This window comes from Mytilus trossulus, chromosome 10 (genome assembly GCF_036588685.1).
Source record: "Mytilus trossulus isolate FHL-02 chromosome 10, PNRI_Mtr1.1.1.hap1, whole genome shotgun sequence".
Classification (NCBI taxonomy): Eukaryota; Metazoa; Mollusca; class Bivalvia; order Mytilida; family Mytilidae; genus Mytilus; species Mytilus trossulus.
Genome location: NC_086382.1, coordinates 56,637,371 through 56,707,260, shown reverse-complemented (window position 1 = coordinate 56,707,260; position 69,890 = coordinate 56,637,371). Strand labels below are relative to the sequence as shown.

Sequence of the window (69,890 nt, the reverse complement as noted above, 5' to 3'; positions counted from 1 at the left end):
TTGACACTTTTGGTTCTACAACATTTTGGTAGATCTTACTTTGCTGCACATTTTTGCTGTTTACAGTTTTTCTTTATCTTCATTAACATTCAAGATAATAACCAACAACTGGAAAATTTCCTAACAATAACCAATGTAGTGGCAGCAACCCAACAATTGATTGTTCGGTTTGTATAAAGATTTCAGGGCTGATAGATCTTGTACCATGTCAGATTAACTCTAAATGCATTCGTTTCTGAAATATAAGCCAAAAACTGCATTTGACCCCTATTTTATATTTTAGTCATGGCTGAAATGTTATTCGATGGATCAAAACGTATGAAGGTAATTGGCCAAGCAGTTTCTGATGAGAAGATTTTTGAAATAGTTAAAGACGGCAGATGACGGACGACGACAGACGCCAAGCGATGACATGAGCTAGGATCGAAAGAAACCCTCAACTCGTTGCTCAAGTGTAAGCCGACCCTAATACCAGTATGAGCGGATCTCCTAGCATAAATCATTTGCAAGGTATAAACCAGGTTTAATCCACAATTTTCTACATAAGAATATGCCTGTAACAAGTCAGGAATATGAAAGTTCTTCTCCATTCGTTTGATAAGTTAGAGTTTTTGTTTTAGCATTTGATGAGGGACTTTACGTTTAGAATTTTCCTCGGAGTTCAGTATTTTTTAAGATTTCACTTTAAGATAGACTTTGTAAGATATAATATTGATTAAAAACAAATACTAGTACGCCTTAGATGATATTATTTAAATGCAAAACTTTGAGGAGAGTTGTCGCATTGGAAATTATACGACATACATGAGTTTGGATTCACATTGTGGTTGATGCATGCAAAACAGACGATGCTTTTGATGTCGCAGCTGCTTTTGGAGTTCATGCGATAACTTTTTTTGTTTTTGTTTATTACCTTGCTACGTCTCTTCCTGATCGGTTTACGAAACTTAAACATCGGTAAAACTACATTTGGCTAAATTTACGGTCACAAATATTAATTGATTGACCAATCGCTGTATCGGTTTCTCACTCACTTGTTGCATCTTATTTGCGGTCGAAAATCTATAGAACTGTTATTCGACTAATTTTGTTGTTTGTACGACTTTGACGTTTTGATGGGGTGAAAATTCACATGGTGGGCGATGAATATATAGCAGGAAACGCTCATCTTGTCGCTTCTTTTGGGATTCCTGAGATTTCCTCAGCTTTCATGTTTTGCTTTTGTTTACACATTTTTAACGATTTACGATATTTGAACGTCAGTAATAAAATTAAAGGTACCAATCTTCTTGCACCAGATACGCAATTCGACAATACATGTCTCTTCAGTGATGCTCGTGGCCAAAATATTTGAAATCCAAAGCTTATATAAAAGATGAAGAGCTATAATCCAAAAGGTCCAAATAGTATAGCCAAATCCGTGAAAGGGATCAGAGCTTTGCATGAGGGAGATACATTCCTTAATTTATAATAATTTCTATTTGTAACAGCAAATTTTAATAACACAAAAAATCCGTATTTTCATGCTGGCTAATGGGCTGGTGATACCCTCGGGGACTAATATTTTACCAGCAGAGGCATCAGTAAAAGTCATATCACCAAATTTCAAAAAACGAGGAATGGTGGGTAAGATTAGAACTCGATTATTGGGCGAGTGGAACATAGTGGTGGTTATCTGTGTCAGGTATATTCCATAGTAGTCAACATAATAACGAGTGCATTAGAAGGTAATGCAAACGTGTTTTTCAAATTCCAAGAGATATTACTGTAACAAATGGAACATAACATACATATATATTAGCATTGCATAAAACAACTATAAAAAAAAGATCGAATGTTTATTTAAACTCTTCAGTGTTGGCACCTACAACTGCCATCGACACAATGTGCTTGTCCTCCATGCTTTTGACAATGTTGGTGACAGTCATCACGTGTTGTACAAGCTAGAAGAAGAAGATATTTCATGTAACTAATACCATTTTTATAAGCAAATAGGTCTTCTAACTGTTAAAAAAAACCTAGAGTATATAATAAGTGAAATTTCATCTGTAACTGAGATATCTATAATTGAGAATATGAATTAAATATCAAATATTCAAATTAATAATATAGTCATTAGAGTGAAGAATCATAGACAAAGTCCTGTATTGGTTTACAATATTTCACTTAATTGTTCTACATTACAACAATCTATTTTGATATGTTATTAATTTTCTAATAAACCAATATAGTTGTTTTTTTATTACAGATTTTTTTATAAGTATTTTTATATTCTTTAATTATAGAAGAATCTATTATAGAGTAACTGCCGCATACATATTAAGGTACCGTAGCACAATACACAGATTATTTTACTTCCAATCTTCAACCTTTAAAATGCTCTTACTTTCTATTTATTGGTTTAGGAAGATGTGGTGTGAGTGCCAATGAGACAACTCTCCATCCAAATAACAATTTAAAAATTAAACCATTATAGGTTAAAGTACGGCCTTCAACACGGAGCCTTGGCTCACACCGAACAACAAGCTATAAAGGGCCCCAAAATTACTAGTGTAAAACCATTCAAACGGGAAAACCAACGGTCTAATCTATATAAACAAAACGAGAAACGAGAAACACAAATATATTACATAAACAAACGACAACTACTGTACATCAGATTCCTGACTTAGGACAGGTGCAAACATTTGCAGCGGGATTAAACGTTTTAATGGGCCCAAACCTTCTCCCTTTTCTGAAACAATAGCATAACATCACAACATATAAAAACATACGATAAAATATCAATTGGCAGACTTAACTCAATCAAAAAACGTATGATTACACAATGAACGAATAAATTTGATCTGCGATATCTGAATACAAATGCACAGTTAAAAACAATTAATGAAAGAGATATATACAAATAGATAAAAGTTTAATCTGTAAAATGAATTCAATGCAGTATTTTTGTTTTGCAATCATTATGTAATCAATTATTATGCATTTAATGACAAAATCGCGGTCAGTTAACTTGAATGAATTTAGTTCACTTATCTCTATAACTATACAGGAAATTTTAACGAAATCTCAATCAACACAACAGGAGCTACACAAGGGTGTCTCAAATTATCTCTTTCGTGTTCCATTCTTTCACATACTAGTATTTGTAATAAGGGTAAACATCCTTATCACATACAAGTAGATAATGTTTGATAAGGTGTAAAATGTGATCTTTACTTTCTATCCAAAATCTGAGACACCCTGTTGTAGATAATGGCTCTAGGAACAACATACAATACAATCCACGAAGAATCTAATTTCAATTGAAAGCGGAAATTTCTTGTAAAATTTCGTAGACACAGTTAACATTATAATTGATTACATAATTGTTTAAAAATACTAACATTGCATTATTTTGAAAGAGTAATCTGTAAGCGATACATAAATACAACTTTCATAAATTTTCAAGCATTATAAAGAAAGTTAAAGCATTTGAAAACAGAGGAATTTGAGGTATTAAATCTTTGTATTGTGCCACTTTAAATTGATATTCTTTTATTTATTCCTTAGAAATGCGAGACTATCTTCATTTGTAAATGAAGAATAAAGAATAGCATTACAAATGAATAAAACATATTCTTAGATCTTACCGTTGCCGGTGTTGGTTGCACATGTACATCTGTGATCAATACATGCCAATGATCCTTGAGAACATTGTGTCAGAGAGCAGTCTGTGGCTTGTTTACAATTCTCTGCGTAAACTGTAACTATAAAATGAAGAGGAAATAATTTATTGCTAAATTCTAAAAAAAATGTTTTGTCTTAAATACAAATTTGATTTCCCAAAAGATATTGTTGGATAAAAAACTAATTAATTTAGTTTTACATATCCTACAGTTTAGTAGATAAATCAAATAGTTCAACCTAAGTAATATTATATTTAATGTTATCACCATTGTGTCATCTTCGGATAAAGCGTTGTATAAGCAAATATGAAGTCAGGTAAAGTCAAATTCTGTTTATTTTCTTTACATTCTACGGTTTCCTGACAAGTGAATTATTAGATACTGATTCCAAATAATGATTTTACTATTTATTGGTGAACGTAATCATTTCCGACATCGGAAACTGACCGAATGGTACCTGTTCAACAAACCATGTAAAGAGTTCAAACTTGTTAAAAACATTTATTCTTAAACTATAATATATTTAACGTTTTCGTAGAACAAAGTTCTATCATATTCAACCTTGAACAGACAAGGTAAAACAAAACCGTGACATTTATATAGAATTTTAAAAAGATTGTTTCCATGCAGCGGTACTTTTTCCATTATCTGGGAACCCAAAACAAAATTATTTTCAGAATTTATAAGCGGTATCGTCCTAAATATTAAAGGCTAAAACTGTCAAAATCGAACGTAATTGTGCTCACAACATTGTGTTTAAATTAAAACGGTTCTTACAAGAAGTATCTTAGGTGGAATACAGAAATAACACAAATGTTTAAAGATAGTAAGGGAGTGTACTCTTGTACGGTGAATTCAAACACTGTCACAAATGAAGTTGGCAAGTATCAAATTAATCTAAAATCCGTAATGTATGTTTACAGTGGAAACATTATTATCATTCTGAAACAAAACCACTGTAAGATAACTATCTTGAATAGTCAAACACAGTCAAAATAAAATTTGCCCTGTATTTGTTATAGTTATTGACACTATGTAAATTTCAAAATATTTGGATAATTTTTTTTTTATTATTCATATAGACGGACGGAGATGTGTATTATTATAGACCCCTTGTTCGGGACGGTGGTATACCACTACACATGGCTTATTTCATAAGATTTATCAAAGCTTATGTGAAGTTAATGTCTGCCTTTAGTTACAATTAAATAATTACGTACCAAGGAAAACTAATGCGAAACACAGAACGACCTTCATTTTCTTGCTGTTTGGTTAGTAATGAGCATCATCTTGAGGTTTTCATTTTTATATCATAATAATTATTGTCGGACTAGGGTCAATACATTACTGATAAGAATTAAGACTATTAATAGGTGTACTGAGAATGTTAAAACACGCTCTTTGTGATACTATATTTTGAACTTGTTTTGTCCAGTATTCAATTATTCATGCGCATTTATCAATAGTGTTTCTGCACTACGGTTTCACATCGCAATTATTTGTGAAATTTATTGATCTTACCGACTTTCTTAACATGTCTTATTTCGACTTTTAACATATCAAAGAGAACATGACAGGCACAGCTAATTTAACATCATAATCAATCTGTTTTATGCATGGTAAAAGTTGATAAAGGTTTAAATTTATTAATTTTATTAACGAAATTCCTGAAATCAAATGTGCATCAAACAAGAAATATCTGATTTGAACGTTTGGTGACCTTTCAAGAGATAATAATAAGCAGAAAGTTGAATATCTAATACAAAATGAAGGTTGTTATACTCAGTATAGTCGTTCTAATATGTAAGTAGGACTATGCGTTTTTTAATATGCTAATTTACTATAAGTTATAACGTTTAATTTATTTACCTTTGCAAACACGGATTTACTCCGAACGTTATGTAGAATACAGAAACGAGTCTAAATATATAGTACATGTTTCATATTATTTAGACTCTTGTTAATCTATAGAACATTAACGTATTCTCTTCTTCTCCTTTTTCTAACAAATAATAAAAAAAAAAAGCTTATTTTAATATAGCTATTAGAAATGTTTAGGTTGTTAAAATCAATTATTTTTCTTTTTCAGTTACCATTAAAAATATCACATAATCATCGTGCATATTATTTCATAAAAATCTTTAACATTATAGAATATGTTCATATTCAGAGGTTCTTAATTTTGTGAATAGAAATCAGTCTTTTTTCTCAAATAAGTAGTATATTTGGACTGTGAAATTTTGTTTTATTGTGTGCTTTACAAACAGATTTCTGCTTTAGATAGGTCAAACAAAGGGGAAAGGGGGGTGGGGGTGGGGGTCGGATGTTAATTTGCCTGTGTTTATGGTACTACATTTCTTTCAAGAACTAATTAAGGCTCTCCGAACAATGTGTTGTTCATGCTCTGCTTTAGTGTGTGCATTTTCGTTTTTAATAATGGTGGCTTGCTATTCTGTCTATTATTTGTTGTAATACGCTTTATATATTATGTGTTAGTTGTAACTTCTTTCTTTTTAACAGCTGCAGCATATGCAGAGGACTGTCCCGGTGGGTCAAATTCAGAGTGTTCAACTGTTTGTTGTAAACAAGGTTCATTGGCATGTATAAATAAGATATGCACATGTGCTCCAAATACGGGACATGGTAAGTTTCATCTTATATTACAGTGTTTTCTACAGTAAAACATTAATAACTTTATAGTTGATATCTTAAGGTGGTACCTAACACTACAGGGAGATAACTCTATAAAGTCAGCTAAACGTTTTAATTACGTTGTGTTGTAAAGGGAATAATAAGCTTCTCAATGATCAAAATTGGTGTTTGTCAACTGCTATATAACCAGTGTATTTTTTCTGAAAAAAAGGTTGGTTCAAACTTTTTGAAATTTTTATATTTCTGTTAAAGGGTCAAAGTGAATACCTTGTCAAAATTTTATGAAAATTAAACGAGCCAAATTAATTTAAGTGAAAGTGTTGGGTACCACCTTAAATAGAGGAATATATCATGAATAATTCAAGAAAGAGAAGAGTCGTCCTTCAACAAAATGTTTGACCAGCATGACATTTGTATTTGTATTTGACCATCCTCGTTTTCATATCGACCATCTTTACTTAGCTAAAACACATATTTGTTTAGGGGGCTAGCTGACGACCGCCTCCAGGTGCGATATTTTCTCGCTGTGTTGAAAAACCATTGATGGCCTTCGGTTGTTTTTTGCACTTTGGTCGGGTTGTTGTCTCATTGAAACATTTCCCGTTTCCATTCTCATTTTTTTATTAAACGATTTCTAAACTTGATTGTTTAAGAACAAAACAACGCTATGCACGCCACATGAAAAATTGGCATCTAGCAGAATGATGTGTAAACGGTATAGGAGGAAGTGCATCTTAAGAGTAAATGCCTTCTGTATTAAATGTATTCAAAATTGTCATATAATGCATCACTCTTAATCATGACTATTATGCTGAAAATGAACAAAAGAACAGGTTGGGTATATGCCAAATGAGACAGCAATCAAACGGGATGAATAACATAAATCATATGTAGCACATTATATAGTCTAGGTATACATCACTTGATGCTGCAGGTTATTTGAGATACTGAGAGAATTCAGCCATCATTGGATAGCTTATATCGAATGTGCGCGTGTACAATGTATGTAAATTAAGCATTACTTTGAGTCGTAAATCCGAATGATACCGAATCAAGTTCACATGATTCGCATTTTTTGAATATCATACAGACCACATATTTGAGAAACGTTCAGAAACCAGAAAGACTAGAAATAAATTGGCTAATAATGCAATCATGTGATGCCTGTAATAAATCTTTTATTTGTCACTTCATTATACTTTAAAGTTATTATTGCTTTAAATACATTGATTATAATTTACTAAATGCAAGTTGAAATATCATCTCTTCTTATTAACAGGATGTATTACAAGAGAAGAGTGCCATACACGTGGTATATGTGGACCATTACACGTGGCTTATTGTGTGAACGGACACTGCAAATGCGAGTTCCATTAGCCTAGATTGAATACACTTTACACTTTTCTAGTCATATAGTCAAATAAACTAAAATACAGACCGTCAAATAGTTGTTGCGCTGCCTTTACACAAGACATCGGATTTATCGTCTTTATAAAGACTGGACGTAACTTAGGATTTATGAGTCCATTATATCCAATCATAGCATCTTAGGATAATTTGCCAGAAGAAAGAAAAAGGTCTAGTTAATTGATAACATTGCTTGATCACAGTAACCCTTCAGTTAATAATGTTTTCGAATTGGTTGGTCATTCCCTTGTCATTACTTAGCTTGATATTGCGACAGTATATTTGCTTTATAATTAAATAAGCATTTGTTTTCGTACATAATTTCCTTTTACAACTGAAACAAACGATATTTGCAGTGTGAAATCTGAGTCTGTTTAACAGAATGAAATGTTGTCCAAACTATAAACAAACTCTTCAATGAATAAGTTTATTTATAAACGTCTTTTGTATGCTGTGGTATAAAGTGTTCATAAAACAACACAACTGTATCCTGCTATTTTTTGCTCTATTTAGACAACAGTAGTCACTGGTAGTGAATTGATGTTCACGTCTTATAAATCGATTGGGAAAACAAATCAAGGTAACAAACAAAAATGAGAGAAAAATGACTCAATCCCAAGAAATTCAAAAGAAGCAAGACCAGATTTGATGGTACATGTGAGTGCCGACATTAGTACAGTCATATATTTCTTATGTTTCAGCCAACGGTAACGGTAATGTTAATGGATAACAGTTGATCTGAATGGTCAGTTGGTCAATCAATGGTAAATGATCATGTTTTGAAAGAGTATGGGGTATTTGAACTAAGGCAAAGATGGTTTACCTATGTTAAAATCAAATAAATTGATGTAGAATTATATATTTAAACTCGGAATATTTCTCAACGTTTCCAACAAGTTACAACAAAGGCTCAAAACGTTATAGACGCAATGAATAAGTGAAGATGGTTCTTTGCTCCGATGATCGAACGATTTTAATATGAATTTTTAAGTTTTCTCATTTTTAAGCTCCCATGTTCAAAAGAACATGTGAGCTTTTTAATAACTTGGTGTCCGTAATCAGTCAACGTCCGTTATCTTTTACAAAACGTTTCTACTCTGAAGGCACTGGGTAAAATTTAACCAAAATTCGCCGCAATCATCATCAGGTAATGTAGTTTTCAACTTGTCAACCAACATGGCTGACATGGCTGAAAATAGAACATAGGGTTAAAAGGCTAGTTGTATCTATTAATTTGGAAAATTCTGTAAAAAGAGAAGAGCTGAAAGGGACGGAAATGTTATGAATTATGAGATGTACCTACTGTTTTTTGCTTATGATCTTGAAAACCATGACAATTGATTCGGAGAAAATTTTGATGGAAAAAATTATTAGCAAGGCAAGACCTAAGCTTTGTCGTCTTCACATTGATAGTGTGTCCTCGAAACATCAACTTAACTCTACTGACGTCCCAATTTATTCAAAATCAATGTTTAGATATAACAGTAGTTTGAATCAGATTTTGATAACATTCAATCGATATTCAATGTAGGCCTTGTTCGGGTTAAGTGTACAAAACTATACATCAAAACTGTAAATTTAATTACATGTATAAGGAAGAAACATCAGAATATAACTAAATCATTATGTTATAAATGAATTACATGCCAATTTTTTTGGTAATTTATTATTTTTAAAAAGTCAACATTACTGAGTTATAAAAACAGTTTATGTAGTCTTATTTACCCAAACTGTAATACAAATTGACATTAAATGCGGCGAAGGAAAGGGGGGGGGGGATATGGGTTGCATGTTTGTTTTATTGGAACGAACACTTTTTGTTTTAAATGACAGGTATTTTTGGAACTTCAATCTCTTGAATGTATTTCCTCCTAATTTTGAATGGAAAAAAGTACAATCGATTTTGAATCAGACAATCTATCTTTAGTTAGCATATCCCCCCCTTTACACACACACAAAAGTGAATTAGTATGTGCCTTACTGCTGTAGAAGTTTACTGACAGATATTGAATTCAATTTCATAAGTATGAGTAAATTGCTGATTTTGGCAAAATGTTGAAATTTTGGTTTGTTTTATTTTCCTCTTTTTAATAGCATTAAGAGTGACTGTAGACATTGATGTTGTAAATCTTCCTCAGCACTAAATAGAAGATTTTATTTGGAGTTACGGTATCAACAGGAATAAATTGACTAAGATGTCGTACACAGTTTTAATGATGGTATCTATGATGCAGGGCTGGTTCCTGCTTTTGATCCAGACGACTTCCTCCAATCAGCAAGACCAAGACGAACCATCACAGCTAAAAAGTTTGACAATTATAAAGCAACTAACATAATTGAAAAACAAGTGATAAACAATACTAGGAGTTTTCACATTCCTACCAGTTAAACACCGTAACATTCAAACTCATTCTTTATGTCCACTATTATTAACTGGAACCATCTAGAAGACACTATTGTGCGCTCAACAAGTATAGAGAGCTTTAAATCTGCTCTCGCGAAACGTCAGTAAATCGACGTCGTCTTCACTACTGTTGTATTAAAGCCAGAATTGGTAACTACGACGAACACATACAGATACAGACACAACCACTTTGTCGATTCCACGGCTAGTGGAGGTTATCTCCCCGAGGGTATCAACAACCGAGTAGTCAGCTTGACATGAATTATGATTGATATGGTCATAATTATAAACTAACGGTTTACAAAACTTTTCGAAATATTTAAGATGTTCTTATCCATATATATAATAGATTACAATAGGAAGGAAAAGGAAACGACATAACAAACTGACTTTCACGAATGGGCACCTCACCATTCGGAAAACCGATGGCAATACATGACTGTTTACACAACTGTTTCACCAATGACAGCTGTGATTCATCAATGGGATATAGTTTATAAATTACTAATTCAAAATGTTCAATTACAAAAAGCTTTACATCGCTTTCTTTAAATAAAAATACATTGGCATTTACAACACTGAGATGTGGTATGATTGACAATGAGATCCACCAAAGTTCAAATGAAATGCATGCAAGCTTTCATAGGAAACACTACGACTTAAACAATGAGAAAAACGTCTGCCGTCTGGTCGGCTATAAAAATGCATGATTAGTTTGAAACAATTCAAACGAGAAAACTAACATTCTAATTTATAACAAAACAGTTTACGAAAAACAATATGACAAACATGAATCAATGGCAACCACTGAACTACATGCTTCTGCTTTGCGACAGGCACTGAAAGAATGTGGCAGCTTAAACATACTTATGACCGCTCACCCCTACCAAAACCTGGAACAGGGGTGTAAAAGTACAACAAAAGAAGAAACGACAAAAATCAGTTGTAAAAATCTTAACTCATCAGAAGAATTCAAATAGAAATACGTATAATAAAACACAGTGTGGACATAGACGGGTATTAATACTCCCCCCCCCCAAAAAAAAACACCCCAAAAAAACAACAACACTCAATACAGATCTGAGAGGGGTCGCAATTACTACCATTTTACTAGTTCTACATACATTACACTCATTAAAACATAGAACGTTACTACAGAACAGACACGAGCGTATCAAACGAGTTGAGATATATATAAACACTAGGACGGTGCCTAAGGAAAATCACCGTTCTCTTTTTAAATTTGTTTTATAAATTAGTGCGTTTCTATGTATGTTGGTGTTTAATTTGTAGCAGTTCAGTGTTTCTATTTATCCATTGTTATCCTCTTATAGTTGATGTGTTTCCCTCAGTCATGGTTTGTGATCTGGATTTGTTTTCGCTTAATCGATTTATGACAATTGAACAGCGGTATACTACTGTTGCCTTTATTTCGAGATATTTGTGCTATACAGATTAAATCTAGACGTGTCTATGTTAAGTTTAGTGAAAGTAGTGGCCTATTTACTGACGACAAAATCAACACCATACGTCTGATAACCTGAGCATGATAAAATAAGCATAATAATGAACAGCTGTCGTTACGTCGGGACTTGTTTCACGTGTTTCGATTTTGGTGAGAATGATGTCAAGTCATTTACAGGAACTTTTATTTAACTTCTTATCAAAATAGTCCTTATATAAACTGATCACAACTTGTTCTGTTATCAAACCATCAACATGAAAGTTACAATTCTGTGTTTCGTTGTTCTAATTGGTAAGTTGTATTTTATGAAAAGATTTAAAACACATTAATGTACACAATTATTTCTGTAATTTAATTTAATATGTAAAAAGTTACAATTTAGTTTGTCAATGTCGTCATCATTATGCCCATTTCACTTTTACTCTGGGGCAGGAAAATGAAAAAAACTTTCATGATATTTATTGGTACTTATAGACATAATTACAAGAACTATTCTGTTAAACAAGTGTGGTATATCGTATTGTATCGGATTTCTTTCATTATTCCCGAATATGATCTACGAAAACAGTTGAAAATAAAGGAACACGTTTTTCTTCCATATTTTCCATACTTAAAAAAACTTTATTCGTAACCAAGCAACAAAGTCTGATACCTATGATAATTATTAGGGCTTTTTTACGATACAAACATGTGAAAATAAGACTTTTCCTGCTAATTTAAAAAATAAAAACATTCTTAACAATGAATTAATACTAGAAATCATTACTTATTTGTCGTCCGTACATTATATATACGACGTGGCTCTGTACTTAAACATCACGTCATTATGCTATTGTACTATGGTAAAATGTGTTATAATTGTCTTTAATTTTTGCTTATATGCTTGTTCAATATGACATTTTGTGCTTCTTTGTTACATATTGTTTTGCTTTTATAGTGATTAAGATCATAACACAATGTTGTCTGTACCACAAAGTTTGACATGTTTACCTATTATTTCTATCATTTGTTCACACATTGTTGTCAATATGATGGAATTTGATGCGCTTGTCATACAAGTAAATGGTTTAGCTACCTTTAAAGCCAGGTTTAATTCTCCATTTTCTAAATAAGAAAATGGCTGTACAAAGTCAGGAATATGGCAGTTGTTATCCTTTCGTTTGATGTGTTAGAGGATTTGATTTTGCCATTTGATAAGGGACTTTCCTTTTTGAATTTTCCTCGGAGTTCAGTATTTTTTTGTGATTTTACTATTGTTTGTAATATCATAATAAGTTGTTTATTATTTCATATAACCTTTTTAGCTCACCTGGCCCAAGGGGCCAAGTGAGCTTTTCTCATCACTTGGCGTCCGTCGTCCGTCGTCGTCGTCGTCCGTTAACTTTTACAAAAATCTTCTCCTCTGAAACTACTGGGCCAAATTAAACCAAACTTGGCCACAATCATCATTGGGGTATCTAGTTTATAAATTGTGTGACGTGACCCGGCCAACCAACCAAGATGGCCGCCACGGCTAAAAATAGAGCATAGGGGTAAAATGCAGTTTTTGGCTAAAAACTCAAAAACCAAAGCATTTAGAGCAAATCTAACACGTAGTAAAATGTTTATCAGGTCAAGATCTATCTGCCCTAAAATTTTCAGATGAATCAGACAACCCGTTGTTGAGTTGCTGCCCCTGAATTGGTAATTTTAAGGAAAGTTTGCTGTTTTTGGTTATTATCTTGAATATTATTATAGATAGAGATAAACTGTAAACAGCAATAATGTTCAGCAAAGTAGAATTTACAAATAAGTCATGAAACCGAAATGGTCAGTTGACCCCTTTAGGAGTAATGGCCCTTTATAGTCAATTTTTAACCGTTTTTCGTAAATTTAGTAATCTTTTACAAAAATCTTCTCCTCTGAAACTACTGGGCCAAATTAATCCAAACTTGGCCACAATCATCATTGGGGTATCTAGTTTTAAAAATGTGTGGCGTGATCCGGCCAACCAACCAAGATGGCCGCCACGGCTAAAAATAGAACATAGGAGTAAAATGCAGTTTTTGGCTTATAACTCAAAAACCAAAGCGTTTAGAGCAAATCTGACTGGGATTAAATTGTTTATCAGGTCAAAATCTATCTACCCTGAAAGTTTCAGATTGATCAGACAACCAATTGTTAGGTTGATGCCCCTGAATTAGTAGATTTAAGGAAATTTTGCCGTTTTTTGTTATTATTTTAAATATTATTATTGATAGAGATAAACTGTAAACAGCAATAATGTACAGCAAAGTAAGACCTTAAAATAAGTCAACATGACCAAAATGGTCAATTGACCCCCTAAGGAGTTATTGTCCTTTATAGTCAATTTTTAACAATTTTCATAAAATTTGTAAATTTTTACTAACATTTTCCACCGAAACTACTTGGCCAAGTTCATTATAGATGGAGATACTTGTAAGCAGCAAGAATGTTCAGTAAAGTACAAAACACAATTTTGTCATGAATCCATCTGCGTCCTTTGTTTAACATTCACATAGACCAAGGTGAGCGACACAGGCTCTTTAGAGCCTCTAGTTTAAGTTTCTCAAAGCAACTAATTTCTATCAACCATATGTTTTATGGCTTTTAATTGTCTTAAAATAATTGAAAGGATTCACAATATAGAGAATTAGAAACAAATGATAAAAATTAAGCTACTTTAAACAGCAGTATACTACTATAGCATTTAGTTAGAGATAACTGTGCTATACCAAATAAAACTAGACGTGTCCATGTTAAGTTTAGTGAAAGTTGTGGCCTCTTTCCTGGCGAACTCAAATACTTTGCAGCAAAATAATGAGTCATGCGAAAAATAATGACCAATAGATAAATAAAAAATATTTGAAACCTTACCGATGAGAGTTGCATGAACTCCGTTTCATGATTAACAAGAGTAAAAATACGTGTAGACTTACTTAAAGATTGTATCGAATTTCGTAGCAGGTAATGCCTACTGATGTACCAAAATATAATTCATGTAATGAGAAGTGTTATTGAACGTGCTATGAGAACCTCAAATATGACGATTTCTTGTTCTTATTTAGCTGCAGTATATGCAGAGAACTGCCAAATGGCTAGTGACTGCACAATGGAAACTTGCAGCTCTGGAGGCATGGTAGAGTGCCAACATGGAGTTTGTACATGTGGAGGCGGTGGAGGCGGACCAGGAGGTAAATTGAATTACTTTGTATTCCTATTTGGATCGCCTTATTTAAAGAATGAAAATAATACTAGCATATTATTGAAATAACATATTAAACTAACGTCTGTTGAGTAAGTTTTGACAACAGACACGCATTACTGAATAGTGACTTTTTTTGAAATTTTCGAAGAAAGAATGCAAAACAAAAGTTTTTTTTTAGAATTAACGTCAGGATATGTAAATACTATTACTTCCAGATAGGATAAGGGGTTACAACAGGGACAGTCTATACTTACATATATAGTATTGGAAGTCCCTAATTGTTATACTGTTACACCGTATATTGCTATTTTATAATCCAAGATGGTTGTATAGAGTAAATTTTTACTATTATTTGTTTTTATAGGTTGCATGGACCAAGCTGATTGCCATGGTCATCATTGTCCACATGGTCATGGTATGCCACACTGCATTGATGGTCATTGTGATTGCAAACATTAGAATATTAAAAAAATATACAATCGTAATTGTCTTATGCTCTTTACCATTCGACAAAAACTGCACTTTTTGCCGCACAGTAACGATCAAATTTCAATCAATCATAACTTTCTTATTACTGTTAGTAGACTTATCAATAAAGATTTTTTACAGAAAATAGTTTTTCAGATATATTAATGACAGGTTTGTAAAAAAAGTATATCATATTTGATCACGTGATATCAGTCCAATGTCACGTGACAACAACAAAAAAAATGTCCTTTTTTTAAGTTTATTTTTGGAAATAGTATCAACAGAGCATTCAAATACAATGTTAGGAATAACATCTCAACGAAAAAGAATTTTGCATGGTCTATTTATGTAAGAAAAAGCATTTTTTTTATAGCCAAACATGCTATATGGGTGATTTAGGTAAAAATTGCTATTTTCGAGCTTTCTATGTAAAAACCGTGGCTAAACTGTGCAACCGAAGTGCATCCACACTTTAATCGCTACAATCATTTAAAAGACAGAAAAACAAGTCTTGCAGCTTCAGCATCCCTAAGTTACCGATTTGTAATAAATTATCTTAACATGTATGTCTCTAATTTTATAAACGGCCATAGACAAAAGACAGAAAATTAACATTGTCACAAGGAAAAAAACCATTTTAAATTTGAAGTTAGAATTAGAAGTCAAGTTATTTAAAATTGGTATTGTTTTTTTAAACCACAAATTCACCATTGCAGAATACGAACCCGGATCGCTTGATTACTAACCTGATATGCATCCCCTCAACTACGGAACCAGACGGTGAAAATTGATTAAATGCATACTTATTTTCAATGTTATTTATTTATTTTTAAGTTGACCTTTCACGTACAAATATTAGATTATAATAAGATATTCAGAAAGACGTAAAAACTGCATTTTTTTTTACATCTTTAAAAGAAATGTGGGATGTTGTGTTAACCAGGCGAAAAGAGGGGGGGGGGGGTAATTATGATTTTTTATTCAAAAACAAGTAACACAAGTAGTAAGAAATGCATTTTATGTATACTATTTGGCCTCTGGAACCACAACATGCACGTTTTTACTGGTATGTGCAGAAATTCTAAGAAATAGTTGCCGAAAATTACTGACATGTTGACAATGTTCACTGTTTGTATTCGTTTTTCGTAGAAATTAATAAAAGAATAACTTAATGAACCTTCATTTTATAAATCTCAACACAAAACTGAAAGAAAGAAAACCATAAGTGACCGATTTTTGCGGTTTATAGAAACCAAACACAATATTTTCAAAATTCGAGATTTTCACAATTCTAAAATTTTTTCTACTAAATTGTATCTGATTTTTTTAAACGATGATAGCTTCATTGCTTTATTTAACCAGAAAGATCAACCCTAAAATACACAATTGTCATTTTAACGTGCAGTCAAAACTCACAGGTTTCATTTAAGCCCTTGGTGCAATCTGTTAATAGTCAAATGGCAAAGTACTTAAGGTTTGAATCCAAATTTTACGCAAACATTGAAACTATAATGTAATTTGATAGCATCAGTCTCAAAGCAAAGTATACACATGTGATAGGGAGGGAATTTTAATATATGCACCAAGCTGCGGGAAGCTAGTTTACTTTCATTACTTCATATACAACATTGATTTTGATATCGGTTTTAATTTCGATTTCTGATTTGGCTTCTAGGGAAGATTTCTAATTAGACTAGACAGGTTATGCATCAGATACTGTTAAAATAATGAATAACTAGAAAATAACCGCGAAATAAACATTAGTTCATAATTTTAAGATTCATAGTTTTAGTTAGGCGATATAAAGATCTTTTAAAATCTTTTTGAATCGTGTCACAGACAAAACACCAACACTCAATAAGACAAGCAAATGAATAGTCTTCCCGACAGAAACTATTGGCGTGTGTGATCTAAGCATAGTATATGCATTGTTATACCCTGGATACATTGCACTGATCAAAATAATATGTGTTTATAAATACCTTTAATTGGTGACATATATATATAGTGAAAACTGACTTGTATTTTTTACAAAAAATATGCTGACCCTGATTTGGTAAAAAAAATAGTTTGTCTAGCACTTCTAACAGGTTTGCCAATCCCAAAAATAATCTTGGAAATAAATTTTGTGTACTGAACACATAGGGAAAACATTGAGTGATAAAAAAATCCAGGTGCACATGATAATCCCAGCCCCATCCCGCTGAAAGTCAAAAGGTCCGTGCCTAATACAGGATGTGAACGTGGTGTCATCCAACTTTGATTGTCATAAAACTTGCCTTTATCTATATTATATAGTGTTCTTGCAAATTCCAAAGTTATTTGGAATTTGGTTTATTGCTGTCAAATCTGTAAGTTTTATAAAATAGTAAAAAGAAACTATAATTTTCAGTTTGGATTAAATACAGATGGAAATGAAATAATCCACCTCCCTAAGATCGGCAAATTATCTCGTTTACACCTTTTCAAACTGATATCTTAAATCGTCTGTTGCTTATTAACCATTGTAGATCAAATGTGTTTTATTTATGAAATATTTTGTTTACACCATTCTGTTAGAACCCTGGTTTGATTTTGGCATTTTTACCCAAAAGCATTTCGCATCTCGCTCCTCTCGGTGAAACAATATTTTTTAGGCCCCTTCAAATCCTGGATCCGCACATGATTGTTAGTGTTTAGTGCTCAGAACGACCCCTATATATGAGTGGGCTGAAAATTTTATGCATTAATATATAAATGTGTTGGGTCACTTTCCAGCGCACTTCGGTAATCATTTTTAATCGAAAACTGAAGTAATACCCCACCTTTTACATGTTGAATGTATGCGATTCTCTTGAAGTGTAAAATTATGTTGTCAAAAACGTCAAGAGAATGTTATCACAAAGTGTTTCAGTGTAAGGACAATCTGCATCTGATTTCGAGTGTTTTCGTGCTCAGAACCAACTTCATATATGAGTGGGCTTTTTTTATGCATTGATATATGAATTGGGTTGGGTACATTCCATCCGCACTTCGGTTCCCATTTGTAGCCGAAAACTGAAGTAATCCCTCCCACCTTTTACATGTTGAGTTGATGCGGTTCCCTGGAAGGAAAAACTCTTGCTTGACGTGTGAAGATTTGTTTTTAAATTGCTGAGAGCGTCAAGGGAATGTGTATCACAAAGTGTTTCAGTGTAAAGTAGCACTTTCCACTTAAAAAATAAAAGATCTTGAAATGAACACAACATAAACTACGCTGGTCATTAGTGGTATGAAACAATATTCGTGGATTTTATGTGAAAGAAGAAAACGCGATACCCGATTTCAACTCTATTCATTTAGTAATAAAGACTGTATTGTTTTTCAAGATATTGTGATTGAACACAAACTGCTTTCCAGTATGTAGCACCTGAGCTCCTCATCGAGGTTTTCTTGTGGTGTAATCCAATCAGAGGCTTCTGGATATTTTTTGTGGTGTCTTGTATGTTTTCTTTTCGCTAGCCAAATGTTACGATTCATTCCCCTCCTCTCCACCGGTCGTGGCAGATTAAGCCAACATTTGTGATAACAATGTTGCGCCATCTTTCGGTCGATTTAAGTCACGCCCATTCCAAATACATTATTCTTGACCAATGATAGCACTTGAACTCTCTTTAGTGTGGAGGTGAAAACATTAGAAGCGTATAGAGTTTACAAACTCGGTGGAGATGGAAACGAAAATATTCATTGATATTCCAGTAGTTATCAAAGGTACCAGGCTTATATTGAATACGCCAGGTGTGCGTTTCGTCTACATAAGACTCATCAGAGACGCTCAGATCAAAATAGTGTCAAATACGGCTAAGGTTATCTTTGTCTGGGATAAGAAAATCCTTAGTATTTCGAATAATTTATTCTTTTGCAAACAGTAAATTTATAAAAAAGCAAATGACCATATAATTAATATGCATGTCAACCCGATTTCAACTCTATTCATTTAGTAATAAAGACTGTATTGTTTTTCAAGATATTGTGATTGAACACAAACTGCTTTCCAGTATGTAGCACCTGAGCTCCACATCGAGGTTTTCTTGTGGTGTAATCCAATCAGAGGCTTCTGGATATTTTTTGTGGTGTCTTGTATGTTTTCTTTTCGCTAGCCAAATGTTACGATTCATTCCCCTCCTCTCCACCGGTCGTGGCAGATTAAGCCAACATTTGTGATAACAATGTTGCGCCATCTTTCGGTCGATTTAAGTCACGCCCATTCCAAATACATTATTCTTGACCAATGATAGCACTTGAACTCTCTTTAGTGTGGAGGTGAAAACATTAGAAGCGTATAGAGTTTACAAACTCGGTGGAGATGGAAACGAAAATATTCATTGATATTCCAGTAGTTATCAAAGGTACCAGGCTTATAATTGAATACGCCAGGTGTGCGTTTCGTCTACATAAGACTCATCAGAGACGCTCAGATCAAAATAGTGTCAAATACGGCTAAGGTTATCTTTGTCTGGGATAAGAAAATCCTTAGTATTTCGAATAATTTATTCTTTTGCAAACAGTAAATTTATAAAGAAGCAAATGACCATATAATTAATATGCATGTCAACCCGATTTCAACTCTATTCATTTAGTAATAAAGACTGTATTGTATTTCAAGATATTGTGATTGAACACAAACTGCTTTCCAGTATGTAGCACCTGAGCTCCACATCGAGGTTTTCTTGTGGTGTAATCCAATCAGAGGCTTCTGGATATTTTTTGTGGTGTCTTGTATGTTTTCTTTTCGCTAGCCAAATGTTACGATTCATTCCCCTCCTCTCCACCGGTCGTGGCAGATTAAGCCAACATTTGTGATAACAATGTTGCGCCATCTTTCGGTCGATTTAAGTCACGCCCATTCCAAATACATTATTCTTGACCAATGATAGCACTTGAACTCTCTTTAGTGTGGAGGTGAAAACATTAGAAGCGTATAGAGTTTACAAACTCGGTGGAGATGGAAACGAAAATATTCATTGATATTCAAGTAGTTATCAAAGGTACCAGGCTTATAATTGAATACGCCAGGTGTGCGTTTCGTCTACATAAGACTCATCAGAGACGCTCAGATCAAAATAGTGTCAAATACGGCTAAGGTTATCTTTGTCTGGGATAAGAAAATCCTTAGTATTTCGAATAATTTATTCTTTTGCAAACAGTAAATTTATAAAAAAGCAAATGACTATATAATTAATATGCATGTCAACACCGAAGTGATGACTACTGAACTGGCGAAACCCTCGGGAACGAAACGTCCATCAGCAGTGTCATCGATCCAGTGGTGTAAATAGTTATCAAAGGTACCAGGCTTATAATTTAATACGTGAGTGCAAGAAAAATGCATAGGAACTTCTATTAGTTGATTAAGAACTTTCAAATTGTCACTAAATATCGTCGTATGTTTTTGGTCGTTAAGACTTGTTGCACAATCAGCACTTGGCAATTATTTACCTACATTTTCTACATTTACACGGAGTCAAGTTATAGGCGCATTTTGATTGAACGACTGCAACCAATGAACATCATTACCTCATACGCAATTTTCTCTTCATCCGCCATGGGTGGAGATGAGGGGAGTGGATTGTAACCCTTGGCTAGCGAAGATAATGTCTTTTCGGTTATCATTTATTTTATGATAGGTCTTTTTATCTTTCTGTTGAATTAAACCCAGCTCCAGCAACATCTCACTCGAGTCGAAAAAGCTACCACGAGATCAAAGAGGCAGCTGTATGGAGTGGTAACTTGTTTATAAATAAGATAATTTGAAAATACTTACAAAAAGTATTTCAGATTTAAAGCAAAGGAAAATATATATGTACACCAACAAACAGATTTCATCTTCTTAATTTGACATCGATATTTTCAATTATATATATATTTTTTTTCATTCCAGAATATGTCTTACCTTTATTTTATAAATGACTGGATTCGAACCTTAGATACATTCTGTGTAGCAATGTAAAGTGTTTATGTGGGCAACTTGGAAGAAAAACGTTCACGCAAAATAATATGTGTATTTGTATTGTAGTCCTGTAATGCAATGTTGTCATTTTATGATATATTTATCATTGCCATCAAAGTGGGAGGTTTGGCTAGCCACAAAATTAGTTTCAACTCACCATTTTTCTTACAATGTCTAAATAGTAAGTCTTGCTGGTCATTTTTACAATTTAAAGGGTAATAATTTCAGTATGAAAAACTAGCCAATTCGGGAATGTAACTTATTTGTAGATGTCTTTTTTATAAAGATTTCTTTTTAAAAGGTTTTGATCTTTGTATAATAATTTTCAAATTGATAGACAAAAATGCTTAAAAAATATGGCGAAAATCGTCATTAAAGGATATTTATTAAAGAAGGGTTCGACTGACGATTAAGATCATTTGGCTAATAGGTATTTGTTGATAATTTTGTCATTTTAAAGTTTCTGCCTATTTTTTATAATTTCAGAGATAATAGGCAAAGATTTTACAAAATGGAAAATTTTGTCGTTTAATGGTAATAACAATGGAAAACACTTGTAAAAAGTCGTTTGACTGATGATATATTAATAGTCATTGGGTAGGTCTCTTCGTTTGAATTTTTTAAGCACTTGTCAGGTTTCTTTTATCTGTAGTCGTTTTCAAGATAATGGACAAAATATGATTTTTTTTGGCAATGTCTGCGAATGTTTGTTGGCAAGCGGTGGCTCGGACACAGGTTTTTAAGTATAAACCCCAATGATAATTTTGGCTTAGTGTGGTCGAATTCGGCGCAGCAGTTTTAGGGGAGATGATCTTGTAAAAATAGATAGGAGAACGCCAAGTAATGACAAACGCTCAGATGGCCCTTCCAGTCAGGTGAGAATAATACAGTTCATAGGACATCATTTTGTTGGTCAGGAAACTTTTGCTTGTCAATTTTTTTTTATTATTCCTATTTGTTTATATTATGCTTGTTGTATTGAATATCTGTTTTATTCTTCAATCTTGGTCTGTACATTTTTAAAACTGACACCTACGCATTATTACATAGGTTAAAGGGCACGTACAAAGGTTTTAGTAAAAGTTAAGAAAATAACAACCGCCAAAATATTTTGTATACCTTATTCAATGTAAATCGCGATATTTTACAACGCGATGACCCGCTATACAGTAGTAAGTACGTCTAATTTCTCGTGTTGTCCCATTAGATGGCACAATCCTCGGCTTAATCCATCAGTATATTGAAGTTGTGTTGATAATGTTGATGTCACTGGACATAACATGCTAGCCGGATTATATATGAATCGGGAACTATCATAGGTGCAATAAGAAGGTTTAGACTTGAAGTCGTCAATATTGATATCCTGCAACACGTCTTTGTAATTGAACATTTTAGTTTCAATATGTTTGGTTTACTAGTGTACAGACTGATCTTTAAAATAGGGAGGTGTTTTCGATTGAACTTATTTATTATAAAGTATTTTGCTTAAGTTGACTAGATCGACACATGTGTTGGCAAAGGAAAGTATAAGAATGATCTTTTCTCTTTTTCATCTTTTCAAATGCAAACTGGTACGAAAAGTCTGTGACTAGAAATATCCGAAATGATAGCTGTAAGTTTGTATGTGTTTGAGTCTTTTTAACAGTGGATTCAAAACATCAGTTGAACAGAGAATGAAGTTTTGAAAAGGTTAATGAATAAAGCCTCGTGCAAATGGGATGAATACCAAACGGCTTTTGCATCAATGGCATCAGGTCATTAAAAGAGACATCATGAGAATAACTAGATAGAATGCTTATGCCAACAATAGGTTGTTTCATATATTCCATTGGTAAGATTTGTGTCCAAACGTTACACGATATTACCTGTACCAAGTCAGGAATATGACAGTTGCTGTCCATTCGTTAATGTGTTTTTTTCATTTGATTTTGCCATTTAGTTAGGGATTTTCCGTTTTGAATTTTCCTCGAAGTTCAGTGTTTTGGGGATTTTATTTTTTACTAGATTGAAATAATAATTTAAATATATATATATATAGATATAGATATGGGAAGATGTGGTATGAGTGCCAATGAGACAACTCTCCATCCAAGTAACAATTTATAAAAGTAAACAATTATAAGTCAAGGTACGGTCTTCAACATGGAGCCTTTGTTAAACCATTCAAACGGAAAACCAACGGTCTGATCTATATAAAAACGAGAAACTAGAAAAACATTTTAACTACATAAACATACGACAACTACTAAAAATCAGATTACTGACTTAGACATGTGCAAAAATTTGCAGCTGGATTTTGAATTTTTCATTACCGACAAAAAAACAGATAAAATAAATACATTTTTGTAAAAAGATATACAAACCAGGATGATAAATCATTATAAATTTAAAAAAAAATTATAACTATGCATTCTGAACAATATCTGTGTTCTGTCAGTAATTTCGATCATTGTACTTCATTTTGTGTTGCCATCCACCTAAAGCCATCACCTTATCCAATGCATTGTACAACATTGCTGATTACGGAGGTACATGGTTTGGTGCGAAATTTATTTAGTGTATAATGCCACTCGCGGTACTATTGGCTTTTAATTGTTGGTCATCGTTCATTGTCCTCCTTACTGACCACAAAATCAACACCTTACACCTTGATAACCTGAACACGATGGAATAGGCCTAATTAACGAACAGCTGACCGTAATTCGTGTTTGTCTTTGGTGAGAATGATATCAAGTCATTTACAGGAACTTTTATTCAACTTCTTATCAAAATATTCCTTATATAAACTGATCACAACTTATTCTGTTATCAAACCATCAACATGAAAGTTACAATTCTGTGTTTCGTTGTTCTAATTGGTGAGTTGAATTCTGTGTTAAGATTTAAAACACATTAACATACACAATTTTCTCTGGAATTTAATTTAAATTTTAAAAGAATTATAACTTTGTCAATGTCTTCATCAATATGCCCATCTCACTTGCTTTGTTTTGCAGGGATATGCAATAATTCATGATATTTGTTCGTACAAGACATAATTACAAGCATTATTCTGTTACGTATGTGTCGTATAACGTAGTTCATCAATCGTTATGGAATTTCTTTTCATTATTCCTAAATCTGATCTACGAAAAACAGTGGGTAATAATGGAACATGTTTTAATAACTTGTTTTTCTTTCATATTATTTGTACTTAAAAACTGCATTTGTAATCAAGCAACAGGATTTGATACTTTTGACAAATTATCAGGTTTTTTAATAAATGTGTATTCGTCAAATGTGTTGAAATAAGATATTTTATTCTACAAATATACAATAAGAACATCTTATAAATAAATTGATATGTAGTACATATTTGTCGTCGGTACATTCCTTTCTAATATCAAATAAAATGATGATTATTATTTCAAATAAACTTTTTTAAGTTCTAAATTCAACACATTTCCATCAGTTGTTGTTTGTTTGTTAGTTTTCTATGTTGTGTCATGTGTACTGATGTTTGTCTTTTTGTCTTTGTTCATTTTTAGCCATGGCGATGTCAGTTTGTTTTAGATTTATGAGTTTGACTGTCCCTTTGGTATCGTTCGTCCCTCTTCTATATATATAATCACTTTAGAATTATCTTAGATTCAACCCCTTTATTTGACCTGTTTACATATTATGTCACATATCGGTTTAAATATAATGGAATTTCATGAAACTGTCATACATGTGAGAAGTAAATCTAGCTACAAAAGCAGGTTAAACCCACCATTTTGTTTCTTTAAATTTTTCTGTATCACGTACGGAATATGGCAGTTGGTATCAAATAGTTCGTCTATCTGTGTTGCATTGACGTTTGGTTTTTGTTGGACTTCAGTGTTTCTGTTCTGCAGTTGTTTCACTCTCATAATGTTTCACTCGGTTTTAGTTTGTAACCAGAGTTTTTTTTTCTCTCAATCGATTTATGACTTTTGAACAGCGATATACTACTGGGGAATTCATCAATTCAAAGGAGTCACTAGATTAGAGAATTAGAAAAAAATATAAAAAATTAAGCTACTTTAAAACGCAATAAAATACCTTGAAATGCAGTATAATACTTTGAAATACAGTATAGTACTATGAAATGCAGTAAAACACATAAAAATGTCGTAAAATAATGAGACTTTGACCAATAGATAAATTAAACAAATATTTAGAACATAACCGATAAGACTTGCGTGAACCCCGTTTCATGATTAACAGTATACAAATTAGCAAGGTGTGCCTACAAAACTGTCCTGTTTGATCTTCAGTGACTTTCGAAATATTGAAATTGAGTATAATTTTACGACATATTGATGTACCACAATGAATCGTTGAAATGAGAGTCTGGTTTTAGAATGTGTTATAAGAACATAAAATGTGACATTTTCTTTTTCTTTTTTAGCTGCAGTATATGCAGAGAACTGCCAAATGGCCAGTGACTGCACAATGGAAACTTGCAGCTCTGGAAGCATGGTAGAGTGTCAACATGGAGTTTGTACATGTGGAGGCGGTGGAGGCGGACACGGAGGTAAATTGAATTATCCTTTTTTTTGGATTTTTTGGTCTTCAATGCTCTACAACTTCGTACTTTATTTGGCCTTTTATAACATTTTTGATTCGAGCGTCACTGATGAGTCTTTTGTAGACGAAACGAGCGTCTGGTATAAACATTAAATTGCATTCTTGGTATCTATGATGAGTTTATTTGAACTGCTTTATTTCAAGATGGAAAATTCTAATATATTGATTTAAATGACATATTAAAGTTTATGTCTTTCGCGTAAGTTTTGAAAACAAAATGTGTACACAATTGCTTGAATTTACATAGATTTTTCATGCAAAAACTAATTTTTGTGAGAAAAAAAAATCTATTAAATAAAAGTTTGAAATAAAATATGAGAAGATATGTTTTATAATAGTCCTTAAGAAAATGAATAGAACAAATGGTGTCATCGATCTTGTTTTCTTTATACAAGTAAAAAAAAAGGGAAAAATTTACTTTCAGTCCAGTATTGAAATTTTACTAGAAGTTTTGTCTTCCATCCAATGGCTACGAAAAGTCGATTCTTAAAACTAAAAAGATGTGTTATTTGTAAAATCATTCTATCTTTTGCAAAACATCAAATTAATAGCTTTAGAACTAGATCGGTTGTGATCTAGTTGGTATGGAGTGAATATATATCAATGAAGCTTATCACAGTAAAACAAATATAATAAATACTGCATATATTTTTTTCTCTATTATTTTGTATTATAGGTTGCACCGACCAAGCTGACTGTCATGGTCATCATTGTCCACATGGTCATGGTATGCCACATTGCATTGATGGTCATTGTGATTGCAAACATTAGAATATTAATAAAATATAGAATCATTATTGTCCTTTGCTAAGCAATGGGTAGTGTTAGACCTCATGTCTTAGGATATTTGTCTTAAAATGGTTGCTTTACAAATATTGAAACTGTAATGTAATTTGATAGCATCAGTCTCAAATCAAAGTATAAAAATGTGATAGGGAGGGAATTTTAACATATGCACAATACGTCGAGAAGTTATTTTACTTTTATTTCTTCATGTACTGACATTGGTTTTGATATCGGTTTGAAGTTCGATTTCTGATTTAGCTAATGGGAAAGATGTCGTATTAGACTAGACAGTTTATGAATCAGATACTGTTAAAATAAAGAATAAATGTATTGTTCTTAAATACATTGTGATAATACAACTACATGAAGACGAGCTGCTTTCCAGTATGCAGCACATCAGTCTTGCATCGGTTTTTGGTGGTGTTGTTCAATCAAAGGCTGCAGGATATTGTTTGTGATCTCATGTATATATTCAAAAAGAAGATGTGATATGATGTCCCGAGTCAAGCAAGCTATCACGGGATCACAGAGGCAGCTGTATGGGGTTGTAACTTGTTTACAAATAACAGAAATTAAAATAATACTGACAAAAAGTTTATTAGATTTAAGCAAAGAAAGAAATATGTTCTAAATTAAACATCGATAGTTTCAATCATATACATTTTATTTTCATTCTAGCATATTTCTAACCTTTATGTAATAACTGGTTCGATTCTAACCTTTGATACATTCTGTGTAGCAATGTAAAGTATGTCTCTGGGCAACATAAATTCACATAATTGTCAGGAAAATTTATATTTGTTTTTGATGTATCAATATTTAATTTATCCATTCGGGTTTTTTTTCACAAAGATTATTTAACTTATACCTACTCATGAATATCAAACCTACATTTAGGCCATATCTATAAAGATTGTCCAATTTTGTTGTCACAACGAATAAGCAGAGGCTTTTAGAGCCAGTGTCGCTCAACTACATCTGAAAGAATGGTAACTTTTTAGAAATAAACCATCTTCATAGGGATACCGGCATAACTCTGATAAAAGGTAACTGACAATGTCAGTCATCTGACGCATTTAAAGATATTATACTACTGGTCATTTTCTTTTTAAAGCTTTTACTTATGTACAATAGTTTTCAAGGGAATAGGGAAAACACGCAACAAGTGGTAAAACTTATCATTAAGGAGCAATACTTCCTTCAGAGTCGACTGAATATTTCAACCATGGCTTAATAGTAAGTCTTGCTGATCATTTTTGCGATTAACAAGTTTTATTTTTCTGTTACATTTTCCAAAATAAAAGTCAAAAATACATTAAAAAAGGGGGGATAAGTTATACATCAACAGCAATAACTTCAATAATAAAATAACTAACGAATTCGGGCCTGTGACTTATTTGTTGCTGTCTTGCTTATTAGGTTTGCTTTTTAATGTTGTGATCTTACAATAATAACTTTCAAACTTATAGATAAAAAAAACATAAAAAATGGGGAAAATCGCCATTAAAGGATAATTACTTTAGAAAGGTGTCGACTGACGATTAAGAACATTTGAATTACAGAGACGTTACGCGCGATGTTCGTACATGTAAGCGTAACATAACGTCGCGAATATTTCGTAACGTTCAAACCAAAACTTCGACTGAAACGTTAGTTTTAAGTATGTGCGACATTCTTGTAAGACTCCGCAAAATCGACAACGCGTTTGAACTACTTATCGAAAATTGAGTGTACTTTAGATTTTTGAAAAATTAAGAAAAACAACATTTTGAAAAATAATAAAATTCTACCATTATAAGAGCTGTGATAAGCAAACAATTGGTGTAAATTTGAGTTGAGTTCGTTTTTACGTCAAAAAATGGCGGTGCGACAACCTTGTAAGCCTTTGAAAAATCGCTCAAAAATTACCATATAACATTTTTCAGGATATTTGTTTTTAAATTCATAAAATTAAGCAAAATAACATTGATGTAGTAAATACAAATACTAACCTTTTTCCTTTTAGATAAATGTATTTGATTCTCAAATCTGGAATACCAATTTTTTTCTCCCGTGGAACAGATTTGCCCTTGTAGTATGGAACACTTATTTTTTCTATGACGTCATCAAAACGTCATAAAAAATGCATAAAATATGAAGGAACCTCTTTGTTAAATAATGAAAAAAACGTTTTTCAAAATATTGAATAGTTTAGAAGAAAATCACAGTTTAGTGGTTACAATAAATGAAATATGTTACACGGGACAACCTAAAAATAGCCGTTTTTCGAAACTGAAGCTTGTCGCATGCAGCATAAAACGTAGTTTGAACAAATATTTTTCTTTTTTATTTAAAAAAACACATTTTTGATCAAAATGCGTACAATAGCAATGAATATGATATCACAAAATAAAATATTTTGGACTTGCATTATGTCAACTACACCGATTTTCCAATGAGGTACGAACATCGCGCGTAACGTCAGATCTTTTTAAATCATCTTGCTTTTATTGATTCTTTATGCATTTTAAAACTGCCTATCTATTATAATTATAGATATAATAGGCAAACATTTTTAAAATGGTAAAATTTGTCGTTTAATGGCAGTAACTCTTGTAACAATTCGTTTGACAGATGATATATCAACAGTCATTGGGTCTCATCATTTAAAACATTTCAACATTTGTCAGATTTCCTCTATCTGTAGCGGTTTTCAAGAAAATGGACAGACGATATATTTCACCCATATTCTCTATTTTTGCCATAATGGCCATGTTTGTTGGCAAGCGGGGTCATCGGACACAGTATTTCAACTCTATACACCACTGACAATTGTGACTTAATTTTGTTAAATTCGGCTCAGTAGTTTCGGAGGAGACCATCTTTGTTAAATTTGACGGACGACTACAGACGACGAACGACAAGTCATGAGAAACGGTCACATGAACTTTCTGATCAGGTGAGTTAAAAACAGTAAATAGATATCCTAACTTGTCAATTCTTTTTTAATTATATTTACATTTGTTAACATTTATATGCTTGTCGTATTGAATATCTCTTTTATTCTTCCATCGTGCATTCTAAAACTCACATCTACGCACTATAACATGATTCCTTTTACTAATATTATATCTCAATGCTTATTAACAGGAGTAAGACAACAGATGCCAACAGTGAAAAACAAATTATGAAACAAGAATGTGTCCTCAGTACACGAATGCCCAACTCGCATTATCATTTTCTATGTTCAGTGGACCGTGAAATTGGGGTCAAATCTCTAGTTTGGCATTAAAATTAGAAAGATCATATCATAGCCAACATGTTTACTAAGTTTGAAGTCGGTTGGACTTCAACTTCATCAAAAACTACCTTGACCAAAAACTTTAATCTGAGGCGGGACAGACGGACGAACGGACGAACGAACGGACGAACGGACGCACAGACCAGAAAACATAATGCCCCTCTACTATCGTAGGTGGGGCATAAAAATACTAGAATTATAACTATGAATGTCCGATTGCGTGTCGAGTACTTTAACTCAGTAGGTCACATTCGTGACAAGGGAACGGGATTGAAGTAACGACATAAGGTAGCATATTAGTCTATTGCAATAAAAATTCATATTCAACAAAGTCCTTATATTTGTATATAGTAACATTCATTTTTAGTGGAAAAAAATTTTAAACAATGAATTAGCTACAATTAAAATTTGCTTGCCAGACCCTCGCTGTGATCACAAATAGATAACTCTGGCTCATTTCCCAATCAATCTATCATGAAGGGAAGATAATTAATGCATTGTTCATTCATAGTCTATTTCAAAAATGATATTCTTTATATTGGTATGTAAAAATTTTAAACGTTTCAAATTTATGAAATTATATTCGTACATCAATTGTTTTGATACATCAATAACAAATCTGAAATATAGTGCATTGATTCATTTTGTAATTATTCAAAATTATATCAGAAACCTAAACATAATTATAAAAAAATGAACCTGTTAAGGAGAGACAACACTCATATAACTTTTTCGCATTGGCACATAATACCACGGAATGTCACTCTTTCATACAAATGGCACATCCAAATAATTAATTAACTGTGCAATCGTGCTCCACCTTCATTGATGATTCTGAATTATAAATATAACCAAAAGTTGTTAATCTATAGATAGTGAAGACTAATGAAAGCTAACCCACTGTAAAAATATTTCTTTGCACTTTTTTAAAACTTCTTCAGAAAAATTATCGAGCCACTTGACTTTCATAGCTCAAAATTAACGTTTTTACAGAATATTTGAATAAAGTAGTTACAGATTATTCGCTTCTTAAAGTGTAAGACGCAATAAAAATCGTATGCTTGCACAATCTTACCGTAATACGGATTTAATTAAGTCCTAAACATTTTGACATATCTTCGTATATTTTTATCGAAAACCGGTTTTAAACAAATCACAAGTACGTGTTAAGATCCGACTAAATACCTATTTCCCGATATGGTCAGGTAAAATTGCGACATAAGGCCATACGGTGACACATAGTTGTTAATTTCTGTGTCATTTGGTCTCTTGTGGAGAGTTGTTTCATCTGCATAAATGGCATCAGGTCATTAATGGAGACATCTTGGGAATATTTAGAATACCAACATTAAATTGATTCATATTCCGTTCTTAACATTTGTGTGTAACTTCTCTAAACGTTACACGTAACAACTAGATTGAAATAATATTAAGACAAAATATATTTACCATATTTATTTTTTCATAACCAACAAAACAGATAAAAATGAATACAATTATGTAAAAATTTAAAAAATAAATAATACGATTTCATGAATCAACAATAAATATATATACAAAATGAGGATGATAAATAGTGATAAAATATACATTTTTATGATCATGGATTCTGAACAAATAGTTTTCTGAAACAGTATGTAATATCTGTGTTCTGTAATTTAGTAAGATGGTTGTATATCTTTGGCCATTAAGCCATCACCTTATTCAATATGTTGAACAACACTACTCATTACTAAGGTACATGGTCTGTTCAGTTAGTTCGATCATTTTCTTGTATATGTTTGGCCATCCATCTAAAGCCGTCACCATATCCAATGTGTTGTACAACACTACTCATTATTAAGGTACATGGTCTGGTGGTGCTGGATTTATCTTCTGTATTTACCTATGAATGGAGAATTTGTGAATTTATTTGTTTTACTAGACAGAACTTAAATGAGACAAAGAAAAGTTTAAGAAAATGTATGCTGTAGTTGAGTATTTAAGTAAACTATATTTGGCTTAACTTAATTTTTGGTCCTCATTGCTCTTCAACTTTGTACTTTATTTGACCTTTTAAACTTGTTTTTAATCGAGCGTCACTGATGAGTCATTTGTAGACGAAACGCATGTCTGGCGCAAATATAAAGTTTTAATCCTAATTTCTATGATGAGTCTTTTTAATGCATTGCTTTTCCTGCCCATCCACCAAATCCACGAAAATTGGCACCCCACGAACATTAATAAGAAATCAAAGGTAGGTCAATGAGAGTGCACACAAAACGTAAAGACACCTATTGTTTTCTGTCTGTTTTATCATCCTTACTGTAACATCAAACTCAAACTTACGTGTTCCGATAAGTACATATTTATTCCAAGCTCTTGGATAAGTTGTTCTTTACCATAGCAACCACGTTTGTCTATTTTGTTACCAAGTATAAGAATCGGTACATCGGATACCATTTCATCTGTTAGAATACCCTGAATAAAAAGTTAATCTGATTATAATAATTTAAAACTATTTTTCTACATTATTTGTAAATGTTCTCGTTTAATCATTCCTGTTTATGCGGATTCAAACGCTGATAAAATATCATTAGACATTTAAATGTATTTCCGATGTTCATACACTCATTATTTATAATGAATATCCATAACTACTAACTAAATCTATCTGTTGGTTCGGTCTTGCATCGACTGGAAATCATGCAATTTCCTCCGGTTTTTTCTCTCTTCTTTTAATGTACGAGTTTTTGGCGCATCGGCAAACAGAGTTTTATAAAATAATAAGAAGATTTAGTATAAGAGCCAAGAGACAGGTCTCCATTCAAGTCATAACGTGTATAAAGTAAACGATTATATTTAAAAGTACGACCTCCAACACGGAGCCTCTGCTCACATCGAACAGCAAGCTATAAGGGGTCCAAAAAAGACCAGTGTAAAACAATTTAAACAGAAAAACCATCAATCTTATCTATATGAAAAACGAGAAACGTGAAACACTTATCATTTACATCAGCAAACGACAACCACTGAACAACAGGTTCCCGACTCCCTGCGTTATGTCTACTTGCCTCTTCTGTAACAACAGTTTCGTAGGACCCTTTGTGCTATGGGAAAAGATACATATTATTTTTGATAGATTTCAGAAAAAGGTCAGATCAGGTTTAAAATGTTAGATTGCTTATTATTGTAATCATTTTAGATCTATGTTAACACAGGATTGTATGTGCTAATGTTATTAATTTCACTGATTTGTTTGGTGTTTTTTTTTTGTTGTGTGTGTGTTTCAGCATTAAATGACTTACAGTTATTTCTGCTCTAGCCTCAGGAAGTCTTTCAATGTCACAACCGTCAACGATAAACACTATACCATCAACTGCTGGGAAATATGTCCTCCAAACTCGTCGTGCTGTTTGAATAAATACCACAACTATATAAGAATAGTATTAGCAACAACTCAATGTTGAACATTCACAAATAAGTATAATCGCCCAGTATAGCGATAGGAACAGAAAACGCTTTTTATTAAACATGCTGTTTTATTTGACATCTGATTCATTTATGTATCTAAAATTTGAACATTCATTTTAGCAACTCTGCTGGTTTCGCTCTATCGTTTTTTCTTCTTCCTTAAACCTTCAACCCTTAAATACATAACACCAATTCGTGTTCCTGATGCCTGTGGATAAAGGTCTGTTTTGCAATGGTTTAATTTGATAATGCTTTTGGTTTTACTGTGTTATAATTACCTGATGCATGTCCTCCTAGATCGTATGCTTGGAAAGTCACTTTACCCACCGTAAGCTCCTCTGACCCTGGTTTATAAATAAATTGAATAACATATTAGTTTACTTATGTTGTCAATGCAAGGAGATATAGATGGTCTGAACAAAGCAGTGCTTCATTCTGTTTTTGAATGTTCTAAGTCAAAAGCCTGTAATTAGTTTTTGATTGTTGGTATATATCAATCTTATATGTTTTGAACATTCAAATTAAAATCTGAATGTTTTATCGCGTCCTTTGTGGTATTGGTGTTGCTCACTGGACTTTGTATATCTTCACAACCGTTTGTTTGTGTGTAAAAAAGGAAATATAAAGTATACAAAAAAGAAGATGTGGTATGATTGCCAATGAGACAACTATCCACAAAAGACCAAAATGACACAAACATTAACAATTATAGGTCACCGTACGGCCTTCAACAATGAGCAAAGCCCATACCGCATATAGTCAGCTGTAAAAGGCCCCGATAAGACAAAGTAAAACAATTCAAGCGAGAAAACTAACAGCCTTATTTATGTAAAAAAAAATGAACGAAAAACAAATATGTAACACATAAACAAACGACAACCACTGAATTATAGGCTCCTGACTTGGGACAGGCACATACATAAATAATGTGGCGGGGTTAAACATGTTAGCGGGATCCCAACCCTCCCCTAACCTGGGACAGTGGTATAACAGTACAACAAAAGACGTCAATTAAACCAGTTTTTGTAAAAAAAAAAAAATCCCAAACATAGAAGTAACCCAAGTTACAAAAGTATCCGCCCTGAATCGTCCTTAGACTCAACAAGTAATACATGAGTACTTAAGAATCAAACTAAAAGTAAATGAATACAAAATTATGATGTATAATCGTTTTACATTGAACCCTTGTTGTATATAAAATTTTATATCTGGCGTGATAAAAAGGAAAACATAACAAAATGACGGTATCATCCTATGCAATACTGTGTATATATAAAAACTTACATGGTTGATTTGTCGGTGGATGTTGCACAAGACGCCCATCTTTTATCTTCGATAGAAGGGTTGATTTTCCTGCATTATCTAGTCCTATGATGAGCAATTTGCATTTCTTGTTCATGAAACCTACAATCGGAAATTTAATTATTATTGTACTTTCTGAACTCAAGTAAAAGGCTTTTTTTCGTTTACTGTTACATGGTTGTATAATATTTCTATCATTTTCTCTTGCAACTTCATTCTGCATCAACTATGCTATAAAGTTTTTAAAACTTGAAAAACAGAGCAGATAATAAGCATGTCAGTTGACGAAGAAGCGCTTTAGAATGTCTATGTCAATGTGTACTCTCTACTTGGTAAATTTAATTCTAATATTTTGCGACAATGTTGACCTATAATTGGTGTTGGCTAATCTTTTTAAGTTCTTTTCTATCTTATTACTCCTCAAGTATTTAAACATCCTCGCTTTTGTTATTAAGTCGCGTTCCTAATAAATAGCGCTTTTTTACGAGAGCTACATTCAAATATTTTGTTTTCATTCTTTGCGTTAACACATGTGTCGATGTATATATTCTATCAATCAAAGTTATATAATTCGTTGAAAACACTGTCAATTCAGACATGTTTTTGACGTTCTTAGGTATTATATTGATCACATTTTGAAATAGCCTGTATGAATCTGGTATTTTCGTTAGTTAATTATTAATCCCATTCAAAATCCACACAATAATTTTAATGTAAAACAAAACTAACCGATGCTTTTCTATACACAATAACTATTTGAACGTTTACTCAACAGTTTCTAAATATTTATTGAGTACCTGCCCCCCCCCCCCCCCCCCCCCTTTTCCTTTTCCATTTAATTTTTCAGTATGTTAACTATACAATGTGCAATCCATTTACGAACGCCAAATTAATGATTGAAGTGTTAACATGCGCTTCCATATAATATACAACAAAAACTAGTTCCTTTGAACTGTGTGCCATTCTATTTAAACAGTGAATCTCTCAACGTATATTTATATGTATAACTATTTTAAACAATTTGTCTTATGATTTTTTGCTTTATATGCATATTCATTTTTCAAAATGCATACAAAAAATTTCACCCGTACGCTAAATAAATTATTTTATTCTATATTGAAAAATTAGCTTATAAATGTGTGTTCAAAAGTTTTTATCAATAAAGACCAAATAGGATATTATATTAAATAAATAACTTATGATATAAAGATATGAAAACATAGAAATTAAAATAAACCTACCGAAATACTGCAATACAGTTATAAACCAGTCAAACAAAAACATTTTGAAGATTTCTTTGCATACATACAATATCATAAATGATTTAGTTAAATGTTTGTATTCTTTTTATACAATTTCATGTTCTATTTTTAGATATGTCCGTCATTCCAAACATGTAACGGCATCCACGCTGGCATTGCTCAATATGTATAATACACGACGACAAATCGGTGCTTTAACTTTCGCCATGGGTATTTTCCTTCAATATTAGTATGAAGTATAAGGAAATTAGATAACAACTCAAAAAACTAAAATCACCTTCATGTATTCGATCAGTTATTATCAATCGTGTTTACGTGTTATGATATTTATTTATAGATCAAATACACGTTACTTAAAATAGATTGAGAAGTAAATTATTTAGAAGTTTCAATAAAAATAAGGAGAAGTCGTTAACAGTCGTGGTACGCAACTAATGAATACTTTTTGTAATTTAAATATAGAAGATATATCTGAGTTTTAAGTCAAATTTGTGAACATAAATTTGAAATAAGACAAATGCCTTTTAAACATGATTTGCGAAACAAATTACTATTTTACAAAAGTAAAATTTCTGATTTTTTTTACCCTCTAGTCACAGGGAGGTGGAAAAAAAGAGGGTGGTATGAGTGTTCCGCAAAACATGGTTCCTTTTCATGCCCTGCATGATAGGTATAACAGGGTCCCTTTTTCATGACCTGCTTCAACAGTTAGAACAGGGTCGCTTTTTCGATCATGTCCTGCTGGTGAAAACAGGTTTTTTAAAACAAAGTATTTGTCTAATACTAGATCGCTTATTTAATTGTTAAAATTTAAGACACAGTCTAGAACCCGTGTCTAGAACAGCATTTATTTTATACGGTCTAGAACAGGGTATACATTTTCTGAGCGTGTCAAGAACAGGGTATAATATGTTTTTCAATGTTTGTGTAGAACAGGGTATGTTTTTCAAGGTTATCTGGTAGGAACAATAATTTGGCAAGTGCTGTCGGCACAGTTTTACCCGAAAGGATAGTCAGATGAAACTTTTGTAGAAGAAAAGCAACGTTAAACTGTCCGAGCATATATATATTTTAAACTTATTCCGATGAATTTTGAAATTAAGGTACCAGGTAAAATTCGTATACTATCTTAATAAAAAACATAACTGGTGGAGTTTTTATTCCCCTAGAGTATTACCAGCCCAGTAGTCAGCACATCTGTGTCGACATAAATTATCATTGATATGGGCATAATTATAAATTAACTGTTTACAATATTTTACATTTCCACCATGGAATACTAAGAATTTTCTACCTCAGGAAGATATTACCTCAGCTATAATAGACAAATCTTTTGGGAATTTTTTGTCCTCATTGCTCTTCATCGTCGTTATTTATTTGGCATTTTAACTTTTTTTTATTCGAGCGTCACTGATTTGTCTCTTGTAGGTGATACGCGTGTCTGGCGCAATTACAAAAAAAAATTTAAAAAAAGCATGAATTTCAAAGAACACTTTTTTGTTGTTTTTGTTTTGTAAAACAGGACAATGTAGTCATAATAAATGATCGACATAAGATTACTCTTATTGCAAGATAACCTTGCTATCTCAGAAGACTTTTTAAAAGTTGATTCAATCCCAACATGGACATATAAAAACTCAATAAAGATACCAGGATATGAAACTGTTTTGTAAAACAGGACAATGTATTCATAACAAATTAATATATGTAATAACAATGATAATTGTTATGATTTTATGGAAATGATCCTGCCTGGAATTAAATGTATATCATTTTTATAGAATGAAGATACTAACATCTGTCTGAACTTTTTTAATGTTTCATTCTGGTTTATAAAAAAATGTTTTTCTGTTGCAAATCATGATGTATTGTTTTGTGTAAACATGTTATGCTGCCCATCAAGGGCCCTTAATTGGAATAATAAATATTTTTTCTTCTTCTTCTATTGTCAATTTATAATTGTCAAATAACTTTTGTATTTAGAGCATTATTTAAACAAAAACGTCTTTTGTATACGAAATTTGCGTCAGACGTGCATATTTTTTACCCGTGTATCTTGGAAGAATGCATTTATTAAATGTATATACAGTCTGCAATTTAGATTTACCTCAGGATCATCTATATTTTAACCCATGTTACCGCCATAGTTCAATTAAATCTGAATAGCATCCATGCGCTAGTGTGGGTTAATTCATGTTTGAATTACTAAAAAGTATGATCTATACACTAGTCCTTGTCTCCTGCGTCCTATGATTTGGCTTTTCTACTACTGTTTTTGAAAACAAATACTAGTTAAAAACAACCATACATCAGATCGTTTTTGAACTGCTTATTTTACAATAGAATAGTTTCCAGATTAATTTTGGCGTTTTGAATTACACCAGGCTTTCATCGAAACTTCGTGGTTCGGCATGTTTAAATAAAATCATGCTTACATTACACTAGAGAAGTATCCATCCTCAAAGCCATGTTTTGATGTATAATAATTACACAAGACTTAAATCCAAACGAAAGAATTTAGCAATATTCTTTAACTTTACTTTCCGCTATAAATATGATGTTCTCTCACTAAATAATTAAAATTTTGGTGACTATGTTGAACGCATCTATCCCATCGAACTAGAAATAATGGATACAACAGATACAGTCAAGTCTGTCTCATATCTTGACTTATATCTAGAAATTGACAATGAGGTTGGGTTAGAAAATAAAACTTATCGACAAAACAGATGAGTTCCGCTTCCCAATTGTGAACTGTCGATTTCTATGAAGCACCATTTCATCAGCGCCTGCATTCGAAGTTTGTATATCCTAATAAACTTATTTCCCCGGGCTTGTGTTTTCCTATCATGATTTCCTTGATAGATGGTTTGTGTTCATAAGGAATCAATTAAACCAAGAGTTCCGAATGGTGAAGTTGAAATCATTCCTTTGTAAGTTTTACGGAAGCCATCATGAATTGGTTGATCGTTATGGAATAACCGTTTTACAGATGGTATCGGATATGTTCCTTATGTTGTACCTACAATCCACTTTCCTTTTCACTACAAATGTGACCTACCGGATAAAACTTTTTACCTGGTTTGTAATAACATGAGCAACACAACGGGTGTCAAAAGTAGAGTAGGATCTGCTTAATCTTTTGGATCACCCGAGATTACCCTCAGTTTTTGGTGGGGTACGTCTTGATTAGTCTTCAGTTTTTTTATGTTGTCATGTGTGCTGTTGTTTGTGTGTTTGTATTTTTATTTTTCAGCCATGGCGTCGTCAGTTTATTTTCGAACTATTGAGTTGAACTGTCCCTTTGACATCTGTAAACACATTTATGTAGACGAACCTGGGTCTGAAGTATCAAATAATAGCTAGGTACCTTTGATAACTATTTACACCACCAGGACGATGCCACTGCAGGTGAACGCTTCGTCCTCTAAGGGTATCACCAGCCGAGTAGTTCGCAATTCGGTGTTGACGTAAACATTAATTATATGTGGTCGTTTTTACAAATTTAATGCTTGCAAAAGTATTTTCTTATCCCAGACATATTTATATTTAACCTGCGTTTCCCTCAGTTTAAGTTTGTAACCCGGATTTGTTTTTTCTGTCGATTTATGAGTTTCGAACAGCGGTATACTTCTGTTGCCTTTACAGATTACCGTAGCCGTACCCGTAACTTTTTGGAATGTTGTGTCCTTAAAGCTCTTCGACTTTGTACTTGTTTTGACGTTCTACTTATTTTGATCTGAGCGTTACTGATGAGTCTTATGGAGACGAAACAAGCGTCTTGTGTATATAAGTATGTCACCGTTGATAACTATACAGTATCAAAAACAGTATTCATACTTATCACGTATTTTTATATTTATTTCAGTCAAGGTAATGACACTAACAGTTTTATATCCTGGTATCTTTATTGAGTTTTCATATGTCCATGATTGGGATTGAATCAACTTGTGAACTCTTTTTTAAGATAGCAAGGTTACAAATCATTTGGATCTCTTCCTGAATTGTATTAAAAGGGAGAATGTATCAAACATGATGTGATACATTATGAGGAGTATGTGAGGTAAATCTGGGTAAAAATGAAAAGCAAAGGTTTTGTAGTCGAAAAGACGGTAGCACGAAAACGTCTGCATTTTTGCAACATTTCCTCATACTTTTAAAGTCATGCTTAAGCAATAAACTAAACGTGGATATCCGATTTGAAAATTGGTACGCAAGACAAGCAGTTCATTTAATCAACGACTCATCAGTGACACTCGAATTTGAATGTTTAAAAGATAAGAAGAACAAAGTTGAAAATTGTCGACGAACCAAAATTTCGATGGTTTTGAAACTACAGATAAGGTCGTCTGTGTATTGAGTCGTCTGTTACCATGTTTATAGATATCTATGAAATTGAAAGGTGTTTTTTTTAGATAGTTTTGGTAAATGCAAGCTGTATTGACAACCAAATATAAATCGATTTAACGTCCTTTTTTTTTACACATAATTCTTGATACACTATTCTTCCAGTCTCAAAACAAGTGATCAACAAAGAAGACAAGAACAACCATGACAACAATAAATGTTTCCGTCAGTGGTTTCAACTTTTTTTTTAGTTCTCCTGTGAACCAAAGCGGTAACTACATAAGCATATTTTGGTATGTTTAAATCCACATGGTAGTAACCATTCACATGCCTGCGTATTGGCATGTTGTAAGTACCAATTCACAGCCCATGTTTCAGTGTATTTGATTTACTTCCTCGAAGTATTCATCCATCAGTCCATATTTGGCGTGTTTGAATCACAACAGGGAAGCATCCTACACAAATCCGCGTTTCGTTTGTTTAAAAACGCATTACTAAAAAAATACCATTCACGTCACATTTTAACCTAGATTCCTGCATGTGGGATTACATCAGAATTGTACAAATATTTAGGAATGTTTGAAATACATAAGAGTAGCATCCAAACATAAGTTCGCGTTTCTGCATATGTAAATTCCATCAGAGAAACATTCATTCTCCATTAAGTGTTCCACTATGTTTGAATTACACTACGGTTGCATCCAAAACAATCTCTTGCTTCTGTACGTGGGAATAACATTCTGGTATTCGAAATACAAATTTGTAGCTACAACGGACCTGTCCATTTTGAATCATAATTATATCATGGTATCATGTATCTACTATTTAGCTTGGTTAAATTGTCGAAGTTAAATTACATGTGGGTATCAGTTGTTCACTAGCTGACGACCCTGGTTAATTGATATTTAATAAGTACGTCAAGCGCAACTCCCAAGTCATTGTCACATGCTATTCATACAGTAGATGAACTGCTTATACTCTGCCACTGAGGCACCGATATCAAGACGATGTTACTGTGGTTGAATTGTTTTGTTTACGGTCTTTTTCATGGATTTGCGTTGCCATCCATTTCAAACCATCACCATATCCAGTTTGTTGAACTACACTGCTCATAATTAAGGTACATGGTCTGATGCTGGATTTCTCATCTGCATTTATCTGTAAATGGAGAATAGCTACCGCAATTTACATATCAATATATATATGAATGAGACAACTTAATCATAGAAGTGAACCTTTTTTAATTTGCTGAAATATTTTTGTCGCTCTCGTAGCAAATTTGTCACAATTTTTCTCGCTTTTTGTTTGTCCGTTTGTTTCATATTTTTGTTTTGATCTGTTATATGAGTAAAGATTTATAGATTAACAAGAGGCTGTCACAACGACAGCAAACCGGATTTATTAGTATTTATTTGTGTCCTGGCAATATCACAAGAACCATTACTGATGATTGGTGAAAGTGAAAATCGTCAATATCAAATTTGACCTCTATGTTGTCATCAGTATCAACATAATAAAATTTGAAAAGCTTAGATTGAATGGTTCGTGAGTAAATGCACCAACGTGAATGGAAACACCATTTTACGATCTTTCAAGAACCATAACTCCTGAACTGTAAAAGTCAAAATCGTCATTATTAAACTCAACCTCTATTTTGTCATCAGAAACAACATATTAAAATTTGAAAAGCTTTGGATCAATGGTTCATGAGAAAATGCATGGACATGACTGGAAACACCATTTTTCAATCTTTCAAGAACCATAACTCCTGAACGGTAAAAGTCAAAATCGTCATTACTGAACTTGACCTCCATTTAGTCATCAGTAACAACATATTTAAATTTGGGAAGCTTTGGTAGAACAGTTCATGCGTAAATGCACGGACACGACTGGAAACACCATTTTACGATCTTTCAAGAACCATAACTCCTGAACGGTAAAAGTCAAAATCGACATTATTGAACTTGACCTTCATTTAGTTGTCAGTAACATCATATTAAAATTTTTAAAGCTTTGGTTGAACGGTTCATAAGTTAATGCACGGACAACATTTGATTGCCGCCCGCCCGACCGCCCGCCGAGCATCCCCAAATCAATAACCGACATTTTTGTCACAAAAATCCGGTTAAAAATTGAAAGAGTCAAACATGCGTGTAAAATTAGCTGACACGTTCACTTAAAAGTGTGTTTATCAAGTTTGATAAAGTTATCTCACCTTTTTGTTTTAACAGTTATTTGTAACATAGTTGTTTGTTTCATGCTTGTTTGTAAGAAGTTTAATATTCATTTTGTAGATCATGAACATAATAGTTAAAATAATATGAAAATAATTCATAGATAAAATTTTGCATTCACTTTCTTGTTTTATTTAAATTTGTGTGTATGCTTATTTGATTAAAAAGTTTCCTCTTTGTTGCTGTTTTTCTCGGTTCTTTTGTCCTATTACCTTTTAATATGAGACTTTTAAAAAATAAAATCTTATTGCATAGATGTTCGAAGAACTAAACGTGTGTCTGTCAGTCTGTATTATCATTGAGACATTTCTGCTATACAACCAGGTTCAGTCCACCATTTTCTACTTAAGAAAATGCCTCTACCATGTCAGGAATATGACAGTTGTGATCCATTTGTTTGATGTGTTTTAGTATTTAATTTAGTAATTTGATTATAGTCTTCCCTTTTGAATTTCCTTGGAGTTCAGTATTTTGGTGATTTTGCTTCTTTCTGTATTTGTGTTTATTATAATAATTTGCTCGCCCAAACTATTTAATCATGTATAACGAAAACATAAGTACAAAAAATGTACTTATATTTTCAAATTATCGATAATTATCGTATCATTTTCATACAATCGATCCTCTTTATATTTTTTTATTATTATTGCTACATGAACTTACATTATTAGATATATGTTGGTCTATTTCTAGCTCCTTGATGAGTTGTTCTTTACCATAGCAACCTGTTTTATCTGCTTTGTTACCAAGAAGAAGAACCGGTACATCATACAAATCTTCATCTGTGAGGATACTCTGAATAAAATGGAAGCTTGAAATTTTACATTAGTCTTAATTTATTTCAAAAGGAATGTGTCTTCCCATGCATTTGTTCAATTTTTGTTGTTGTGATTTATCATTTCTTCTAAAAAATTGTTTGGCGTCCAACATCACTGAAAGGAAATATATGCCTCTTTAGTCGTACTATAAATTGACAGTAACACCAGATAAAGAAGGCAGTAATAAGGTATTAATAAGAACGGACGGGTATGGTTTGATTTAAATTGATATAAAATATTTTATTTTTTATTGTTTGGTGACAGTCGAGTTTCTGACTTTGTTTGTAAGCACTGTGTCTAAATTCAAATATAATGAGTATATTACTACCTTACTGTTCCGTGTGCTTGAAGAAGTATTTCATTACTTACTTTTGATGTTTAACAAGTCACTATTAATCTTGAAGTTATCTTTCATGCATATGAACTAGTATTTTATTACTTACATCTAATTCTTGTCTAGCCTCTGGTAGTAACTGTGAGTTTGAAGCATCAACAACGAAAACTATACCTTCAACTGCTGGTATGTATCTTCTCCAAAAACGTAGTGCTGTAATAAATCGTAGATCATAATAATTGATTGTTCTTCGATAGGTAGAATTTTCATTGAATTGTTCTAATATTTAAGCATCAAATTTATGATTCAACGACATGAGAATGATTTGCGATTCCTCGAGTGAATGAAATGTATATTTTATAGTATTAAAAATTAATATTTGCTTTGTCATTCTGTTTTCCAATGTTTTTTCTTTTATAGCGGATTCATTTTGTGAACCGAGCTGGAGTCCGTTCACAGTGTGAGACATAGAGTACGAATATCCAGTATTTCATTAGGGTAATAATATGTTTAAAAAAAAGAATTATAACATCTATTTAATAATCAACTTAAAATATAAAACAGAAAACAAAACCCAATTAATGGCATTAAAAAGGGCCGATGTTTACACCAAAGCTTCAAAATTGCAAAATAAAAATAACATCACTTTTATGATTTAACATGTATTTGTTTCCCTCCTAGGCTGAAAAATCAAATCACTGATGACCACACAATTTTTGTTCCCTCGATTTCGTCATCACCGAGTGTGTAATTCCCATGGGCAACTATTAAGCACGATATCTGATTTATATTCCGGGCCAAGTGAAACCAACCTTAGTTATTATTGTTTATCGTTTTTAATGTTTTTGCTCTATTTTTATTTTTTTAAGTAGTGTTTTGTCAAAAAAGTTTATTTGATCTCGACATGTTAGTTCTTTTGGAATGTAGCCTTATAATCATTCGTCTTTTAACCGCATTTGTGGTCACATTGTAGGGGTCTTGATTTGAAAGCCTGAACTCGACGGTTCAAACCCCGGCCGGATCAGTCCAAATTTGAAACATTTGCTGTTGATCCGTCTTTTTTCTCTCTATTTTAGATTTTTAATTTTCATTTGTATCTTTTAATTGACAGATTTTTGCTCCGCGATGATAATTACCTAATATGTGACCTCCTAGATCATACCCTTTGAATGTCACGTTATCAATGGTAAACTCTTCATCCCCTACAAAAATAAATTCAATTAATAAAATACAAGTTTGATCTGAATCTTAGGTTATTTATTGGGGTATGTCTGTTGTTGTCCGCTGATATGGGTATTGGTGCTGATGAAGTATGGTGTACTATCGAATACTATTTTTATTCATATTATCCTTTCTATAATCCTGGTACCTTTGATAACTATTATGTTATAAATAATTAGTATATTTATCATTTAGAGGTAAATTTCCAACTGGAGAGCCCCAATTCTTATCAGCATTAACTTTGTTACACTGTTCCTCTTTATTTCAGTTAAAGTCTGTTGAGATCCTTTTTGATGACAGTTCCTGAATGTATTTTGAATCATACAAACGTCACCATGAACATTAAATCATTAAAAAACTTACTGAAAATAAAAAAGTAATGGCTCCGTGGAATACAGATGACCCCGTTTGTAAGTAAACTACAAATTCGTCATCTTTTAAATCAAAGGAGCATACAAGAGAACAGTGAAAACGACACCTACTTATTTCGAAATTTATTTGCGTTTGGAAGTCATGAGCATTGTGTATCAGTTTCATAATATCAGTTTCATAATATTTGGTTGAGGCAAACTTACATTAGAATACGGAAAAGGCAAAATTAGCAATTCTGTTTTATTTATAAAGGGACATAAATATCAATACTGTTGTAAGTGATGACAACCATATACAACATAAATATTCGTTTGATGACAATAATCATTGTGTATAAGTTTGAAATCATTTGGTTGAGGCAAAATAAAGTTAGAGAACTAACACTTATTTTGGAACGTACGCACGGGTAGACGTATCGGAAAGGGTAAAACTTAATGCCTCCTCCGCCACCGCAGCGGCAGAATAATCTTTTAAGAATTCATTATTTATGAGTTTCATACTGATGTGTTACACACGAATAAGAGTACGAAGTATTTAATTTCAACATTTTATCAATGTGTATGTCTGTTTTATAACATCACAATCACTGATACAGATTGATAGAGAAAACTGCCAACTACTTATATATGTACAACTTACAGGGATGAACTGTTGGTGAGTGTTGAACTAGACGATCATGCTTCAGCCGACTCAGAAGAGTAGATTTTCCCGAGTCGTGTAGTCCGAGGATAAGCAAGTTGCATTTCCTGTTGATAAAACCTGCAATGGTAAACTTTAATAGTTGTGATTGTGAATATTTAAAAAGTGTAAGGCGATACATCATTAATTGTTTTATGGTTGAATTAAAATAGTTTGCTGTGTTTGCCAGATCTTTAATTTTCCGAGTTCCAATACCTTACTAAAATGACGGTGAACAATTTGAACCTTAAATCGTATCAAACAAAAGGAAAGAAGAATGCGTATATATGAGACTAAAATGCATCTGCTTGTTCATATGCCAGAGTCGATATGTATATTACGATACATGACATTCAAAAATTAACATACCACAAGAACTGTGAAATTGTTGCCACTCAAGTTCGAACTTGATGTTGGAAACTAGTAGATTGATGTATATAACAGTAAGAGTGTGGAAAGGGTAAACTCACGAATGTTTCAATTTAAAAAGGGACAAAAATCGAGGACGGGGATAGTGACGCCATCCAAATCGAACTTAATTTGTGTTTGGTGGTAGTGAGAATTATATCCCAGTTTCATCACATACGAGTGTGGCAAAGTAAAGTTCGAGTGCGGAAAAGGTTAACACAGCAACTCTTCTTTATCTGTACATGGATGGTAAGAGTGACACCACCTAAATTCGAACTTATTTGATGGTAATCAACATTGTGTATAAGTTTCATAAAACGTTGCAAATTGGTTACGGAAAATTTGAGTTAGGGAACGGAATCCTCACGTAAGGCTAAACAGACGGACTAGTGTTAACCATAACGCAATGATAAGATAAAAATAATAACGAAAAGCCATAATATACTTAAGAAAAATTCCCCATTTATACATACCAAAATACTGCAGTATACTTGTAACCCAATCAGACAAAATCATAATGATGTTCCGTGTTCGATTACTAAATACATAACTGCCTACCTTTGTTGTGTATTTTTAGTGTATTTTTAAGTATGACAAGTAACATTTAAATATAGCCTTCATTGATATCGATTTATTAATGGTCAATATCTATAATCCAATATAACAAATCTTGGCCTCCATACAAAAGGCGACGTTACATTTTTTCAGTTTAAGTATTAGAAATATATCATGAGAGATTTAAAAAAAGGGTTATTTATTTTGTTATATAGTCTATTCAAGTTTTGAATTTAATTTGAAAATAAGGTACATGTAATGTTAAACGCGATCGTAAAAATATGAAGAATTTGTGATTAATGATTTATAAATCAACATAGATTTGTTTGTTGGTTATAATTAAGTTACATTTATAGTTTATAAATTTATGTTTGAAACAACGTGGCTTTTTGTACAAACAAAAGACAGTACAGCAAACCAAATCATGAGTATTAAAAGAGGATTTTTTTCTGTTGATAATGTAGTTACAATAAATGGTCGGTATAAGGTTTCTCTCATTGTAATTTTAAATATATATATAATGTCAAAATTTGTGTTTAGGATATTGTTTTTACATCAACATAAAAAAACAATACTAGTAAATGATCTCTCTCGTCATGTGTAGAAAAATGTGTAATTGTGTCTTATTGTTTAAATCCAATTACTTAGATATAACAAGTTGTGGTACGAGTGCAAATGAGACACCTCTCCATCCAAGTCTCAATTTGTAAAAGTAAACCCTTATATGTCAAAGTACGGTCTTCAAAACGGGGTATTGGTTCCATAGAGCAGCAAGCTATAATGGGCTTCACAAATGATTCAAACGGGAAAACCAACGAAAAAATCTATATAAAAAAACCAGGAACGAGAACCACTTAGTGTGTTAGACTCCTTCAAATATATTTAGCCATGTTAACTTTTTTGATTCAATCATCCCTTGATACGAATGACCACGTATCAATCGACTACACCCTGTTTCTACATGTTTGGTATAAATCACGGGGTGATACATAATCTAGCTTTTGCTATTTAATGTTTGAATAAAATCAGGTAGGCATCCATAAAAAAACACTAACGTTTTGATGAATGAGTTATTTCAACGAAGCATTCATACAATTAGCTGTGCTTATGTTTGTCTGAATAATATGATGATAGTTTCCATACACTAGCCCTTGTGTCGTCATGTTTTTACTAGTAGGTTCATACAACTTCTTGGTAATGTTAATGAACAACTTGATTGCAACAATTTAGTATTCCGTGCTTTGGTATGTTTGAAAAACATCAGGTCAGTATCTATGTCAAACCCTCTAAGTCAGTTTATTTTAACAGCTTCGCCATTTTAAAGTCCCGTTTAGCATGTAGCAACAATTCATTCCTTCGTCATGTTTCAATTACACCAAGGTAGTTCCTAAACATACTTTAGCAAATATTGATAATAACCGGATGGCATCCACACAGTAGGCCGTGCATTAACATGTTTAAATTAGACCTGAGTAGTTTCATACACCTACTTGGGCATGTTTGGGTAATAACCGGGTAGCATAGCAGTCAGTGCATTGGTATGTTTTAATTACGCCAGATTAGTTTCATACACCTGCTTGGGCATGTTTGGATAACTACCGGGTGGCATCTTCACATTATTCCGGGCTTTGGTGTGGTTGAATTACATCAATTTGTCGTCCATACACAACCTTTTGAATTGTGTTTGAATTACAATCAATTTGTATTCATACACAAAATTAATGTTTGCTCGTCACATTTACAATCTATGAGAGTAGCATCCAGCAATTTACTCTGCCTCGGCATCTATGAGTAACATCAGTTTGGCATCTTTACACTGTCATTTGCCTAAACATGTTTTAATCGCCTCAGGATAAAATATGTACAATAGTTTCCCCCAGGGCATGTTAAATTGGGTAGATTCCATATTAAATTTCAAACCAAGTACCTTTTTAAGCTAGTATTCGTGTATTTATCTGTCCTATATGTTTTCCCATATATTTGTATTGTATTTCTGTCATGTAATGTTGTCATTTTAATGTTATATTTAACATTGCCATAATAGCAGGAGGTTTGGCATGCCACAAAACCAGGTTCATGGGTTGTAGGGTATCACCAGCCCAGAAGTTAGCACTTCGTTGTTGACATGAATATCAATTATATTGTCATTTTCATAAATTTCCTGTAAACTAACCTTTGAATTTTACAAAAATCTATGGATTTTCTTATCCCAGGAATAGATTACCATATCCATTTTTGGCACAACCTTTAGGAATTTTGGGTCCTCAATGCTCTTCAACTTTGTACTTGTTTGGCTTTATAACTATTTTGATCTGAGCGTCACAGATGAGTCTTATGTAGACGAAACGCGCGTCTGGCGTATTAAATTATAATGCTGGTACATTTAATAACTATCAACCCACCATGTTTTCTTAATGTCCTGTACCAGGTCAAAAAAATGGTCATTGTTATATTATAGTTCGTTTCTGTGTGTTTTACATTTTAATGCTGTGTTTCTGTTGGGTCGTTGATCTCCTCCTATTTTTGATGCGTTTCCCTCAGTTTAAGTTTGTAACCCGATTTGGTTTTTTTTTTCTCTATCGATTTATGAGTTTCGAACAGCGTTAAACTGCTGTTGCTTTTATTCGGCGTGTTATCATAGTACCATTTATACACTAAACCCTTTTTGTGCTTCTTTTTAAATTGCATTAGGGTAGCATCGTATAATGTACAAGTTTGATGTACAGCAGGATGGCATCTTATCAATAGCATATATACACATCTTCACTTCTCCGTCCTTCTGGGTGTTTGAATAAAACAAGAAGATCTTCAATAAACTAGTTCGTGTTTTGGTATGTTTGAATATTATCCGAGTTGAATCCATACACATGTCCTTGTTTCAGCATGTTATATGTTTGTAAGAGTAGCATCCACCACTAATCCATGCTTTCGGTTTCTCGCTCAACTTTTTCGATACAACTAATTTACAGGTTGAATGGTAAGCTAGCTAGTATACCAGATTTACACACCCTTTTTCCGGAAACGCAAACTGTAAATTAAGAAATGCGAGAATATGACAGTTGTTTCTGGGTTAGTTGATTAATATTTGATTTTGTGAGTTTGAGGACTACTGCGTTTTGAATTTGACTTAGAATTCGGTATTTTTGTTAATCTTTGTTCGGCCGGTTAAAGGTTTCACTTTTAAATACATCTGGTTCAGCGCTTTTCAATGACGATACACAATATTCGTACGATATTATTTTGCTTTGTTAACGCACTGATTCCCATGTATAAACTGTATGTTTTATTCAATAGAGACATGATCTACGAATACAATTAGTATTAGCACCAATGAAGAGCGACGATATTGAATTCTTAGGAAGATTCAAAGTGAAACTTCGGGTAGTGCAGAATTTTTTATAAGTTTAAACTTTGAGAGGCTCGGGGTAACTGAACTTTCCATTTTAGGATATTATGTTTATGTAATTTCAATGTCAAAGAACCACATGTGCAACATATTAAATCAAAGCAGTATCCATACAATAGCATGGTCACCTATTTTACTTTTAGTTCAGTCAAAGTAATGGCACTAATAGTTATATGTCCTCGTATCTTTATTGAGATTTTATTTGTCCGTGACTGGATTAAATCTACTTGGTTTTCCTATTTTGAACTGTGTTCTGAAATATCAAAATAGATTACCAATCATTTGGATCATAACCTTCAATGTATAAAAAGTGTGAAAGTATTAAAGATACTAAATTGTTACATTTTGTGGTGTAGAAGAGCTAGCTCTTGGTTACAATTTAATTTGAAAACCAAAGGTTTCATCGAATGAAACTGTTGCACGAAAACTTCAATATTTTTGCTAAATTGTCTATGATTATAAACGTTATGTCAATAAACTCACCATAGATATTCCAACTAATATTTTGTACGAAAAATGCGAGTTTCGTGTACAACACGACTCACCAGTGACACTCGAATACAAATGTTTAAAAGGCCAAATAAAGTACGTAGTTGAATAGCATCGACGAACCAAAATTTCGAATACGGTATATGCCCTAGATTTTGTTACATTTGTACCGAATCCCAGCTCGTGTTTCGGTATGTTTAATTACATGAACGTAGTATAAAATTCACCGCCCGTGTTTCACCGTGTTCGGATTATATGACCGTAGTATCAGTTCGCATCGGTTTCGGCATATTTTAATTATATGGCCGAAGTACCTATTCACAGTCTGTGTTTCAGCGTGTTTGATTTACATCCTCGAAGTATTGAGGCACCAGACCATATTAGTCGTGTTTGAATAACACCAGAGTAGCATTCTACACAAGTCGCGTTTAGCAAAATGTTTAAGCTGTTTGAAAACCATAAAATTACCATCCACGTCACATTTTCAAGACGGGTTTCTCTGTATGTGTGAATTACATCAGAATTATATCTTTCAAGGCTTTGTAGAATAACATAAGAATATCACCTAAACATAAATCCGTGTTTGTTTTTTGGGTTTTTTTTGTAGGGGGGCATTTTTGAATTACATCAGAGAAACCTCGATTCTCCATTCAGTGTTTCGTTATGTTTGAATTACATAAGGGTTGCATCCAAACACAAGCGCGTGCTTTTGGATTTGGGATTAACATTCGAGTATTCGAAATACATCTAGACCTGTCCATCTTAATGTATAAAAGTGTTATTTCAGGATATCATCTGTATTCTAGTGCTTGGTTAAACTACATCTAGGAATCAGTTGTTCACTAACTGTAACAATTGTTACGATATTTGTATATACTTAATTGTTAACTTAATTTTGTTTAACTATATACAACTAAACTGTTATTATGTTGGTTAATAATTCAGTGTTTTACTTTCTTTCGTACTTTCTATATCTTTATATTGGTCAACAAAACAAACAGCCTCCACATTTTTGTCAATTTCTAAGTCGAGTTACTTCCCTTCTAACGTGTTTTTGAATTTTACAATAACGTAAATATTTGGGGCTAATGACAATATCTTCATGTTTTTAACCTTGTAAAAAAAGTTATAAAGAAAAGAACTTTAACATAACACACCATCAAACAACATGCATTCTTCAGTATTGAAGCCTGGTTTACCCAAAAAAAAGAGAAACATCATTTCAAATATCAAAATAGATAAAATAAGAATAAAAATTCGATTTATGACTTTTGAACGCCGTTATACTACTGTTGCCTTTATTTTTTACTATGTTATGCCCTTTCATGCATCGTTGTCAATTTAAAAGAATTTGATGCGACTGCCATACGGGGTGAGATGTTTGGCTAGTTATTAGGCTAGGTTCAATCCACCATTTTCTACGTTTATATATAAGAAAATGCCTGCACAAAGTCAAAAATATGACAGTTGGTATCCATTCGTTTGTTGTGTTGAAGCTTTTGATGTTGTCATTTGATTAAGGACTTTCCTTTTTTAATTTTCCTCGGAGTTCAGTTTGTTTGCTAAGCTATGGTCTGTCTACGAAAGAATGATCATTTAAAATTCTAGTCTGTGTGTGCTCCGTCATCTCTCTGTAAGGCTGTAGTGTTTCACGTCGAAGATTAAAAAAAAATTCGGTCACTCACCAGGAAGATGTGATTACATCAACTTGAAACACATTGTATATATTAAAATAAAGAGATGCAAGATGATTGCCAATGAGACAAGTATCACCAATACCGTATAGTTAGCTATGAAAGGTCCCTGACATGACAAAATGTGTCACTATTCAAACGAGAGAAAAAAATAATTCACAAGCATGAACCAACGAAACCACTGATTTACCTGCCTTGGGACAGGCACATCATGAACGTTTCGGGGTTAAACATGTCTGTTAGCGCTCAAACCATATGTTTATCATAATGTGAACGTAATATAAAATATATGCCAAAGAAAAGTTTTTACCCAAAAGTTATATCCAAAGTCATTATTTAACAAAAAAAATGCCATGATGTGAAACCAAGATATCTCTTGTTAAAGATGTGCTTAAAGATAGTATAAAATAAACATGTGGTCATATCAACTTGAACTTGAAACGTAGTCACATGTACATTATAATGTTATAATGTTAACTTTTTTTCAGATGTATGCCAAATTAGGGGTTTGACCTACCTATTTTTAGTGGTTCAAAGAATATATTAATGTGAAATTATATGTTAATTGAGAAATACGAGCGGGGCATGGTGTCCTATGGTCTCATGTTCTTGAATATTACCATTGAATTCGACAATCAAATACACTATATATGTTGACAAACCTATGGTTTTTTTTACTTCGTTTTTGTTTCTATTAAATGAAAAGATATTTAAAAAAATCTCCATTGGAGATTAATTTGTCGACAACCAACCCGAATGATTTTGCTACAAAGGTGTTAAGTTCATGGTATGGGAACTTATCTTGCAATTTCTTGCAAAAACTAATTATAAAATGGCCAGGTTTTGAAAAAAAAACATCGTTTAAACGAATCAAATTATACCACAGTTTCAAATAAATCTATAATAATTTCGATTATTGTGTTTCAAACATTGAGCGTTTATACCTTGAAATATAATTGGTTTCTGCCTTATTAAAAGAGGAATGAAGTTGTCTTGTGGTAATCTGTAGCGTCGAGTTGCCTGTCTAAATAACCTATATTGATGTAAGTAAATATAGGTCACTAAACGACCTTGAACATCACAATTACATGACCAAAGCCTATTTCGTTAAGTCTGCTGTATAAAAGGCCTGACAAATACATACCAAAGTAAGATGTCATGTGAAATATTAAGATTAGGCACAAGGGGTCCCTAGTGAAGAGTTGTCTGAATGAAAATTATACTACATCTGCTTATTTTGCGACTCTTGCACTGCGTATTTTCTATTAAAATGTGTGAATACAGCTTCACAAATAAATACTCGAAACATTAAGCTTCATAGCAATGCTTTTCTAGATGCATTTTCCAATGTTGGTGTCATAATTAAATTTCTTTGTCCATTATTTTAATTATAAAATTAAGGCCTTAAAAAATATTAGTAAATGGCCTTTTTAAAGTCTTCTCAATTAGTATGCTGTATAAACCCCCAATGAAACACAGTACCACAAAGTTTGAGCGAAACTTTATAACCTTCTATTGTTTTGTATATTGTTTAATTGACTTGTATTTTGTTCGGTTTTGTGATATATTTATATGGTTTGGGAAATGATTTGTTTGGTTGGTTTGTTGGTACATGCACTTGGTCATATTTTGGTCTTTTATTTATTTGGTTTCTTTTCCTTCCAATGGAGGATATGTTCGACCATGAAAATGAAAGATGAATTTCATTAGCATTGGTAATGTAAATAGGGCTGTGGTAAACCAATTTATGACTAAAATATTTTTTTAGTTTATTCATGTTCAAATTAATTAAAATTTAACTTTCAACTTGTTGGTTTTTTTCATTTTCATCTGGGGTTAAACTTTCTTCTTGGCAATTAAACAAAATTTGTAAAAAAAAAATGAATCCCAACTTGTGAAAAAAGTAAAAAGATTTTAATCAATTATAACACACATGATATCTTTTAAGTAAAGTTTTTCCCCCCTACATATTGAAAGTGCGAAGTATATTTTAAATTACATTATTGCCTGTACATGGTATCCATGCCGGATGGGGGAGGTTAATTCAGATTATTATTTAATTTCGGAGAAAGATAAGCTCTACCGAAATTTACATACAGTCTTGATAGCATTGAGCAAACAGATATCCCCATATATGCACTATAGTTATAAAATCTCGCTATCATTAATACAATAACGAACCTTTTGGTACGCAGTGAAATGTTTTGTTAATTAATGACAGTCAGATAGTTTCACTAGCTGCACACGACAAACATAAAAATACTTTCCATTAACCAAAACATAATAAACAGTGATATCTAGACAGATATTAAAAGCTATTAAATGAAATATTACGAAATTTGTGTAAATAAAGAAACGATAGATGATCGTATCTGCTTCGTCGAGTGGGTAAATGAAACTAAAAACACAAGAAAAAGCGAGACTTATTTTTGTAGAAAATAAAACTGAATGACCTAAGTCACCGACCCGTAACCCAAACTTCTTTACAGATGCTTCGTCACTGCTTTACTATCAAAACCCAAATCAAAGAGCCAATTTGATCCGTGGAAAATGGGAAGCTATAATTTATCCTTAAATGGTCTTATCCTTTGTTAGAAAAATAAATTTTATTAGATGTAATCCTATCTGAATGCAAGGTCTATAACTAAAGGCATTGACTCTGATACATGGCAAATTAGCCGCAAGGTGGGAAAACTACCACTAACTTATATTTTGGCAATGAAAGAGGATGTGCCTAATTTCTTTAAATCTTTGGATTCCTGAACAGGTGTGATTATTGATAAAAAATCTATTTGGGATTTTATTAAAATCACAAAATATCCCACGATCGGACTCAGTTTGGGACAGGAAGAAATCTGAATGGTTTTGTTCTACCTTTAATTAATTCTTTCAAATTTAAAAAAGAAGTTCATGTTTCAAACAAAAACATTTGTCATTGTTTGAACAAGAATAGATTGGCATTCTTTGAATAGAGTGTCATCTTCTTCAACAGGTGTTTTTGTTAAAAGTAATAAAAGAAATCATCGTAAAACATTGGCAGATAAATGGATAAAGTTAGTAATGATAATTATAGACATCGGAAACAATTCGGGAAAAATTGTTACCAAAGTAGCTTATTCTATTTTAGATAAACTCATCATAGATACCAAGACTAAATTTAGTATACTAGTATATGCCAGGAGCGTTTCGGCTACAAAAGACTCACCAGTGACGTTCGAATCCCCAAAAAATAAAAATGCCAAATTAAGTACAAAGTTGAAGAGCATTGAGAACTAAAATTCCTAAAAGTTTTGCCAAATACAGCTAAGGTAATCTATGCCTGAGGTAAAAAAGCCTTAGTATTTCAAAAAATTACATAATTTTGTAAACAGTAAATTTATAAATATAACCATATCAAAACACTGGCCTTAATTATAAAATCGTTTTGCACTGTGGACTATGCAAAATGTGTTTCTAGATGCATGATTTAGTCTTAAAAATATATAAAATGTTTTTATTTGTTATTATGAATTTTGAACTAGCGGTCTTTTTTGTCGTTAAAGTAGTTATAAAAGGTACCAAGATTATAATTTAGTACGCCAGACGCGCGTTTCGACTACATAAAATGAGTGATCGATAAATATACCCTGCCACGGTGGACTCTGTAAATAAAATGTGCTTTACTGATGGGATAATATGCTGTTTACTAAGAGAAATCTTGTAATGTTTAATCTGTATGTAACTGTTTATTCTTATTTTTCCGTTACTTTCTTATGTTTTAACCAATTTAACATTGTCTTATTGGTTAAATTTTATGCCTATCCTCACGAAGCACATAGGTGTTGTAAGTCAGTGAAATACTAGTAGTGTTTAGAAATTGTTTGAAATAAAAACAGCATATAGATACTCTCAAGACTATATCAACAAATCAGTTGCGTTGTTGCGTTTACGTAATTGGTAGATTCTTGCAATTACGTAACCGTGCTTTCAGTTCTAAAACTTTTTTTTATTGATAATAATGGGGCCAATATTGCTACAACATTGTTCCAGTTACCTGTATTTTATGCAAGTTATTTTCATTGAAAACAGTGAAAGTTCATAGAGCTCTATGAAGTGGTCTTTTAATCTTTAAATTACAATAGATTCACATCCTGCAACTGATATAAGTGCATTTTGCAAGCATTTTAAGTACAGAGAAATTATATCTGGGTCTACAATTTTTATTGAGAATGCTTGTATGTCGCACCTTTATTTACACTACCATAGACCGATCCATACTCGGTTTCTCTTAACGATTCTCATTGAAATCCACTCAAGAATATGATTGACGAAGGCAGTGTACAAAAACTTCCAATAACAATTATTACGCATGGCTTTGATTGCAAAGTTTAACTTCATTTTTATCTACTTGTAAGCGTTAATTCCACTAATTAACGCACATAAACCAATTAACGCCGATGTTACGGGTAAACACTCAAACCGGAAGTGTCACGTCGACGTTCAAAGGAGAGAAGTATGTTGGAGTACTCGTTGATCCTTTTGGTATTCGCCGAGTTTGTTTATATCCAAAATCATTATCGTTCATTTCGGTGTGTTAACACTAACTTAAAATATGTTTTGAGACAATAGAAAATAAAATCAAAAGACAGAGAGCACAATCATTGATTGAGGGATCGGACTGATAGAACATTAGTTGTCTTCTTCGTAAAAGTTGTTTCGTTTAAAAAAAAGAAGAAAGATATTGAGTGTCTTTAATACCGTTCTCAGAACAAAAGATTGTTTGCACTTTACCATTATGTTTTTGTTTTTTTTTGCTATTTAGTCTATCTAAACAAAATTCCACTGTTATGGAGAGAGGATTTTCTTTTCCATTTCATGTTGTATGTGTTTTCTGTGTGTTCATGTTCACAAGCATGCTAATAATTACAAAAATTTAATTATATAAATTTCCTTTATTAAGGGAGCTACCATTTGATTGTTATGGGGGGGGGGGGGGGGGGGGGGGCTAGGATGAAATTTGAAAAAAAGGCAGGACAGGATTTTGAGTAAAAAAAAAAGGCAGGATGAGTAACTTGGCAAAAAAAAAAAGTCAGGATGACAATTGTTGTAAAAAAGTCAGGATAAGCTAACAAAAAAAAAGGCAGGACCAAATAGACTGAAAAATAAAAAGGCAGGACAGAGATTACAACTAAAAAAAAAGGCAGGACAAAAAATTTCATCCAGCACATTCACGTTTGCTTTAAAAAAATAAAAATAAAAAATAGACTTAAATGTCAACTATGGTCACCTACACATAACAATTCAGCCATAGATATAAGAAGATGTGGTATGAGTGCCAATTGGACAACACTCAATCCAAGTCCAAATTTATAAAAGTAAACCATAATAGGTCAGTGTAGGTCTAAAACATGGAGCTTTTACCTCACACCTAACAGCAAGCTATAAAGGCACCCAAAATTACCAGTGAAAGACAATTTCAAACAAAATAAAACGTATCTAAATAAAAACAAGAAACACTTATGTATACCACACCATCAAACGACAACCATGTACACTGAACATCGGGTTCCTGACTTAGGGCAGATGCAAACAAATGCATTTGGGCATTAAACGTTTTAATAGGTACCAAACTTCACAATGTCTTCGAACTATTTCATAGAGAAATATTGAACAAGAAAACAGCATATAGACACAATAGAACAAAACTCAAGTCCTCACTTTTAGGAAAAATTGCAGGAAGTTTGTTCAGTTGTTTCCTGTTTTTGAAAAATAAGATCCTGATCTCGCTGTATAAATCATAAATTAGTGAATGGCATGGTAAAAGTGGTCATAAACTTTCTCCTAGTAAGTTATGGGCCATATTTCCGGAGGAACCGGAAAGACAAATATTGTTCTAATCAGCCTTTCATGGAACAAATCACGACAAATAAACGCGTTTTCTCTCAGATTTCTGTTATTTTATTTGAGGGAACTGTCACGTTCTGAGACGATTGCTATAAAAATATTGTCAATTTCATCTTTATTTGACAAAAAAATCTAAAGCAGACATTCCAAATATAATTAAAAAGACTAAACCGATAGAATACGATATTCACCGGAAAATGTCCGAAATATTGTCACAAATGGGCACCTCGTTATGTCCTCTTCACGTCGTTAACCAGCTAAGATCAATTTCACGTGTCAATTTCCGACTGTTTATGCATTGATTTTAAGTGTTTTTATTGCATTTGTCCAATGTTAGCATCATATTGTTCTAATTTAGTGACTATATTGTAGAAAAGCGACTTTTTGTTCCAATATTATCTAGACAGATACCATGATTTACTGGCATTAGGAACGATTCTGTATATTTGTTATGACTGATAAAACTATAACTACATTCCAACTGGCTTTGGATGTACGAGTGTTATTATTAACTACGCAAATGGTTCTTTGAATATGGTAGTGACTATGAAAAAAGTAACAAAATATTTATGATCAATGTTTTTTGCAACAAAAATAAAATTTCATTTGTTTTTCGATTTAAAAATAGATAACTTCAAACAATTGCGAATAATCATTTAAATTTGTGTTTTAATAAACAAACCCAATTGCGGAACATCCGCTATTTTAACCAATAAATGTCTATGATTTGTTCACTGACACAGGTCAGCAATATGAATTTATTTGCGTGGGACTGATCAGCTCAGCTATATAGTTTAATACTATAAAAAAAAACTAAAGAACTCTGTCAACTTTTCATATATCGTTTTTTTTCAAGATACGACATACTTGTAACGCTTTGTCACCATAATTTAACTTTTGAACATGTAAAATATGACACATACTCCTCCCCATATTTCACTTAAAAAGCTTTTTCAATACCTTTGTCATATTTTGTTGCACAAAACGACATTCATCTCACTGGTAAAACAAGTAAGGTCGTGTTATAGTTGCCCAGGGCAAAGTTGTGCTTCGTTACAGACACTGTGCACATATAATTATTAAAATGCCTTTTTGTTTCATTTATTTACTAAATAATAAAGTTGAATTAATCCATTGCGCTGTCTTTGTTTTATTGGGCTTTTATTGTGTTTAACTGCTTGTTATAAACTAAGTTGACGTTTTTAGATTCGGCTAAGATCTATTGTTTGTGGTTCGTCTAAAGTGAGGTTGACAATTCATGTATAGTCTGGTTTTACAGACAATTAATATAAGGTTGCTCGGTGCTTAACTGTTTCAATCATGTAGGTATCATGAACCATTTAATCAGAACAGATTCCAGAAAATGAGACACGATATAATGGCAGTGCAGTTTTTATTTTAATACGAAAGCAACAATAATATAATAAAACATGAGACTCCTATAAGAGTCGGTGTCGCTCTCCCATGCACCAGATTTAATACTTACAAATGTATTTGCACAATATTCTTGAATAAAACGTATAAAGCTACAGCTAGGTTTATTTTTCCCGGTCAGACCCAGATTGCCGCAGGCGGTCAAATTGGCAGTAATTGTGGAATACCTTCAGAACAGCATTTTAGATAAGGGGGTTTAAAACAGGGTAAGTAGGGTAAAAGATAAAAATGAAACTTTCCCTGAGAAACTATGTGTCACCAATACTGCCATTTTTGCCAACGTATATATTTATAACAAGGACTGCTAAAACTGTTAAACAAACATTTCATATGTGTAATGAATGGTGAATTTCTAAGTGCATGTGAAATTCTTTTGTCTCCTGCGTACGGTGCTTACATTTAAACTCCAATGAAAGAGTAAATTTGTTTCAAAATTTGAATGTATCTATATCATGGTTTAGTTGTTTAGCTGAACCATCAGTTGTATGGTGGAAAGTTTTCACATTTTGTTCATGAGGGTGCATGTTTTTTTTGTCCTTTGTTGGGTCAAACAAAAGACTTATTTGCTTCTTACCTGTCAAAAATATGGTACACAAGAGAGCAAAGACTGGCCAGTACGGAATACTAGGTAATGTGTCTTAGTAGGGTTTGTGTTTTCCTCGGAATTTTATTCTCTGAGCCTATATACACGTTTCTAATACGACTCCGCGTATCGCCCTTACAAAGCAGAGTTTATTCATTAACATGCTTTTGTCCGTTATATACTTGCACTTGGCAGTAAGCAGCTATTTTAAAGCATTTACCTTGAAAACATATTAACTTTTTTCAACTATAAAGGGACTGACCACACATTCGCAAAACAAATCCGTCATTGTATAATGAACTTTCTAATAGGTCAAGGGAACCATTCTCCTTTCCTTTCTGAAACGTTTTACATTTATCACTTCTCAAAGGTTGCCCAGTAAAGAAAGAAAATCGGTCTTAAAGCTGGAAAACAGCACAAAAGATTAAAAAGATGTATAAATGCTAAATAATTGTATCTCATCACCAAATAAGAACTGGTTTTTTTATATGAAAAACTTTATGGAGTTTTTTGTCTGTATTTGTTATGAAAAGATTTCGTAATTTACTTAATTTTAATTTTAAAGTATTGAGACTGCATAATTTCCAGCGATTTCTAAATGTTATATGATGGCGTAGAAGAACAATGTTGCAATATAACAAAAAATTATAAGCTTTTGCATTTGTTGCCAGACTGAAACCGTTTTTCATCTTGTGAGAATACTGAACTTTTACTTAATCATCGGGAATTTGGCTATTGTAAAGAATGTCCTTCTAATTTGTTCCAGTTTTTTTCTTTCTTCAATATTTCAAAATTTGTCAAAATCTATCATAATTGTGGTTTCCGGCCTTCTTTAAGAATTTATAATGTGGTAAAATGTGCAGAGAAATGTATGACATTACTGCGTTTTATAATTTGTATATCCACGATATCACTGTAACAATACTACGGGTAATTAGGGGCGGAGACATACTGATTTTTTTATCTGAAACATTGTCTTTTAGAATCTTAGTAGACTAACAGTGTAGTTTTTAATTCAGAATTTGGTGAATGAATTTGAATGGCGAGATTTCATTGATAGCATGGTTGTTTAAACCATTCAGCAGCTGTAGATGTATCCTACTTCTCGTGAATATTGTCAATGATGGTCAAGACAAGATGGGGGCCGATATTTTCACATGTGCTTTTCTACTATCGAAATGGATGAATTGTCGCACGAAGTTTTCATTTTCATTTTTAATGTCAATTGCACATCAATTATTTTGAAGGCAATGACCACAACCAAATTAAATATTAGTTTATAGGTCATCGGAAAGTTTTGAAATTAAAATAAAATTTACATCCATCTTCAAGAATGATAGAAAAAGTGTCAGTCACAATTGTTTACCATGAAATAAGAATTGATGACAGAAAATCAAGTTTTGAAATTTTCTAGCTAAGATAAGTAATGAACCGTAATCTTATTAATATATGATAATTCTATTGCAAAAAAGGAATAAATGAATGCTCCAAGTGCAAAAACCTTAAATGAATTTCCCATAAATGAATATATTCTTTCTAGCTCGCATTGAAGTAAACATATGTTCGCTTAGTTAAGTCCTTTTGGCAAATCAGTTATTCATAGAAATTCACTACATACATATACATGAAACCGTAATTTATTCTTTTCGTATTTGAAATTTCAATTGTTATTTTATTGCTAATACACCGAATGTATAATAAAGCAAATCTGCATCAAAATGAGTTAAATGAATAATTCTGTTTCATTTTAGCCAGTATGACTCGTTTGGTGAAGTCGAATGCATTTTTCGGATGGATACTATAAAACTGCACTCTTTTTCCTTCAGACTGTGTTAATGATAAGTTCAAGGATATAAATTCATTAGAGAAATTAATTTAAGGAGGGTGTAGAAAACGAGATGTAAGTAGAGTTCTTAACCTGTTACATTTTATGTCTTAATTTTACGAGATCATTTGTCATTTTAACACCTCAAAATAAATGTCTGTAACGCGTTACTTCCTGGTATTTTAAACGCATGCGCATTGTGAATAATGCTGTGCGTCCATTTTAAGCTACAAAAGAATGATAGCATGGTCTGAACATAAAATGTACTCAAGGTTGCTCTAACTATATAATAGATTAACATGTAACTTTAAAATTGATGGAATCGTGCTCAAGATGTTTTATCTAAAAACCAAAATTTATTCTTTTTTCATAATTTCTTGAATGAATAAATTTTATTGTAATGAAGACCGTCTAGAAGGAAATACATTTATATCATATGTTTGGAAAATTGTATTCTCACATTTTTCATTGACAAATGGACGCATTCACTTAAACAGTTGTTGACAAATGCAGCATATTATCTCAGTGTAAATCAAGCTTACAGCTATGTTAACTTCATACTTGCTGCATTGAGATACTTCATACTTGCTGCATTTAGATACTTCATAGCACTATGAAATATGAAAAAAAATGAGGCAATACCAAAAGACACACAAAACCAAAAGGTCCCTGGCAGCCAACATGCAGTTTACAATAATAGACAGAGGTCGTTACAATATGCAAAACTTTAAATTGCCCCAGGTCTAATAAATACTTGTTAATTTTCATTTAACTAGGTTTTTTTTATATTCTGTACTGAGATTTCATCTCTTGCACATGGCATATAATTGATTGCATATTTTATATCTTTTTAGCATTAAATAAAATCAGCCGATATACGTTATACTTATATAAAACACAAAAGAATGTATGTCTTGTAAAATTTAAAAAAATAATTAAACATTAAATTTAATTAAATTTTGCCTGCAAATACTTGTGGATTCAGAAACTTTGCATCTGACGGCAGAAGATATAAATTCGTATCTTGAAGAGAGGCATACTCCAAATCTGCACAGTTTTAAGCTATCAACCGAAAATCAATTTGGGTATAGAAATATACATGTAGTTACAATACCCGAAATTCTATCATTAGGAAGGAAATTCTATGCTTATTATTTGGGGTTTCGTTCGGGTGTCAATATGTAGATACTCAGAAACAAACTGTTGGAATGAGGACGATAAATCTAAATTTCCCGCCCTTTACGCCGATTGACCTACTTTGTAGAACTTATCAGCTAGATCTTTTGTTTGTTCGTTTTCGTCCTAAATTGGCAAAAAATATCTGCCACTTGACTTAGTTTTCAGTAACCAATCTACACTTTTCGTCTAAACTCAATATATGTCAGTGATCATGATATCTGTTTCCTTCAAAACTTTAACACACCATATGTAGATGCTATATTGAAGAACAAACTAAATAAAGGGCTGTGCTTTAGCACATGATACGCCTGTTGATATTTTAACTGTGACATTAATATATTCACCAAAGTTTCATCAAAGTTGCATAAAATCCCCCTTTTTTAAGTATAAAAATTCATTACTTAAGAAAAGGTAAAATCTTAAATTTATAAAAATGGAAAGAGAGCTTATGTCAATAGATATAAACAATTTATCAAAGTTGCATAAAATTTTGTGAAAGTGTTAGTTATTGTCCCAAAATTGGAAAATCCCCCCTTTTTTAAGCATACAAATTCATAACACAGAAATGTAAAATCTGAAATTCATAAAAATTGAAAGGGAGCTTACATCAATAGAAATAAACAATTCACCAAAGTTTCATGGACATTGGTGAAAGCCTTTTTGAGTTATTGTCCGAAGTGTTGAAAATCCCCCCTTTTTATGAATAAAGCCCCATAAATCCAAAACTTAAAATCTGCAATTAAAACAAAACGAAAGGAAGCTTACGTCAATAGATATAAACAATTCACTTAAGTTTCATGGAAATTAGTGAAAGTGTTTTTGAGTTATTGTCCGAAGTGTGGACGACGGACCCCCTTTTTTATGAATAAAGCCCCATAAATCCAAAACTTAAAATCTGAAATTAAAAAAAACGAAAGGGAGCTTACGTCAATAGATATAAACAATTCACTTAAGTTTCATGGAAATTGTTGAAAGTGTTTTTGAGTTATTGTCCGAAGTGTGGACGACGGACCCCCTTTTTTATGAATAAAGCCCATAAATCCAAAACTTAAAACTGATATTAAAAGAAAACGAAAGGGAGCTTACGTCAATAGATATAAACAATTCACTTAAGTTTCGTGGAAATCGGTGAAAGTGTTTTTGAGTTATTGTCCGATGTGTGGACGACGGACCCCCTTTTTTATGAATAAAGCCCCATAAATCCAAAACTTAAAATCTACAATTAAATAAAAACGAAAGGGAGCTTACGTCAATAGATATAAACAATTCACTTAAGTTTCATGGAAATTGGTGAAAGTGTTTTTGAGTTATTGTCCGAAGTGTGGACGACGGACGGACAGACGGACAACGGTATACCATAATACGTCCCGTCTAAAATACGACGGGCGTTTAAAATAAAATAAAAATACCAATAAATAAAAAGATGACTAACAGTGACTTTCAATAGATCTTTCTTCCTTTCTAGCTTTAGACTTGATGCTTAAAATGTTGAAAGATATCTGCAATCAAATCTGTTATGTATTCAGTGTAGTTATGTGTGGTTGTTGAGACATATTAAGTAGGAAAAATGTGCTTGTTTGTGCTATCATGGTCGAACATTGGTGCATAGTTATTTTTCAATGTGTTTTATCGATGTTTTAGGAGGCACAAGGAGAAACCCATCTAGTTTATACCCTACTTCTTTCTATATTAAATTCATCGGTATCAAGCAGTCACATATCTGTTGTCCTACGTTCAAATAAACGGACAATAAACAAAAGTTAAAGCAACACCTTATGATTTCTTGGGGGATATCAACATACCTTTAATAGATTTTTAAAATAGAGTAGTTGTTCCCTGAACGATCGACGTACCAAAACCAGATCTTACAGATCTTACAAGTAGGAGGCAAAATGTATCTTCCGCTTTAAACTATATGCAAGATTGTCGTTATTTGAAGAAGATAAAAAGGTAAAACATATTCTATAATGATCACCAGCTATTCAACTTTCACTGGATACTTCAGGTACCAAAATATTCAATACACCCATGAGTACGAACGTGTTTGCTTTAAACATTTACTTCTTTCTGGTAATTCTTTCTGATCATGCCAGATTTAGTGGTGTTACACCTTAAACATGTGGCTGGTTTTGAAGATATATGTGTGTGTCTGTGCATGTCTACCATTACATAAGTTATCACTTTTATTTTTCATGTTCTCTTGCTAAACAAACAGCTTTCAAATAAACAACATACAAAGTTTAATTTTGCAGCCTCTCTATCATAAACTTGGTTTCTGTTTTTCCTTATAAAGAATTATGGTTTATATAACAAGGTCGTACACTTGTTATATTTATAACTGAATATGATTACTTGTAAGCTTTGGTTCTGCTTACCATTAAAACGTTAATGATAAATATGAGAAAATAGACAATTATATTTCACTTCAGAGACAAAGAAAAGATTAACGATGTTAGTTGTCTGCCCTTGTCATGGCCGTCATTTTTACCCTGCTGACGTAATTAGGAGACGATTAATTTTACGTCATTGTATTTTTTTCTTTGTGATGTGACTCGTGCAAAAACAACAATTAATTAACAGAATTTTCATCCACTTCATAAAACATATTTTTATGATTATTATTGTTTTCTGTTTACGTGCTTATTTCTACTGAGTGAACTCTAACATTAACTTTAAAATAGAGTTTGGCATTTTAAAGAAAAATGTCTTTATTGACCTATTATTGCTTCCGTCGCCCACGGAAACCAAAATTCTTTTAAATGCCAGATAGTCAAAAGAACGTTTCTAGTAAGAAAAGATAACTGTCGGAATTAACAAAATGCACGTGGAAAATACACATAACAACTATCTTATAAGATTCAAAACTGTAAATATGAAATGCAGGCTAGGGTTGAGGTGGAGTTAACTTCAAGTCTTTCCCATGTTCTGAGGTCTATGAGCATGAAACATAAAACACTGTTTGGCACAACTTTTTTGAAATTTTGGATCCTCAATGCTCTTCAACTTCGTACTTGTTTGGCTTTATGAATATTTTGATATGAGCATCACCGATGAGTCTTGTGTAGACGAAACGCGCGTCTGGCGTACTAAATAATAATCATGGTACATTTGATAACTATTTGACAATTTGCATGGTGGCCTACCTGTTTTCAAACTGATATAATGTGTATCATAAATTTATCTGAACCAATCGCACTAGGGCTAAAAAGTTATATAGTCAATGTGCGATATATTTTTTTTTAAATAAAAAAATACGGAGATGTGGAGTAAAACTACCAGTTTTCACCAAAGCCAAATGGCAAATGACAAGAGTATTAATAATAAAAACAAAAAGTTATACCGTATAGTTAGCTAGAAAAATTTGAAACTAGTAAAATCTAAAACATGCAATAGTTTCAGCTCCGTTTTTACTGGTTTTTAATTTAGAAAATAACCTATGTATGACCAGAAACATGCATATAATACATATGTCTATGGTATGGCCAACCTTTGGACATTATGCAATTATATCGTATAATTTCCGGTCATGGAGGACTAATCGAAAGGACGTGATTCACTTGCGCGTGACAAAACCGTTGTTTATTTGTTGCATCAAAGGATCGTGAAGTAAATATCACCCAGACATACGTGCTCGAGCATATGCTGGTATGGGTCATAATCCGGGTACTACATAGGTTGTCAGCTCTATACTTAATTTATTTCGATCATGTTAAGGCATATTGTTGATTTAACTGTTTTTCTTTCGAAACATTATTCACATATAATGAAAGAAAAATAAGTTATTTTAAATATAAAAAGAAGATGTGGTATGATTGCCAATGAGACAACTGTCCACAAGAGACCAAAATGACACAGACATTAAAACAACTATAGGTCACCGAACGGCCTTCAACAATGAGCAAAGCCAATTAAAGAACGTTTAACGTTTATTAAGAAAAAATGTGTTATTTGTTTTGATAAGCGTAAAATGGAACTTTCAGGATAACTGATTTCAGTTTTTTTTTGTAGTAAACCATGTATTAAATATCAACAACGATACTAGGCTTATCATTAAATGTGTTTAAATGATTTAAATAATGACTTTTAAAAATTCTTGTAAAGATGGATATACTGGTATCGGTATTTGCAAAAGAGTACCTTAGTTTGTTAACTCTCACCGAAAAACTCTAAAGATGACGCATGATAGGTACATTTGTACCTAATAGGAAGCAGCATCTGCTTATAGTTTTGGACTGATGTATTAACTTTCGGTTTTACAGACATCTGTATATTCTAATCTGTTTGTTTGATGATAGCCTATAGGAGTGGTATTGTCCTATTAATGTTCTTTCAGAAATTACTTTCCCTTAACTACACTAACTTTACAATTTATCCTCATTCATGTATTAATAAGAGTTCCTCTCTTGAAAAGGAAAACAGCATTTTCAATGAGGTTTAATCAGGAATTAAAATCGGACCGTTTTAGTGGTTTGGAATGCTGTGTTGTTTTCAGCTATTGGTTATTGCAGAAGTACACACGATTCGTCCAGCATAACGATGTGCATACACTGTTATTGTTATTCTGATCCCAGCAAATTGTTTTGAAATGATTCAAAACAAACGAATATCGGCAATAACAGATTGGTAGTGCGGGGGTTTCCGGGTCATAGTCATCCATTATTACACATCGCCTGATGACCGCGACACCTAGCGTGCTGCAGATAGTACCATCAATCATGACTAAAGTGTTCATTTGAATGTTTTGAGTGCGTTATTTACAAGACAATAATCAATCATAAGATATTACAAGTTATGATTTGTTGGGGCGGACCAATTATTTCATATATGTGTGACAATAAATTTTAAATTCTTTTAAAGCTATCGATCATAGTGAAAAAATTAATATGTCTTTGCCAAACATTGTCAAAATCAGCACTTGGACAAGGATTAATTACTCTGATATATTCGACTAGTCTGATTAATATTTGCAAAACGTTCTACATAGTTGTTAATTTTGACAGAAATTACGTGTCCGAATGCTTCTATTGCTTCCGCTGCTTATTATATGAAATAAGATTGCTTCAACCGGGGGCTTCTGCAATTCATAGTGTTATAGACATAAATATCATCCAGCTTCACCACTAGTCGCTAAACTTTGATGCATATGGTTCTTGATATCTTTTGTTTGCTTATCTTAATTTTAGCCATAGAAATAAACCCATAATAGTTCTCCTCCAATTCTTATTGACATGCATATTGTCTCATGACACTATTGGTCCATTGCAGATAAAGCATAGCATACCGATCATATTTTTTTTTAAATTGCTTAGGCCGCATTTCTTTCTCACCAAAATTTTATAAACGTTGTGTCGCGTTTGTTGTTGTTTTCTAAACGCTACAAAATAAGAAACAAATACATCGTTTAATAAGAGTGCATTTCTTTCTAACATAAACGATGCAAACGGCTAAGCGCGCACATGTTTTGATCATTTCTTTCAAACATACGTTTGCAAAGTTTACATAAATTTTGACAAACGATGCAAACGATTAAAATGCGTCTGCAGTTTGTTGTTTGTCGTTTGTAAGTTCAAACGCTACAGTTGTTTTTTCCCTCAACCTGATTAAACGAAGTATTTGTATCTGCGTTTTTAAAAAGTCTGTTTACCAATAACATGGACATGCAGTATTTAAAGTTCAAACAGGGTCAGTAAAGACTTAATAAACGATGTATTTGTTTCTACTTTGGTAGCGTTTAGAAAACAACAACAAACGCGAAACAACGTTTACAAAATTTTGGTTAGAAAGAAATGCAGCCTAAGACTTTACTGACCCTGTTTACACGTTCAATAATGCATGCACATGTTGTTGGTACATAGACTTTTTACAATCGTATAGAATGAAATACTTCGGTAAATCAGGTTGGTGTTAGAAACAAATGTAGCATTTGTACTAACAAACGACAAACTGCGGACGCAATTTTAGCTTGTGCATAGTTTGTCAAAGTTTATGTAAACTTTGCAAACGCATGTATGAAAGAAATGATCAAAACATTTGCGCGCTTATCTGTTTGCATCGTCGCTGTTAGAAAGAAATGCGGCCTTAGACTTTCATGTGAATATCTCTTTAGATGTTTACTCTTGTTTCGATCCCTGTAATCAAATTTTGACAACAGACATAATGATAAGAATTTCTTCAGTTCTCTTAGACTTATATTATAAGTTATATGGTTCGCTACTGACCCCATATGGATCCATAGAGGGTTAGTAAAATCCATAGGGGGTGAGGCCGGAGGCCGAGTCCCCTATGAATTTTATTCACCCTCTATGGATCCGTAGGGGGTCAGTAGTTAACCGTATAATGAATTTATCGGACACTGGACTTTGCTGAGGAGCCTTGTTGAAAAAAAACCCAATGAAACACAACAACATTTATAGATGACGTCGCCATTAACGCGCCATGAACCCCATATGAAACTTACTAACCCCATACGGTCTCATAGGGGGTCACCACGTGACGGCGTTTAACCGATCGCAACGTG

The 69,890-nt window shown here is 32.5% G+C and overlaps 5 protein-coding genes across 7 annotated transcripts; 2 read left to right on the top strand and 3 right to left on the bottom strand.

Moving 5' to 3' along the window:
- Window positions 1-1,825: 1,825 nt before the first annotated feature.
- Window positions 1,826-4,999, bottom strand: LOC134686397 (serine protease inhibitor Cvsi-2-like). Its single transcript, XM_063546068.1, has 3 exons — window positions 4,889-4,999; window positions 3,633-3,749; window positions 1,826-1,943 (listed from the first exon to the last, which is right to left on the bottom strand). The coding sequence occupies exons 1-3, from the start codon at window positions 4,923-4,925 to the stop codon at window positions 1,852-1,854; spliced, it is 246 nt and encodes an 81-aa protein (XP_063402138.1). The 5' UTR covers window positions 4,926-4,999; the 3' UTR covers window positions 1,826-1,851.
- A 6,739-nt stretch (window positions 5,000-11,738) lies between these two features.
- LOC134686396 (serine protease inhibitor Cvsi-2-like) lies at window positions 11,739-15,289 on the top strand. The gene is made up of 3 exons (XM_063546067.1): window positions 11,739-11,887; window positions 14,665-14,790; window positions 15,169-15,289. Exons 1-3 carry the CDS (start codon window positions 11,851-11,853, stop codon window positions 15,261-15,263), a joined length of 258 nt encoding a protein of 85 aa, XP_063402137.1. The 5' UTR covers window positions 11,739-11,850; the 3' UTR covers window positions 15,264-15,289.
- Window positions 15,290-23,952: 8,663 nt separating this feature from the next.
- Window positions 23,953-26,625, top strand: LOC134686395 (serine protease inhibitor Cvsi-2-like). The gene is made up of 3 exons (XM_063546066.1): window positions 23,953-24,098; window positions 25,652-25,777; window positions 26,507-26,625. The coding sequence occupies exons 1-3, from the start codon at window positions 24,062-24,064 to the stop codon at window positions 26,599-26,601; spliced, it is 258 nt and encodes an 85-aa protein (XP_063402136.1). The 5' UTR covers window positions 23,953-24,061; the 3' UTR covers window positions 26,602-26,625.
- Window positions 26,626-31,522: 4,897 nt separating this feature from the next.
- Window positions 31,523-35,992, bottom strand: LOC134686393 (GTP-binding protein SAR1-like). The gene is made up of 6 exons (XM_063546065.1): window positions 35,893-35,992; window positions 34,634-34,753; window positions 33,628-33,693; window positions 33,184-33,287; window positions 32,225-32,356; window positions 31,523-31,781 (listed from the first exon to the last, which is right to left on the bottom strand). Exons 1-6 carry the CDS (start codon window positions 35,966-35,968, stop codon window positions 31,647-31,649), a joined length of 633 nt encoding a protein of 210 aa, XP_063402135.1. The 5' UTR covers window positions 35,969-35,992; the 3' UTR covers window positions 31,523-31,646.
- A 4,451-nt stretch (window positions 35,993-40,443) lies between these two features.
- LOC134686392 (uncharacterized) lies at window positions 40,444-46,940 on the bottom strand. 3 transcript variants are annotated; one of them, XM_063546062.1, is made up of 6 exons: window positions 46,884-46,940; window positions 45,879-45,998; window positions 44,783-44,848; window positions 43,756-43,859; window positions 43,158-43,289; window positions 40,451-41,418 (listed from the first exon to the last, which is right to left on the bottom strand). In XM_063546062.1, exons 1-6 carry the CDS (start codon window positions 46,927-46,929, stop codon window positions 41,260-41,262), a joined length of 627 nt encoding a protein of 208 aa, XP_063402132.1. In that variant the 5' UTR covers window positions 46,930-46,940; the 3' UTR covers window positions 40,451-41,259. The 3 variants fall into 3 exon arrangements, with proteins under 3 accessions (XP_063402134.1, XP_063402132.1, XP_063402133.1); XM_063546063.1 differs by having other exon boundaries at window positions 40,474-41,418; window positions 46,799-46,887; XM_063546064.1 differs by lacking the exon at window positions 45,879-45,998 and having other exon boundaries at window positions 40,444-41,418; window positions 46,799-46,884.
- Window positions 46,941-69,890: the final 22,950 nt, after the last annotated feature.

What these genes read in the sequence shown, in the direction of transcription:
- LOC134686392 (XM_063546062.1), bottom strand. Translation starts at nt 46,929, where the DNA reads ATGTTACTTGTCATACTTAAAAATACACTAAAAATACACAACAAAG. An exon ending in ACTAAAAATACACAACAAAG is followed by an intron (nt 45,999 to 46,883) that starts GTAGGCAGTTAT and finishes TTACCATTGCAG; the next exon opens with GTTTTATCAACAGGAAATGC. An exon ending in TCTAGGAGGTCACATATTAG is followed by an intron (nt 43,860 to 44,782) that starts GTAATTATCATC and finishes GATTTATTACAG; the next exon opens with CACTACGTTTTTGGAGAAGA.
- LOC134686395 (XM_063546066.1), top strand. Translation starts at nt 24,062, where the DNA reads ATGAAAGTTACAATTCTGTGTTTCGTTGTTCTAATTG. An exon ending in GTGTTTCGTTGTTCTAATTG is followed by an intron (nt 24,099 to 25,651) that starts GTGAGTTGAATT and finishes TTTCTTTTTTAG; the next exon opens with CTGCAGTATATGCAGAGAAC. An exon ending in CGGTGGAGGCGGACACGGAG is followed by an intron (nt 25,778 to 26,506) that starts GTAAATTGAATT and finishes TTTGTATTATAG; the next exon opens with GTTGCACCGACCAAGCTGAC.
- LOC134686393 (XM_063546065.1), bottom strand. Translation starts at nt 35,968, where the DNA reads ATGATATTGTATGTATGCAAAGAAATCTTCAAAATGTTTTTGTTTGAC. An exon ending in AACTGTATTGCAGTATTTCG is followed by an intron (nt 34,754 to 35,892) that starts GTAGGTTTATTT and finishes TTCCGATTGTAG; the next exon opens with GTTTCATGAACAAGAAATGC. An exon ending in ATATGTACTTATCGGAACAC is followed by an intron (nt 31,782 to 32,224) that starts GTAAGTTTGAGT and finishes CTCCATTCATAG; the next exon opens with GTAAATACAGAAGATAAATC.
- LOC134686397 (XM_063546068.1), bottom strand. Translation starts at nt 4,925, where the DNA reads ATGAAGGTCGTTCTGTGTTTCGCATTAGTTTTCCTTG. An exon ending in TTTCGCATTAGTTTTCCTTG is followed by an intron (nt 3,750 to 4,888) that starts GTACGTAATTAT and finishes TTCATTTTATAG; the next exon opens with TTACAGTTTACGCAGAGAAT. An exon ending in TGCAACCAACACCGGCAACG is followed by an intron (nt 1,944 to 3,632) that starts GTAAGATCTAAG and finishes TTCTTCTTCTAG; the next exon opens with CTTGTACAACACGTGATGAC.
- LOC134686396 (XM_063546067.1), top strand. Translation starts at nt 11,851, where the DNA reads ATGAAAGTTACAATTCTGTGTTTCGTTGTTCTAATTG. An exon ending in GTGTTTCGTTGTTCTAATTG is followed by an intron (nt 11,888 to 14,664) that starts GTAAGTTGTATT and finishes GTTCTTATTTAG; the next exon opens with CTGCAGTATATGCAGAGAAC. An exon ending in CGGTGGAGGCGGACCAGGAG is followed by an intron (nt 14,791 to 15,168) that starts GTAAATTGAATT and finishes TTGTTTTTATAG; the next exon opens with GTTGCATGGACCAAGCTGAT.